Here is a 72,089-nt window from a genome sequence, read left to right on the forward strand (position 1 = left end):
GATTCTTATTTTTTAATTTGTTTATGTGGTGTATCACATTAATTGATTTGCGTATGTTGTACCATCCCTGTACCTCTGGGATGAAGCCCACTCGACTGTGGTGTATAATCTTTGTAATATGTTGCTGATTTTTGCATCTGTGTTCATGAGAAATATTGGTCTGTATTTTTCTTTTTTTGTGTTATCTTTACCAGGTTTTGGTACCAGAGTAATATTGGCCTCATAAAATGAGTTGGGAAGTATTGCCTCCTCTTTGATTTTTTGGAAGAGTTTGAGGAGGATAGGTGTTAAATCTTCTATGAGTATTTGGTAGAATTCACTGGTAAAGCCATCTGGTCCTGGGCTTTTACTTTTTGGTAGGTTTTTGATGATTGTTTCAATTTCCATACTGCTGATCAGTCTATTTAGATTTTCCAGATTTTCTTGATTCAGTCTAGGAAGGTTGTATTTTTCTAAGTACCGATCCATTTCTTCTAGGTTAGTAAATTTGGTGTTACAGACTTTTTCATAGTATTCTTGCACGATCCTTTGTATTTCTGTGATGTCAGTCATAATTTCCCCTCTTTCATCCCTGATTTTGTTTATTTGTGTCCTTTCTCTTTTTTCTTTAGTAAGTCTAGCCAGGGGTTTATCAATTTTATTAACCTCGAAGAACCAGCTCTTTGTTGCATTTATTTTTTCTATTGTTTTTATTTGTTTGTTTTCAATTTCACTTATTTCTGCTCTAATTTTGATGATTTCTTCTGCTGATTTTAGGCTTCATTTGTTCTTCCTTTTCTAGTTTTTGAAGATGAAGCGTTAGGCTGTTTATGTGAGCTTGTTCTTGTTTTTGGAGATAGGCCTGTAATGATATGAACTTTCCTCTTATAACCACTTTTGCCATGTCCCAAAAGTTTTGATATGTTGTACTATCATTATCATTCATTTCTGTGTATCTCTTGATCTCTCTTTTTCTTTCTTCTCTGACCCAGTCATTCTTCAGTAGCATGTTGTTTAATCTCCATGTATTTGTGGTTCTTCCTGATTTCTTTTTGCAGCTGATTTCTAGTTTCAAAGCATTATGATCAGAGAATATGATTGGTGTGATTTCAACCCTCTTATATTTGTTGAGGCTATCTTTGTGTCCTAGAATGTGGTTGATTCTTGAGAATGTTCTATGTGCACTGGAGAAGAATGTATAAGCAGCTGTTTTGGGATGGAAGGCTCAGTAAACGTCAATTATGTCTAGTTGGTCTAATGTATCGTTAAAGGATGTTATTTCCTTATTGATTTTCTATTTGGATGATCTTTCCATATCTGACAGTGTGGTATTTAGGTCCCCTACTACGATAGTGTTTTGGTCTGTTTCTCCTTTTAGTTCTGTTAGTAATTGCTTTACACATTTCAGGGCTCCCTGATTGAGAGCATAGATATGAATAAGTGTTATGTCTTCTTGGTGCTTGATTCCCTTTATCATTATGAAGTGTCCCTCAGTATCTTTCTTTACCTTTTTTATTTTGAAGTCTATTTCATCTGATATTAGTACCACTACCACTTTTCTCTGAATGCCATTTGCTTGAAATATCATTTTCTACCCTTTCATTTTGAGTCTGTATTTGTCTCTGGAGCTGAGATATGTCGCCTGGAGGCAGCATATGATTGTGTTTTGTTTTTTGATCCATTCTGCAACTCTGTGCCTTTTTATTGGTGAGTTCTGTCCATGTACATTTAAGGTTATTGAAATATGAGGTCTTTTTATAGCCATTTTAACTTTTGCTTTCTGGTAGCTCAATGTTTCTATTGCTTCCTTGTCCTTGTGTTTCTGTTTTCTTTATTTTGGTTGGATTTTGTGGGTTTTTCTTCCAGTTCTTCTTGTTTTATGTTATATACTTCAGTTCTGAATCTTTGGTGTGTGGTTACTATTACGAATATGTAAAGGATAGTTATATATTTACAGTCAACCATTTTCTCTGCATGTGCCTTATCTCCATTCCTCTTTGTGAATTTGGATCTTTGAATCCTCCCCTTTCAGTCATTGTTATCTCAATTTGTCCCTATGCATGCTGAACGTTCATTACTATCTTGTCATAACAATTCTCTTATTATTTAAGCTTATAATGCCCTGTTCTTAGTAAGGGTTGCACTCCTCTGCTTCTATTTGCCTGAATGTCACTTTACTCCTAATTATGGTTTTTTTGTTTTTGTTTTTGTCATTTTGTTTTAGGTGAGCTGACCCCTTTCAGTATTTCCTGTAGTGCTGGCCTTGTAGTCGAGAATTCCCTTAATTTTTATATGTCTGGGAAAGTCTTAATTTCTCCTTCATATCTAAAGGAGAGTTTAGCTGGACACATTATTCTAGGCTGGTAGTTCCTTTCACTTAATAGTTTAAATATTTGATTCCATTCCTCTCTGGCCTGTTAGATTTGCACTGAGAAGTCCGAGGATAATCTCATGGGTTTTCCTTTATAAGTTACTGTTATCTTCTCCCTGGCTGCCCTGAGAATTCTGTCTTTGTCCTTGATTTTTGATAACTTTAATACAATGTGTCTTGGTGAAGGCCTTTTTGGATTGAGATAATTGGGTGTTCTGTTGACTTCTTGAATTCCAAGCTCCAGCTCATTCCTTAGATTTGGGTAAGTATCGTCCACTATTTGTCTGAAAATGCTTTCTAGTCTCTGCTCCTTTTCCTCACCTTCGACAATGCCCATTATTCTTATATTTCCTCTCCTGATGATATCAGCTAGTTCTTGAATTTCTCTTTCATTATTTTTCATTCTTTGTTTCTCTCGTTTTCCTTCTGATTTATTTCTAGATTTCAGTCTTCGACATCACTGATCCTTTCCTCCATTTGGTCGACTCTATCTCCAAGTTGCTATTTCATTTTCAACTCTTGCAGTGTGTTCTTCATCTCCAGAAGTTCTATTTGGTTCTTTTTGAGGGTTTCAGTCTCCTTGCTCTGCTCATCTAGTTGTTTTTTCAGTTGCTGAAATTGTTGATTTGAGTTGTTTTGGATCTCATTGAGTTTTTTCAGAAGTACCATCCTGAATTCTCTGTCATTTAAGTCACGTATTTCTGTGCCTGTAAGCTTATTTTCTGGAGATTTTTCTTTCTTTCTGAGATGCCTTGTCACCTTGGTTGTTCATTGTGTTTAATGGACTATTTTTCCGCCTGGGCATTGATGGGTATTCTGTTGTTTTTCCAGAAAGATTTATTATATAAAGGTCTCTCTTTAGCCTGCTGGAAAGAAGGTGCTTTTTTTTTTTTTTTTGGTTTCTGGTAGGTGGCGTCTAAGCCTCTTGGATCCCTGCTTTATATAAAGCCTTACAAATGCCTTTTTATTTTCTGATAAATATATAATTATGCTCACTACTCTCAGTCTCAGTCTCTGTCAGTGTTAGCAACAGTTTCGGTAGCGTTTGCTCAGATTCCCCTGGGGCTCCACAGTGATCGGTTTGGAGGGTATTGGGGGGAGGAGTCCTCTGGTTTGGGAGTTGGGGGCTGCAGTTCAGCCTTAGTTTTCCAACCGTGGCTGTTAAAAATCAACTGTTGTTTTTCTGCCGTCCCGCTTCTCTGTTTTCTGCCCTGATGACTAGGCCCTGCCACCAGCCAGCTGCGGGTAGCTCATAGCTTTCCCAGGCAGGGCTGTTCAGGGAACTCGCTGCTCCTACTCCCTTTTCCCTCCTCCTACAGGTAGCTCCGGTGGCTGCAAGAGGCAGCTTTTTTATTTCTCTCAGTCCACCACCCGACACCCAGGGTTCTGACCTGTGGTAGCTCTTATGTGCAGATCTCACGCTTTGATGTGCTGGTGTGCAGTTTGGGTGTTTTTTGTTGAGTTTTAGATATTCAACTTATTGTTGGTTCAATTAGAGAGATCTGGGGACATCTCTCACTCCGCCATGTTTCCAAAGATTGAGGTGGCACCCTTTTATAGAGGGGAAAAAATGAAGCAGAGACAGGTTGAATAAGTCTTCCAAGGTCATACTCCTAATAAATGGTAGAGACTCTTGCAGAATTAAGCAGTCCAACTCCGAGTTTATGTTCTTCACTTCGACTTCAAGCTGGCATTCCATAACTCTCAAAACTTTGCTTGTATCTACTAATTTTTTGTTTTACTTTAAATTATTTTCTTCTTTTTGCTTACCCGTTTTAATTTTTACTGGGCTAACTTTCCTAATAAATCATTTGCATGTGAATCAATGTTTTAGGCCTGCTTCTGAGGAACCTAAGACATATTATCTTCTGTATTGCTAAAGAATTGTGACAGTGACTTCTCTGTGTCTTTGATTGGTTGATTAGTGTTTGAAATAGTTGTAACTTCTGGTAAAGTACCAAAGGGCATCAAAATCTTGAGATGTATTTTGAGCTGTAAGTTAAAATCACATTTATTTAGAACTTACTGTGTTCTCAGCTGTGATTTTCCAAGGAATTCCTGTTGAATATTTCTGCCCATGAAGCCCAGATGAGACTATCTTAACCAATCAATGTGGTTCTAATAAAATGTTACTCAAAAGTAAAGGAATAAAGAACTTGAGAGAGGCAGTATAACATTATAATAACTTATACTTAGAATACTTTTCTGTGTATGGCACTGTCCTAAATACTTTCTATATAGCAGTCTATTTCTGGACTGAGAAATGTACTATTTTACTGATATGGCACTTCAGCACAGAGAGATTAAATTACATGTACAAAGTCTCACAGGTACTACTACCACAAAAATAGTAGCATTAATAATCATCATTGACAGAATCAGTAATAGTACACATATTTTCTTTCACTACCTTGTCTACCCATGTACCTCAGCACTACCACAAAGGCTGAATGACTTTTCTAGACTTTAGTGAAGGGTTAGAATGATCAAAAGTAATTAAAATTTGGGGGGAAGGGAAAAATTATGTTTTACATGTCTTTCCCCATAGTTCAAAGGAAGAACGTGCCAAAACTTAAGGGGGTCAATTTTTAGACACACCCTGCTGTCGTCAGCTGAGGCTGCCATAATATAATACCATAGGATAAGTGTCTTAGACAACAGAAATTTACTTCTTACAGTTCTGGAGCATCTAAGATCAAGGTCCTGGCTGATTTGGTTCCTGGTGAGGGCTCTCTTTCTGGTTTGCAGATGGCTGCATTCTTGGTAAGTGCTCACATGGTCTTTCCTTGGTTCATACATGTGGAGAGAGTGAGATCTCTTTGGTGTCTCTCATCATAGGGGCTCTGATCCCATCATAAGGGCCCTGCCCTCATGAACTCATCTTACCCGAATTATCTCCTAAGGCAACCCCTCTTGCCAAATCACTTTGGGAGTTAGGGCATTAACATAAATTTTGGGGGGACACAAACATTTAGTTCATAACATATCCCATTCTCTAGATGTCCTCATATGTATATCCTCTCTATGAGAGAGAGCTACTTAAAAACTTCTCAGTGCATATTTTCATCTTCAATTAAGAAACTCACATCTCATTCATCTTGTCTTAGGTGATCTTGTCTTAGGATCCATCACCCTCGTAGCCCCATTCCTATAGGCCTTGTGACTCCTTTCGCACTGCACTTGGAATCTCTTGCTTAACTTACTCTGGAAATCCCCTAAATGTACTGATGTGGTGACCCCCAATATCTGTGTTTCTATATTTCCCACTTTCAGTGTATCTGAGAGACTCATTCACTGACCATGTGAAACTTACCTCTCCTGACCTTACAAGTCTGACCACCTCTATTCCTGTGACCTACACCTGGGCCCAGTATCACCTGCTCTTGATGTGATTTTCATCCTACTGACTCCATTTTCCCCCACTCCTCTGGTCCTGAGGGCTTCACCCTCAGTGACCCTAATCCAATGACACTATAATCCCCTTAGTCATGACCCCTCCTTAATGGCAGCTTTACTCTCTCCATACTGTCACAGAAAACCCCAGTCCTACATCATCATCATCTCTCTATCCCAATTTACTTCTTGCCAGTTAATTTTTTGATCTCTTGAACACAGTTTCTGAATCTCATTTAATAATCATACTGTTTCAATGCTTAAGGAATTTATTAAAGATTTTTATTATTTATATACAATAATTTTGACTTGAAAATAAAAGTTATTATATGATATATATTTCTTAAAGGCCATTATAGATTCATTAAACAAATACAAAAAATTCATCAAATGTTAATTGAACATTGCAAGAATACAGAGACAGGCCTTGTGCAATGCAGGAGTTCTATTTCTGTCATCATTTCAACATGATCACTTTAGGAGTTCCAACTCTTACTGAGACTATTTTCCAGAGAACAAAAGGGAAACCATACTATTCAAGAACACCTGTTGTTGTTTTTTTCAATAATTTTTCTGTTTCAGGATTTCTTTTGGAGACATGGTCATTTGACCTCAATCTGAGAGTATGCTTAAAGCCCTTTGAGGGTACAAAGATATCAGAATCAGCACTCCTGTCTCCCAGCTCTGAGATCCAAGTGTTTTGATTACTGTTCCCCGGATTGTTTGTTTCACTGGCTATGGGGCGGTAGAGCGTGTGCCTGTAAATGGAAACCAATGGATGCTCTTATGTCCAACATGAAGAAATTTTCTTCTTTAGATCAGTGGTCCCCAACTTTTTTGGCACCAGGGACCAGTGCTCCTATGAAAATATAATGCCTGATGATCTGAGGTGGAGCTAAGGCAGTGATGCTAGCACTGGGGAATGGCTGCAAATACAGATGAAGCTTTGCTCACTCGCTCACCTCCTGCTGTGTGGCCCAGTTCCTAACAGGCCATGGTCTGGTGCCAGTCCACAGCCTGGAATGGGACCCCTGCTTTAGATCATCAGCTTTGAGAACTTAGCATACATCATTATTTTAGAAGGTGTACGTCTGCAGAATGGTGATTTCTTTCCCCTCTCAGGTTCTTGGTTGGCTTCAGAGTGTTTTTCATTTTTATTATGATCATGACCCTATGGCTCAAATAGTGAGAAAAGCCACAAGGGTTCCTGCTTTGAAGATAAGCATTTCTCTAACATTTGAATACATAAAAAGAATTTCTTATTGAAACATCAGAACCTAAAATCTATATATTCTTTGATATTTTATTCTTGAAGGAATAGTTTTTAAAATCATTAATGGTTTAATCAAATCTAACTTTGTCCATACAATTGATTAAAATGGCCCTTTCATCTCCTCATAAATCTTGTTCCAAAAGCCAGTCTGTCTTAGATTTGTACAAAGCACCAGGCTTTGGGTATCTAAACTCTTGTGAACCACATATTTTTTTAAAGCATACACAGGGAACTGCCAAGATGCCAGAGAAGAAGAAGATGATAGTTAAATGAGAAAAACAGTTATCCATATTTGCTTGATAATGTTTCCTGAATAGATGCAGGCTGTATCCTTGTCAAGTCTCTAGTGTTGTTCTTTCCCAGAACAGAATCTGTCTAAATATCACTATGCTTGGGAATCATGAACTGTCCATGAATATTTTTCCATTCAAGGGTTAGCAACTTTTTCTTACAATTTCAGAGGGTTAAAAAAAAAAACCACTTTAAGAAAAGGCAATTTGTAGCTTCCAGTCAAGAACCGTATATTGGCTTGAAATATACATCTACTTAATCTATGAAATTTGTAGCAGGCTGCAATGATTTTGATTTCTCTCTATGAAAACAACTTTCTCTGAGACTTTATATAACATTATATATCATTTAAAAAATTCTGAATAATAGTTTAAGAAGTAGGGATTTTAAATGGATTTATTCGATTTTTATTATATATTCATATATTTTAATAATTTGTTTTTTAACTAGAAGGAATTGACACAAAGAAAAATGAATTCCTTTCACAGGAAATCTTCAACTCCTAAAATGGTAATTATTTCTCTTTAAATGTTTCATTTGAAAAATGGAAATAATGAAGGTTGTTATTGTCAGGAGGTATTTTAGGATTGTTTAAATACTATAACTGTTTTGTTCAGATTCTGGTACTCTTTTGTGGTCATTGCTTATTATTGTTTTTTTAAGTCATCAAGCACATCCTGCTTTGTGATTTTGGCCCATGAATGAGGGATTTCACCTCTACCTATAAATTTTTTCTGATATTTTTCTTCTAGGTTTGATCTGAAGTGACAGACAAACCATTTCCAGTACGGCTGGGTGGAAGAGTCTGGGGTGATGCTCCATGTAGCATATTCCCCTCCTGCCTGTCGATAGTTCTTATATGGGAATGTGCTCAAATCCGACAATATAAATGAAAGATCACTTGCTACCAAACTAGTACAGTAATCAATGACCAATTCTTCTGTCTTATAAAATCGCCATCCATTGGTACCTATAGGACGGTGGAAGGGAACACTGTGGTCTCCATCATGGTTAGGGATTGTGTTTGTACAAATTGCTCCACAGAAGGGACACTGTTTCCAGCAGCCACAGAGATGTTCAGAGAGCATTTTCTGGATTTCAGGAACCATTCCTTCCACAGGCATACTCAAATACTTTTGTTCTACTGTCTTCATGGCAGGATCCAAAGCTTCACTCATGGCTTCTTTGAGAAACTCATAATCTTTTATCTCCTGGTGTTCAATGCTTATCAGGTCTTCTCGTGGAAAGATCAGGTTACTCCCCAGGTGATCACAGAACAAATCCAACCACTCAGACACAGTGCTGCTTTTATCTTTAGCTATTGCTGTAGACTGATGAATAGCTAAGAGGATGGCATTCTTGATGTCATCAAAACTTATTTTAAAAAGAGTCTTCATTTTTTCACTTCTTTCATCTGCATATATTTTAATACGGTTTTCAATGTAATTCCTAAAAAGCGATTCTGGATCATGAAGGTACTCCCAGTAATCATCAAAATTTTCTTTTTCTGCCAGAGAGATAAGAATGTATTTCTCCAGGTTAGCCCTGTTTTCATTGAATTCGGGGCAGGTAGCTCGCATTTCTCCAGCAATTTTAAGGACCATTTTTTCCCAAATGGTGGTAGAGGCAGCAGGAGTGAGTTTGTGCCATAGAAAATCAACAAATGTTTTAATTGAGGTTGCTCCTTGACAAGAGATCTTAAAACTCATGAAGAAATCATCTTTTTTGCTTTTCAGATAGTTCACAGGATCATTCGCTCTTTTGAATGCCCTGTGCATCTCCATAAAATTTTCTGATGCTCTTTGGAATAAATCTAAAGATAAGTCAATTTTATATTTACTTGTAAACGTGTATCTTTTCTCATTGGAGTCAGATTGCACCTCTTCTTCTATTATTCTCAGGATTTTATGGAAATAACTTGGATTATAATCATGTTGTTGCCTCTGAAGGTTTTCAAGAGTTTCAAGAAATCGTGAAACAATGTGCTTAGTGGTCTTTTTTATGGATTCTTGATCAGAGACCTCTAATTGCCTTGGAAATATGTGATATTTCTTGCTTATTTTGACATGTTCGTCAAAATTGTGTAGAAACCTTTTTCCAGAATTTTTCCTCAGTCTGGTCACTATGTTTGTCTCCTTTTTAAAATAGTCCAAAAGGATGCTTTCAGAATCTACATTAATGTTAGGCTCTGTGGCTGGAGGGAGAGCTGAGGATACAACATAGACCCATTTTTCCCAAAGTTCATTGAATTTCTCATGTAACTCTGTCTCACTTAATTCCTTGCCCTTTATGGTTAAAGCCAATCTTCTGCTTTTTTCTAATAATTCTTTTTCATAAACTGACTTTTTATTATTTAGTGTTTCTTGACTCTTTTTAAAACTGATAAGTTCCTTGACTTTTCTTTGGCTGTCTAAAATAAGTGCCTCTTTAAGGATTAATAGCTTGTTTTCAAAACTTGCTTTCCACTGAATCAGTATTTCACTATCTTGATCTTCATTAAAATATTTTTCAAGTTCTTGCTTGATGGCTTCATATTTTTCTGTAACTGGAGCCTCAAGTGTGCTTGTTGTGAGTGTCTGGATTTTACCATTCTGAATATGGTTGATCAGCTGGTTCTGCAAACCTAACACATGACTCCTCAGCTCCCAGGTCCAGTGATTATATATGGTTTCCAATTTGCTCATGGCCATGACCTCTCGGGTGTTTCTGAAACTGAAAATAAAGTTCTCATTCACCAGGGCTCTCCACAAATCTTGAACTCGGAATTTTACATCTGATATCCTCATGATGCTTCCCCTAGATTCCTGTTTGGCAGTCATAAGAATTCTCCTTCTCAGTTCCTGGACATTGTGGCTGTAGCGAGGATTGGGAGGGGCCATTGGGGGATTGCCATCCCAGAGGTGAGCAAAGTAGTAGACATTAGTATCAACATCAAACTTAATGACATCACTAAAGTGGGTTATATCTGAGCACTGTTCTTGCTCAGCTGCTATTGCTGTCATTTCATCTAGTCTCTGCTCCAACCGCCTCCGTCCTTCTATAGTTTGGTCTTTAGCTGTAACTTCCCCCACATTCTGATGGACAAAGAAGCAACTTGGGGAGAGTTTTACTTGTTTCATCCTCATGAAGGCTTGGACAACTATTTGTAGAATATCTTGCATTTCTGATGGATTTTCCCCAAAAATATTTATCAGAGTTAAATTTCCAAGTCCAATCACAAAGGTTGCCAACTCATTGTCATGATTGTTGGATTCGTTGCGAAGTTCTGGGGCCCGAAGTCCTTCTGTGTCCACAACGAGCACAAAGTCAAAGCCAAGTTCGTCTGTGAATGTTTCCTCCACCTTCAGGAGCTGCATGTAGGCCCCCTGGGTACACCTCCCAGCACTAACAGTGAGCTGTAGCCCAAATAGTGCATTCAGCAGGGTGGACTTCCCTGAGCTTTGCAGGCCAAGGATAGAAAGAACAAACAGGCGTTTATTTCCAAGTTTCTCAGAGACCTTGTCAAAAAGAGCTGCCACCCACTTGAGAGGCACATATGAAGCATCCCCATCCATCAGCTCAATGGGAACACCAGATATCATCAGATCTGCAGCAATCTGGGGAAGAGAGGTCAAAAGGATATCTTTTATAGAATTAGTTTCTTCTAGAGCTTCATAGATCTGGCCAGCTTCTCTGAGAAATTGCTCAATTCCCAAGGTACAATCACTAATCTCTATGGAGAGAGCTTCTATCTTATCTTGCCAAACCTTCAGTTTGTCGCTATTTGGTGCCGTTTGCTTTTTTGTTTGTATCTCTGACCACAAAGACTTTTTCTTTTCATTCAGTTTTTCTAAGTGTCCTGCAGTCAGGTTGTCCAAAAACGCACTCAGCCATTGCAAAAAGTAGAGTGAGGTTTGAGTTTCTGAATGTTTCCGGAGAATTAGGAGGACAGATTGCATTAACTCATTGAGAGGAAAGGCTCTGGTCAACTGTTGGCATCGTATTCTTTGTTTTTCTGCCTCAATCTCACTCTTGTGTTGTTCAATGCTCCGATTCCCCTTTTCTCTCAAGTGATAGAGTTCTTTGTCCTTTTTACACCAAAGGTGCCACAGTTGTCCTTGAAGGGGTAGTAAGTTTTCTTTCACCTGAGATATCTTCTTATGTTTCAGTAGGGCCATTACAGTCTCTGCCTTTTCTTTGGCTTCTTTGCAATCTCCTTGGTCTTCATCAATAAGGAATCCTTGCTTGTGAGCAATCTGGGTACAGTCCTCTAGGCTGAGAACAGTGTCTGAGAGCTTTAGCAAACGTGTGATGGTAGTTGTGAGCTCCTCTGTTAATTCTGCCTCATTTCTGTTCCTGATTCCAATCATCACTTTCTGATTAGAGTTATTGGCCATGGTTTTTTCTTTGTTGTCAAGCAAACAGATCAAAGGTCTTGGTGACTGACTCAGGTCACGGACAATTTTTCGGTTTTCTTTATTATCATCAGAAGTGGACATGAGGACCACAATGAGAGAAGACACCTCTTTCAGGAAGGAGAGTTGCTTCTCATATTCCTTTGCATTTCCATGAAGGTTAGTGAAGGTCAAGCATTTGTCAAATCTGTCCTCATCTTCCCCCCCAGGACAGAACCAGCAGACTTCCACCACACCCCCCATCAAGAGACAGTCTTTGCTGCTCCCTCTGCAGTGTCTGTGAAAAAAGACATCATATTTACGTTTACTGAGAAGACAGTTCATAATCTGAGATTTGGAAGCAGAGAAACCATTTCCAACTCTAATAAAGGAAACAATGGGGGCAGAGACATGGCACATCTGCTTATTCTTATAATTGTTCTTCTCTTCTTTCGGTGATTTCCTTACTTCCTGCCAGCTTCTTCTAATTTGACTGAGAGACCAGAGAGAGAACTCAATTTCAGAATTGCAAGGATTAGGTATGAGAAGGGGGAGAGCAAACTGACAAATGGAAAGTTTGGTCAAAATATATTGTCTGGCAAAATCATCAGCACAGTGAAGAATTGCCATCTGAATATCCATAGGATGAATATGGGGCCTAGGATTTGTGGCTGAAGGATTAGTGGGAGGATCACTGTCTTCAAATGAGTCTTCATATGGATCAAAAGGCTTATTTTCCTGATTCAAGGCACTTGGATAGACTTGATTCTGTGTGTTAACATCATCTCTGAAGACCAGGTATCGCAGCCCATAATCCAGCATCATGAGCTTCTGCAGGAAATAGAAGGGAAGTTCCTCTTCAGACCTGGGCTGGGTATTGTAAACAGAAGCCTTGTAGATCAGTTGGAAGTTAGCTCTGCTCATCTTTTTTGGATAGTAATTTTTTAGGCCTAGACGTTGGAGTAATTCTGGGAAAGCTCTGTCTTCTATGACTTCCCATTCGGTATTTTCATCATGTGGTTCATGGGGCTGTTTCTTTTCATGGAAGATACTTTGCAAATTTTTTCTCACTTCATCCATTTGCAGTGAAGAGATGGTGGGTTCATAATTACCATCAATGAGGAATCTCAAATCTTTCTCTAGATTTTCCCAATTATGATCTGCTTCAAGTCTGGTGAGGACACATGCAACTTCTTTAGATAAAGATTGGCCCATGTGATATCTTATTAATGCCAAACGTTGTGTTTTCTCCTCTGGAGAAACTTCTGTAACTCGAACAGTAGCTGTAAGAACTGTGAGTACGAGGAATGCCTGAGCCCTCTGGGTGCAAATATTTTTGAGTTCCTGGTATTGAACTTGGGCAGTTTGCATTTTATCCAGTAGGAAGTCTAACTCAGCACACCCCAGGAGATACTGAAAAGTATTGTTTACCACATGATATCCTGCACCAGCTGCAATGGAAAGTAGCAAGAGCTGTATGTCTGGCTGCTCTGTTTTTTGGAGGTAATTCAAGAAGCAGCCAAGAGACAAGCTGACCTCATAAGTGACCTTTCTTTGAGCTTCCTCCACTATTTCTGTAGATTCAGATTTGGCCTTAACTCCCATGAGGTAATTCTGGGTTTCCTTTAAGAGTTTAATTAATTCAGAAAATTGAGAGATGTTGGTGTGCTCTTGCTCTGTCTCTGACTGGAAGATCCACCGCATGATGGAATGAGCCTGAGGAAAGTTTGTCACTTTATAGATGTGAGGATCCAAAAGGCTACTCAACTGAGATTTGATAAATTTAGTTTTATAAATGGAAGACTCTTTGCAAAAGTTGACAGTGTTTACCAGAAAATTCTGCAGACTCCGATCTGTGAGGCATATGTTAACCCAAGTGTCATAGCTTTGTATTTTTTGATTCAACATTTGCTTGAAATTCATCAGTGTTTTAAGTTGCTCTTCAGGATTAGATACCTCCCAGGATTTCACATCTTTTAGGAAAACCCTAGCCTCCTTGCTAGCACTCAGTAATTCTTCTCCAGCCTGGATCTGGGCAGTGAGGCCACTCACAGCATTGTAGCTGTCTTTCAGGAAGTTAGCTATCTGAAGAGGATCCTTAAAATCACTTCTGTGGCTGGAGAGGATGATGTCCCAAATGGGCACCAGCTGAAGCCCCCGGTCAATGACACACCAGGTTTTATTACTGGCAACTAGGCCAGCTTTCCACTGGAAAAAGCTATTTGCTTCAGGTGGGCCACCTGTCTGGGCCACAGATAATTGGACTTTGATTTGGAGATTTTGGGAAGTTGTGCTTTGGGAGGCCGATTTTGAATGAGAGTCTGACACATCCACACCGGCAGCAACTTTCACTTGAAATCCACTATAGCTGCCCCTTATGTACCTATTCAGGAACTCTGCTGACTGCTCTTTCACTTCTGCCAGCTGCTCACTTCGGAAACCCTCTGAAATGGCTTTCCACCAGTAGATTCCTCCCAGTTGCAGAGGGCCCTGGTTGGCATGAGAGCCAAACCTGTGGAAGAAAGCTTCAGTCCTGTGCCTCAGCAGGGGTAGGCTGTCTGAGCCTGCAGGCTGACCCAGAAGATCTTCAATACATTTCAATTCCTGGAGTGCAGCCTTGGAGAACTGGAGCTGATCAATGGGAAAGTGGCAGGAGGCAAGTGGAACGTAGTTGAACTTGAGAGAGCAGAAATAAGAGTGCTCAGAACGTGATTGATGGGTTTCCTTAGATTCTGAATGTTTGCTGTGATCCGTACCAGTTTCCAAGCTAAATCCCCAACCTTCACCATTGGCTGAGGCAGTTACACTGAAGCCCAGCTTCTCTATTGTCTTGGTGAACAAGGATGCTGCTTGAAAAGACGTAAATTCCTTTGTTTCCATTCGTGTGCCCTGCTCAGGGCCAAAGAGTAAAAACTCTTTGGGGACACTGAGTAGCTCCTCTGTCTTCTCTATATGTTCCCTTTGGTAGCTGGTTTTATAAATTCCCTGCAAGGCCAACCCTCCAGATGCCCATCTCACCAGATCTTTATCTGAGAGATTTTCCCTGTGAGACAGTATCCCCTCTGTGAAGTTAAGTTGTCTCTGTATGTCTTCCATGACTTCTTGTAGGGACTTTTCGGGGGGCGGCCAGTACTCTTTGGGGATCTCCATTGCCTGCCTCAGCTCTTTCTCTTTTTTCCTCACTGCCTCTTCTTGTTGTTGCTTCCTTTCTGACAGCAAGTTTCTTAGCTCCTGCAGCACCTGTTCTGCCTTCTTTTGCTTTTTCTTTACCATTTCCACCTGAGACTCTTGTAACTCTAAAAGACTATCTGACTGTGACAAGTTAAGCAGCTTCTCCAGAGCCCTTTTCTCCCAGGGATGTTGTGCCTGAGATTTGAGCTTCTGGAGGTCTTTTTTTTCTAGATGTTGTAAGCTTTGAGCACAGGTCACGCCTAGGTGCTCCTGCAGCTTGGGCAACCAGTACTCAACTGCCAGTCCTACTTCTCTCAGCATCTCTTGGAGATTTTGTTTCCTTTTACTTCTTAGCAGGGATTCATCAGGGGTTGACTTTGTTGTGTCCATGTCTGTGAAAAGAAAAGACACTCAGATAGCCTGTGCCATGACCTTAGGAAGTGTCAGCCATGTGGCCAAAAGAGTGAGTGTACTGCAAATGCAAGTCTTTAAGGCATTCTCATCTCATTCTTTCATTATTCCAGCAAATATATTTTGTTAACACTGTTTATAAATTTGTGCGTGTGTGTGCAAAATATCTTTGTGGGTGTTCTCAACGTGGGCTGCCTTTTTAGTTGCCAGAATAAGTTGCAATTTAATAGCCTGGTGTTTGGCACTTTCTATTTATACAGAATCAATTGCATGGAGAGCGTTAAGCTGAGGGCTGCAGTTTGAAAATATACATGAGCTTGATAGCTTGATGTTTATTTGAAAAGCAAGAGTAGTACCACTATTATTCCTTAATTAGTTTCTATCAAACTTGTATTGAATGATTCCCTTTCTGTCTCTCTTTTACTTCTTATGCCATTTTGTAATATTTATGTACTCTCCTGTCCTTTAAAATGCACTTCTTAACATCAGCATCATGGTGTCATAAGATGCTCCTCCTTTGTGTCCCCATTTTAATACAACTAATTAGACACCCATCTTTTCTGCCTCCGTGGGAATGGTGGGACCTAGCGCTACATACCAAGGGATGTGAAAGTAATCTTGACCACCTGTGCATATGGTAATAGGCAGAAGACTTCAGTATGGGCTCTGGAACTGGCAGAGCCAGCGAACCAGTCTTGTCATGACTGGAAAAAATCCTTTATAATGCTGACCTAGGCAGATACCTACAGATGAGAGAAATTTGCAGAAGTCCAGTCTTCCCAAAGGGAGAGTCCAGCATGAGTTTGGTTATATTACACGGGCTAAAATATCTGGTGGTGGTGATCTCTCCAGTGGAGAAAAAGGAAAGGGGTGCGTGAATACCTGGCTACCTCAGTCATGTGGGACATGGCTAGAGAAACACATTGCTTTCTAGAGACATCCAGAGTACTGTGGCAGGACCTCCATGACTTGGGGGCTTGGAGGGGTGGTGGGTAGGAAGGAAGAGATGAGAAAGAGGTAGATAAAAATATCAAAGAGCATTAAAGGGATGAGGTTCCTGCTGATTGCGTTGAGGACTTCAGCACGAAGGCCTCCCATGTCCTTCAGAGAGAACTTCACCAAAGGATCTCCCCACTGGCTCTGCAGGCATGCCTAGTGCCCTGGGTGCTCAACCCATAAGTTTGCCAACCCTGTGGCCAACTCCTTTGGTGAGCTCCCAAGTTCAGTTTGGAGAGCTAGTCCCATAAATGTAGTGCTATCAGAAAAACACTAGGATCTGGGTGCAAGGGAGAAACCACACATTTGAACTATAGCGCCACCTTCTGGAAAACAAAAGAGACGTTTTCTGGAGCCAGCCTGGTGAGCTGTAAAAACTAGAGAAGACATAAAAGCTTAAGAATTCTGCTACAAGAAAGAACAAGAGGAGTGGAGCAGGTATACCCATGTAAAGGCCGATAAAACCCAGCTATAATAGCATTAATAAACAAAATAGCTCATGTAAGGCAAGTAGTAAAGATTTAAGGAGGTGTCTGCTACTTTAAAGGCAAAAGCAGCAATACAAAACTACAAGGACATGAAAAATCAAGGAAACATGTCATGACTAAAAGATAATAATTCTCCAGTAACCTAGCTTAAAGGCATGGAATTTTGTGACCTGGCTGACAAAGAATTCAAAATAGCTGTTTTAAAGAAACTCAACAAGCAACAAGAAAATACAGAAAGACAATTTAATTAAACCAGGGGAAAATATGTGAACAAAATGAGATATTTTCCAAGGAAACAAAAATCATTCTGGAATTCTGGAATTGAAGAATTTAATGGATGAAATGAAAACTGCAATAGAAAATATCTGTATCAGAGTAGAGGAAATGGGAGATATAATAAGTGAGTTAGAGGATAGGTATTTTGAAATAACCCAATTAAGAATAAAAGAATGATAAAGATTTTTTTAAAAAGGCTACGTGATCTATGGGATTAAATGAAAAGAACAAAAGTTAGAACAATCAGGATTCCATAAGGAGAAGAGAAGGGTGCAGAATGTTTGTTTAAAGAAATAATAACTCAGGACTTCCCAAACCTGGGGAGAGAATTGGACATCCAAGTTTACAAAGCTGATATGGATCACTGTATTATCGCGATGCAAAAAGACCTCCAATCACATTATAATGAAACTGAAAACTGAAAGCCAAAGAGAGAATCTGAAAAGCAGACAGGGAAAAAAGATTGTAACTTAAAAATGGAACCCCCTTTAGCCTATCAATGAATTTCTCAGCAGAAACCTTATAGGCCAGGAGAATGTAAAATGACATTCCAAGTGTTGAAAGAAAAAAATTGTCATCCAAGAATACTTTGGCAAAGTTACCCTTTAGATATGAAAGAGAAATTATTTCCCAGACAAACAAAAGCTAAGGGAGTTTATCATCAGTAGACCTGCCTTGTAAGAAATGCTGAAAAAAATTCTTTAAGCTGAAATGAAAAGATGCTAATCACCAACAAGAAAATATATGAAATTATACAACTCTGATAAAGGTAATATTTAGGAAACCATAATTCTGTAATAGGATGGTGTGTTAACCACTTAACTATACTGTAAAGGTTAAAGGGAAATAATATTAAAACTCTCAAGTTCATTTTATGAGCTACTATAATAGTTAATAAGTATACAATATATAAAGAGGTATGTTATGACATTAAAATATAAAGGGGTGGAGCTCTTACAGATGATCAAAATTAAGTTGCTATTAGCTTTAAATGGACTGTTTTATCTATGAGGCGTTTGTTGCTTTCAGTTTTATATACCGCATGTGAGTGATATGTGGTTTTCAACTTTTTCTGTCTGACTTATTTTGCTTAGCATGATTATTTCAAGATCTATCCACGTCACAAATGGCAGTATTTCATCTTTCTTTATGGCTGAGTAATATTTCATTGTATATATGTACCACATCTTCTTTATCCAGTCATCTATCGTAGGACACTTCGAATGCTTCCATGTCCTGGCCACCGTGATCTATGAGGTGTTTTATGTTAGCCTCATGATAACCACAAAGCAGAAACCTAGAGTAGATTCACAAAAATAAAAGGAGAAACAGAGCATACCAATTTAAAAAGGTAGGCAGAAATGGAAGGAAAAAAAAAAACCCAATGGAAATAAAAAATAAACCAGAAAGCAATTAAGAAGATGGCAGTACTAAGTCCTTACATGTCAGTAATTACTTTAAAAGTAAATAGATTGAATTCATAAATCAAAAGGCGCAGAACAGCTAGATGGATTACTATCACAAGACACAACTATATGATGCTTATGGGAGATTCATTTCAGCTTTAAAGAGACACATAAACTCAAAATGAAGGCATGGGAAAGGATATTCCATGTGAGTAGAAAACAAAAAAAAGGGGGAGTAAATATACTTATATCAGAAAATAGACTTTAAACCACAAATGATAACACAAGATAAAGATGTCTCTGTATAATGATAAAGGGATCAATTCATCAAGAAGATAGAATAATCATAAATATATATGCACCCAAAATTAAAGCACCCAAATTTAGTAAGCAAATACTAACTGATCTCAAGGAAGAAGACAATAATTCAATCGTAGTGAGAATTCAATACCCCCACTTTCAGCAATGGACAGATCATCCAGTCAGAAAATCAACAAACACATTGGATTTGAAACATATATTAGACCAAATGGATCAGACAGACATTTATGGAACATTTCATGCAACAGCAAAAGAATACACATTCCTCTCAGTTGTACATGAAACACTATCCAAGATAGATCATATGATAACACACACAACAAATCTCAGCAAATTTAAGAGAACTGAAATTATATCAAGTATCTTTCCCAACCACAATGGTACTAAACTAGAAATAAACAAGAGTAAAACTGGAAAATTTACAAATATGTAGAAATTGAACAACACACTTCTGAATAACCAATGGATCAAAGAAAAATCAAAAGGAAATTTAGAAAAATCTTAAAACAAATGAAAATAGAAACACAACACTGAAACTATTGGATGCTTCAAAAGCAGTTCTGAGAGGGAAGTTTATAGTGATAAATACATATATTTAGAAAAAAAGAAAAAATCTCAAATAAACCTAACTTTACACTTCAAGGAACTGGAAAAAGAAGAACGACTAAGTCCAAAATTAGCAGAAGGAAAGAAATAAAGATCAGAAGAAAATAAAAGATCAGAATAAGTCAAAGACCTGAAAGTTAATGAAAAAAAAATCAGTGAAACAAATGGCTTTTTGAAAAGATAGAATTTACAAACCTTTAGCTATACTAAGAAAAAAAGAGAAGACACAAATAAAAAGAAATGAAAGTAGAGACATTGATATTACAAAGGATCATGAGAGACTACTATGAACAATTATATGCCAATAAAAATTATATAACCTACAAGAAATGGGTATACTCTTAGAAACATACAGCTGACCAAAGCTGAATTGTGAAGAAACAAAATTTGAACAGACAAATAATAAGGAGATTGAGTTGGTAATCAAAAACCTCTAAACACAGCAAAACCCAGGACCAGATGTCTTTACTGAAAATTCTACCCTACATTTAAAGAATTAACATCAGTCCTTTTCAAACTCTTCTGAAAAGTTGAAGAGGAGGGAAAACTCCCAAATTCATTTTATGAGGCCGGCATTACCCTGAAACCAAAGCCAGATAGGTATACTACAAGAAAAGAAAACTATAGGCTAATATTCCTGATGAATAGAGATGCAAAAATTCTCAACAAGATATTAGCAAACTGAATTCAAGAACACATAAAAAGGATTATTATACACCATGACCAACTGGGATTTATTCTTGGGATGCACGGATGGTTCAGTACACAAATCAATAAATGAAATACAGAGACTTCCTGGTCAAGATGGCAGAGTAGGTACACTCTGCTCGCCTCCTACCATGACCACATCAAAATTACCACTAAATTATAGAACAACCATCTTTGAGAACCACCTAGAGACTAGCTGAACAGAAATCCTATAACTGAGAATAAAAGAACTCATGTCCAGACTGGTAAGAGGGGTGGAGACGTGGAATGGGGTGGTCCCACACCCATGGTGTGGCACTTAAGAATCAGGAGGGATATCTCAGCTGCAGAGGTTCCTCCTAAGGAGTGAGGGGTCTCAGGCCCACACCAGTATTCTCAGCCCAGGGCTCCAGTGCCAGGAAGAGAAGTCCTCACAACTTCTGGCTGTGAAAACCAGCAGAGATTGTGTCCCAGAGAGAAAAAGGACTGTGGGAGATGGAGGCATTGCAGCTTCAACTAAGTGGCTGCAAGCCTGGCATAAGTGGCAGTTTATTTCAGCTGACATCATGGTGCCCACCAAAGTGTCCCAAACCTGAAACAAGTGGCAGCCAGCCTCAGTTTGTAGCATAGCCTCTCCCAAGCACTTCCAGTCCCAACACAAATAGCAGCTCACCTTGGCCTTCACTAAAGCCCCTCCCAAGAGGCTCCAGGACCAACACATCCAGTGGTTAGTTTCAGACCATACCAGAGCACCACCAAACCATCTCCACAAGTGACACCAGAACCCTGCTAAAGCAAACCTGTTCTAAAGGGTCAGCCTCTACACAACAGCTCCTTCACTGCAGTCATGACTAGTCCTCACAACCAATCAGACTGAGTTTCAGTCCCTCTCACTGAAGTGCCAACAGCAAAAAGGCTCAACTACAACAGTAGGGCACCCATAATTCACACAAGGGATACACCTGAAGCACCTGGCAGGCTACCAGGGAGACTGCACTGCTGGGCCCCAGAGGACGCCTACTATATAAGGCACTCTACCAAGACTGGGAGACATAGCAGTACTTCCTAATACATAGAAACAAATGCAGAAAGGCAGCCTAAATGAGCAGACAAAGAAACATGTCCCAAATGATAGAACAGAACAAAGCTCCAGAAAATGAACTAAAACGCATGGAGACAAGCACTCTACAGGTACAGAGTTCAAAACACTGATTATTAGGATGCTCAATGATCTCAGTGAGAATTTCAATCAAGAGATGAGAAACAAAAGAGGAGATAGAAAACTAAAAGAAGTACCAGTAATAAATGAAGAATACAATAACAAATGAAGAATACATTTGAAAGAATCAACAGATTAGATGAAGCAGAGGATCAAATCAATGATTTGGAAGATAAGATAGCAGAAGACACCCAATTAGAACAGCAAAAGAAAAAAGAAAAGAAAAAAATGAGGATAGTTTAAGAGGACTCTGGGAAAACATGAGTTGTACCAACATTCGCATCATAGGGATGCCCGAAGGAGAAGAGACAGAACAAAAGATTGAGAATCTATTTGAAGAAATAATGACTGAAAAATTCCCTAACCTGGTGAAAGAAACAGACATATACACCCAGGAAGCATAGAGTCCCAAATAAGATGAACTGAAAAAGGTCCACACCAAGACACATCATAATCAAAATGCCAAAGGTTAAAGACAGAATCTTAAAAGCAGCAAGAGAAAAGCAGTTAGCTCTCCTAAGACTGTCAGCTGATTTCTCAACACAGACTTTGCAGGCCAGAAAGGATTGGCATGAAATACTCAAAATGATGAAAGCAAGGACCTACAATCAAGATTACCTAGCAAAGGTATTAGAATTGAAGGAGAGATAAAGAGCTTCACAGACAAGAAAAAGCTAAAGGAGTTTCACCACTAAACCAGTATTACGAGAAATGTTAAAGGGACTTTTTGAAGAAGAAGGAGAAGGAGAAAGATGAGAAAAGGGAGCTGCGGGGAGAAGGAGGGTCAAAGTTATAAATAACATTAACAATAACTACATATCTATCAATATTTACTTTAAATGTAAATGAATTAAATTATCTAATCAAAAGAAATAGTGTGGCTGGATGGATAAGAAAAGAAGACCCTTACTTATCCTGCCTGCAAGAAACTCACTTCAGATCAAAAGACACACAGACTGAAAATAAAGGGATAGAAAAAGATATAAAATGGAAATGGGAAAAAAAAGCTGGTGTAGCAATACTTATACCAGGCAAAAGAGATATAAATTACAGCATAGAGAATGTAGTCAATAATATTATAATAACTATGTATGGTTTCAGATGGGTACTAGACTTATAGGGGTGATCACTTTGTATGTTATATATATGTCTAATTACTGTGTTGTACAGCTGAAAGTAATATAAGATTGTATGCCAACTGTAAATGAAAATGTAAAATTATTTTTAAAAAGGAGTTTAAAAGTTAAACTAATGTGCAAATATATCAATTATAGTTCATAGAAACTCATCTTAAATTCCTGGCTCTAGCCATTTTGGAGTATCTATCCAGTTCTGATGGGGGGAAATGGTGATACCTTTTATGTCTTGGAATCCCATTTTTCCTATTTCTTTCCCGAAACTGTGGTCCCTATTTGAGACATTAAATATTGGGCATTAGTTTGCCCTATTTATATGACTGTTCTATATGAAAAGCTCTTGAATCGTTCTCTCTCTTCCTTCTGGTCCATCTTTCTTGTTGCATCTTGAGACTCATATTTGAATCATTTGTTTACAAAACTTTGAAAATTCTTCTTTGGTTCATGACATAATGAAATTACTTGGCCCTGGCATTCAAGACCCCTTATAATCTGACAACGATTAACCTAATTCCTTTCACAACCACTCTTTTTCCTTTTCCCATTTTGTGGTTCGCTTTCTTCCCTTAGAAAACCACACTCTTTCCTCAGCCTCAGAGTTTTCTTAATCCTGTATATTGAGGGGGAGCAGAATACATCACCCTAACGTGCCACTTTGGCACGTGGATTATGTTGAACTGAAGGCAATTAAGAGCCAGCATACTCAGGAAAACAGCATGGTATTGGCAGAAAAACAGACACACAGACCAATGGAACAGAAATGAGAGTCCAGAAACAAACCCCTGTATATATGGGCAAATAATTTTCAACAAACAAAAACATACAATAGAGAAAAGAAAACCTTCAATAAATGCTGCTGTGAAAATTGGAAAGCCACATGCAAAAGAATGAAACTAGACTGTTGTCTGTCACCATACACCAAAATTAACTCAAATTGATTCAAACACCTAAATATAAGACCAGAAACAATAAATAGCATAGAAGAAAACATAGGTACCAAACTCCTGGACCTTAGATTTCAAGAGGCAAGGGAAGTAAAAGCAAAACTAAATGAATGGGACTATGTCAAACTAAAAAGTTTCTGCACAGCAAAAGAACAAGACAAATTGTAACCAGCACCTCTGATAATGGGCTAATATCCAAAAATATACAAAGAACTCATACAACTCAACAACAACAACAACAACAACAACAAACAATCCAATTAAAAAATGAGCAGAGTACCCAAACAGACACTTGTCTCAAGACATACAGATGGCTAGCAAACATATGAGAAGATGCTCAACTTCACTAGTTATTAGGGAAATGCAAATCAAAACCACAATGAGATACCACCTCATACTGGTTAGAATGGCGGTCATCAACAAGACAAGTAATAATAACAAGTGTTGGAGAGGTTGTGGGAGAAAAGGAACCCTCATACACTGCTGGTAGAAATGTAAATTGGTACAGCCACTATGAAAAACAATATGGAGGTTCTTCAAAAAATTCAGAACAGAAATACCATATGACCTAGCAATCCCTCTTCTAGGTATCTACTCTAAAAATTTGAAAACATTTATTTGTAAAGATATATGCATCCCGATGTTTACTGCAGCATTATTCACAGTGGCCAAGACATGAAAACAACCTAAGTGTCTTTTGATAGATGATTGGATAAAGAAGCTGTGGTACATATATACAATGGAATATCACTCAGCCATAAGAAAAGATGTAATACTGTCATTTGTGACAATGTGGATGGATCTTGATATAATCATGCTAAGCGAAATTAGTCAGACAGAAAATGTTGAGAACCATATGATTTCACTCATATGTGAGGTATAAAAGCAACAAATAAACTGTGACAAAGAAGCAGAGACTCATGGACATGGACAAAAGTTTAGTAGTTACCAGAGGGAACGTGGCGGGGGGAGGTAGATAAGGAGAAAGGGGTCAAATATATGGTGATGGAAGGAAATTGAATTTGGGGCGGTGAACACACAATGCAATACACATATGACATATTATTGAATTATACACTTGAACCTGTATAATTTTATTAACCAATGTCACCTCAATAAGTTTAATTAAAAAACCTCCAGAATATGCAAAGAACTCTTAAAACTCAGCAATAAAAATGAACACTCCTATTAAAAATGGGCCAAAGATCTTAACAGACACTTCACCAAAAAAGATATGCAGATGGCAAATAAGCATATGGAAAGATGCTTCACATTATATGTCATTAGGGAAATGTTAATTAAAGCAACAGTGAGGTATCAGTATACACCCATTAGAATGGCCAAAATTCAGATCACTGACTATACCAAATACTGGCAAGGATGCAGCGTAATGGCAACTCTCACTCACTACTTCTAGTACTGCAAAATGGTACAGCCATTTTGAAAGACAGTTTGGTTGGTTTTCATAGAACTAAACATAATTTAACCATAAAGTCCAGCAATCACACCACTCCTTGATATTTACACAAATGATTTGAAAAGTTATGTCCACAAAAACCTGCACGTGGATGTCTATAGTAGTTTTATTCACAATTTTGAAAACTTAGAAGCAAAAGATGTCCTTAAGTAGGTGAATGGATAACCTGGTACATCTAGACAATGGAATATTATTCAGTTCTAAAAAAAAATTAAAAGAAAGAAATGAAATAAGACCCAAGGAAACTTATATGCATATTAGCAAGTATAAAAAGCCAGACCAAAAAAGATACATACTGTATGATTTCAACTATACGAATTCTGGAAATAACAAAACTATGGAGACAGCAAAAGATGAGTAGTTGCCAGAGAGTAGAGGGAAGGAAGGGATGAGTAGGTGGAACATAGTGAACCTATTTCCTAAATTGTAGGGTTGGTTACGCTTCATTAGACATTTTTCAAAACCCATAGAATGTGCAAGACCAAGAGTGAATCCCAATGTAAACTATGTACTTTGGGTGATATTGATAATGTCAGTGTAGGTTCATCAGTTGTAACAAATGTGCCACTTGGGTGGGAGATGTTGATAATGGGGGAGCCTATGTCTGTTGGGGGAGGGCACGAGGTATATGGAAAAATCTCTGTACCTTCTGCTCATTTTTTTGTAAACCTAACACTGCTCTAAGGCATAAAGTTTGCTAAAAAGACAGAACAAATTTTACAGAATTGCTTAGTGAAATTGGTAATCTATAATTACTTTGAGAAAGGTTTAGTATGCTTCTTAGTACCTGATAAAATATGCCAACAAAAAGTCAGTAAGCATAAAGAGCACTCGAACAATATGATTAACAACCCAACCTGATGCCCAACACTGCATGCAACATTGTTGTCTTGTGTCTATATAATCTATAGAAAACCTTTTTGCTGGGCACAAAGGAGCTACACACTGCACAAGGAACAGCCAAATGTTTGAGAATTGTTGGTAGATAGATGAAGAGAGGGGAGAAGAAAGGTGCATCCTTAAGGTGAGGGCATGAAGATATGTATTTGGAGAGCCAGTCTAGGGATTATCCTAAGAGATGTGGTCTTCACCAGCCAGAACTCTCCATGAGGGTGGATCAAAACAGGATGCCCCAAATTGTTTTCATTGTTTGGTTTTTGGTGCCCACTTTTTATATGTGTTCCTGTTCTTTGACTTTGGACTTGTTGTTGGTATTTGGTCTTATTGGATTGACTACCCTGGGTAGGGTGATGGCTACATTAGTTAGAGATTCATTCTCAATTGTAGCTCTAGACTTCTGTCCAGATTCCCTTTTAGGACTGCATATATACTCCCTTCCCAGTCTGATAAAGGGCTGGTAATGTGGACACTTTTGTTTTCTGGACACCTTCATTTTTAGGTCTCCATTTATAACTTTTCATTTCTTGTTGGGTGTCTACTACATATCAGGCATAAGATATCCTATATATTCAATTGTAACAATTTGCTCTTGAATCTCTTACCTATTCCATATCCACACTGCCATTGGGCCCTCATCTTTTCTGCTCTGGTATATTCAATAATTTTGTTTTTCTTGCTTATAATTTATTCTTACATTGCTTCCAAAGTCATCTTTCTGACATCTAAATTTAAATAATTTATTGCCTTGTTTATAAAACCTTGAAAACTCTTATATCTTTATGATACACTTAAAACTACTTTGGCATTCAAGGCTCTTAAAATTTAACAGTAATCAATCTCTACAATTTCTTGCATAGCCTCTCATTTTCCTTTTCTTCATACTCACCTCACCCTTTTCCCGTAGACACCACACTCTGCCATCTTTCTTCCTTCGTGTGGCATTTCTTGACTCTTAAATATTACACCGCGTTGGTCTTTCTCGACCTTCCTGTCAGGGGCTCTATATTATTTCTGACCTCATTCGAGTTTCTCCTTATTTGTGAAGCCTTCTATTAATATTCTAGGTTGAGTTAGGAACTCTCTTTTCTGTCTTATCAAGAGTACCTTGTGCTTATGTGTATTATATAGATTTTCACAATGTTTCTTGATTATCTGTTTGGATTATATATTCCCTTTCTCATACTTATAGCCATTATTTATAGGTCAGTGACCATGTCAAATTCATATTTTGTCCTTAACAAGTCTCACACTCTATCCTTGGGTCTCTGTTTTAGTCTCTGCTCCTTTTGACTTTTTTTCATCACTATTTCATTTTCATTCTCTGTGTCAGTTCTTATACCTTTTTCTCTTGCATTTTCCTTCTTACCTACTTGTCTCCTTCAGGCCAAGCTCTCCTTTTCAGGTCGCTCCAGAGATATGTGGATGTAGAGTGTGTTCCTTCCCCGATTCTTTTAAAGTTTTATGGCTCCCAGATTTAGTCCAGGTTCTGGCTTCCTGTGTGGGAAAGGGCCTGGATTTATAATAAGGTCAGGAAAAAAAAAAACCGGTTTCACCATGTTTTAACATTTGTTATCGTTAAGGCCCAAGAGTCTTGAATTTTGTGTTTAGTAATGACTCTTAAATTTAAAAATCATCATAAGGATTATTGATTGTAAACTGGGTTCTTCCCTCCCTCCCTCTCTGCGCCTCCCCTCCCCCCCTCAATTTAACCTCAAAGGCAAGAGAAGTAAAAGCAAAGATTAAATGAATGGACTAGTTTAGTGGTTAACAGAGGGTGGGGGAACAGGGAGAGGGGAGGGAGCTAGGGGTAGAGGAGGTCAAATATATGGTGATGGAAGGAAATTTAACTTCGGGTGGTGAACACAATGCAATACACATGACATATTATTGAATTATATGCTTGAAACCTATATAATTTTATTAACCAATGTTACCCCAATAAATTTAATTTAAAAAAGTTTGAATAGGGTTCCACAGTAAGAGAGCTAGTAGTTGATACTGGGAGGGAAAATGAAAGAATCACAGATGGATAATGTGGGCAATAAATATATGAGAAAACAGCAAAAAAAAAATAATAATAATAACTAAAAAAAAATAAATAGGGTCCCTGTATCAGGCAGAGTTATTGCCAGAGAAAACCTTTTTGTCTAAATAGGGTCTCTGTATCAGGCAGAGAGTTATTACCAGAGAGAACCTTTTTGTCGGAAAGACTTATATGCATGGTATGGGAAACATTTGTTTACCAAACATTTGCTCTTTTCATCTTTCTGTGAATTATCTTCTACCCCTTTGAAGTTCCAGACTCCTAACCCCTTTCTCTTAGCTCAGGATGATATATTAGTCTCAAGTGCCTGATTGCCTTTGTGTTCTCCAGCTTCTCTGCCCAGGGCTTTATTATATTCCTTACCCAGTTCAAGTTTCTCCTTATCCGTGAAGTCTTCCACTTATCTTTCAGGTTGAGTTAGTGCCTCTCTTCTCTGTACTTACAAAAGCACCTGTTACTTACATGAACCATAATAAAAATATTAAACTTTTCTTGAGCCCTTTACTCCTGGAAAACAGTTATAGAAATCTATCCACCCTTCTGTGCTCTAAGATATGGCTTACTGCAGAGAACCACTCTTCCCTCTATGACTTAGATAAGACTCATCGATGTCTCCCTTTTTCATTTGTAATGAAGCCACAGACCCTTTAAGTTTCCTTTTTTTTTTTTGCTTCAAAAAATATGAGCTGAACTGTATGTCTTTTTTGATCAATCAAAACAAAATGCTTGTAACTAAACCTTAATTAAGCTTCTCTCTAGGCCCCTGAACTTTGACCCACCTCTTTCTGACTCAGCAAATATCCCCTCCTTAAGATCCTGCCTAAGTATCAGTAAACCTCAGGGAAAAATGTTTCCTGATTATCTCACTCCCTCCATACCCCGTTCTTTCTAAAAAAAACCTTGTTGACCCTTCCTCATAAAAAGAAATTCCTTTTTGCCTGGCCTGTCAGCTCTATGTTTGAATTGTTTTCTCTATTGCAAGTTTCCTTCCCTTTATTGCAATAATCCTTTCAAATAAAGTCTCTTTTTATCTGTCCAGATTTATTTTTATGTGGTAATACAGAATACCGAATTGTTTAGTTGTCTATTTAGATAATATACTCCCTTTCCCCCGATTTAGAGCTGTTTTTTGAAGCAATGGCAGTACCATATTCATGTTTGTGTCCTTAGCATGTCTTAATCTGCTTGTGTCTGACTGTTCCCTGTGATTATTTTCATCAATTTCTGTTTCTACTTTAGTCTTTGAGTCTGTCTTTGTATCTGTCCACCCCATTCCTTCCTTCTTTACCTACCTGTCTCCTTGAAGCCAAGCTCCTGTTTTCAGTTTGCTCCAGAGAGATCTGCCTGTAGAATAAGTTCCTTCCCTGAGTCTGGTAGGCTGCTGACACATCTCCAGCCCAGACTCAGGCTCCTGCTGTGGTTGAGGTTCCTGAATTTATTCATTGAAGAGGAAGTGAAAAAAATGGTTTCACTTTTGTTTCTGTTTTTTTTTTCCTTAAAAAAAAATAAGCTGATTAAAAGGAATTTGTTTGCTTGTTTATATTGGGATTCCTGGGTTTTTATTATTATGCAATTAGAAGACTAATGTTGGTGTGTGTGTGTGTGTGTGTGTGTACCAATGGTGGGGGTTGGGTGAGAACAAGATAATGAACATAGAAGCAGGATAAGGAAAGAATTTGGGAGAGGAGACATGGGCAAATATTCTAGAGAGGTGTCTGTCTTAGGGAAAGTGCTTTGACTGCTTTACTGTTCTTGTTACTCAAGAACAAAGAGAGAAGCATGCTCTCAGTGCTAATGAAAGGTAGACTATATATTAGCCCAAATTCATTCTACTACTCAGCTGCCCTAATACTCGGGTTGCCTTCCTCACACCCGAGACTTAAGTAAATATAGCTAGTAACTGTTGGATATATACTCTATTTCCTGTAAAAAACTTTTATGCTAGAATTAGTTTCAAGTCTTCAAGCTCTGTTTCCCAAAATGGTTTGAAAATTAACAAATCTTCCAACATTTTATTACTGAATTGGATGATTCACCTCTAAGGTGCACTAAGCTCTTAAAGGTGTGTTGTATAAAAAAAATCCAAAGAGGGGGTGGCTCCATAGTGTAGTGGTTAGCACGTCTGCTTTGCGCACAGAAGGTCCTGGGTTTGCCCCCCAGGAGCCACAGACCATACCCCGGGGCACTAGGCCCCAGGCCCTGGGTGCACACTGCAAGTGATCATGTGAGAGGGGATGCCCCGCCCACCTTCAGAGATCCGCCCCGCCTTCAGAGATCTAGGTCTTAAGGGGAAACAGCAACATCCATGGGTCAGGGGTGGAAGTGGGGTGGGGGAATTAAGGAGAGGGGAAAAAAATCTGAAGAGCATATTCTATGTTTCTGGTGAGAAAGTTTACTGTTTGCCATCTTTTATATTAGAGCTTTCTAATAATGTTATTTCTGACTATTGTCCTTTAAACTTAATCCCATGTAAAGCATTTTACTTTATTATATTTCTCTAAATATAATTCATTATAATATTGATTTCAGACCAGTACCCTTGTCCTTTTATTTCAGACTTTTATTTATTTATTTATTTATATATTTTAAACTAAATTTATTGGGATGACATTAGTTAAAATTATATAGGTTCAAGTGTACAGTTCAATAATACATCATATGTATATTGCCTTGTGTGTTCACCACCCAAAGTCAAATCTTCTGTCACCATATATTTGACTCTCTTTATCCTTATCTACCTCTCCCCAACCCCTTTTCCCTCTGGTAACCACTAAAATCTTCTCTGTGTCTGAGTTTATATATATATATTTTTATTTATGTATTCTTCCAGGTGAACTTCATACTCATTTTTTCTAGTTCCTCCAGAAATCCTACCCACATCGTCCTTTTTCCTACTCTTTCCCTTAGATAGGAACATTGGTGTTTTCTAATAAGCAGGAGTTTTAATTCTAGTCAGAGACAGATTTGAGCCCAGCATTCAACAGTTACTAGCTATATTTACTTAAGTCTCGGGTGTGGGGAGGGCAACCTAAGTATGAGAGCAGCTGAGCAGTAGAATGAATTTGTGCCAATATACTGTCTACCTTATATGAATTTAATGGGGATAAAATGCTTGGCCTGAAGTAGTTATTCAAATTCAGAATTTCTCCCTGGCGCATAATTGGTTTGAAAAATCAAATTTATTAAGACAAGGCATCAAGGAGAATGTTTCCAGCTACGATGTTCCATCAAGTGTTTAATTTGAACGTCTGCGCTTTTCTGTATGAGAGCCACCATATTTTAGTTCTTGGGCGATTTCTTTTTTGCACTCATATGCTGGGTCTTGTATCTGTGTCTGTGTTTTGTCTGCTGCTATGCTATGAATCGCTATGAATCTACAGATGATAGAGTGTGTCTGATCCACCTCAGATTCTCTCACATTTGAGCACATTTTCTGTATATGGTAAGATTTGAGTAAATATATAAATTAATGAAGGGAGTAAGCAATTCATGGCCTGAAAATCAGATTCACAAATGAGTTCATTCCATCACAGCTATCTCCTGTTACTCAGGGAAATGCCCAACACTGAGAAAAGACTTTTGGTTTCATTTCTCATTCTCATCTCAATTCCCAGAAATTGAGATGCCCAACACTGAGAAAAGACTTTGGTTTCATTTCTCATTCTCATTCTCCTTTTCACGGGTGTGTGTCAAGTGATGAGTGTTCTTTGAAAGCTGTTATCGCTAGGTTTTTCTGCCAGTTTCCAAACTTAAGTTACATTTGAAAGTTTCTAGTTTTATTCTGAATAAACTGAGGGGAAAGGAATTCACCCAGACCTCCCCAGGGATACTAGAGAAAGCCAATGATCTAGGGGCTTACCCAAGGCTGGGAGAAGGGTGAGGCCAAAGAGGCACTTAGGAAACAGGGGAACTAGACAGTGAAGGAGTGCTTAAATTTTACACTCTAGATGCCTCACTTGCCTCACTCTAGTTGCAGCCATACACCCAGCTTTGACTAAAGGTCCTGCAGATTGGGCAATCCATTTCTAACCCACTGATGAGAGAGAAGGGCAGCTGAGATCACTGAGTGTCTCCTGCCTTATAAATTTGAAATGAAATGAAAATGCCTGGCATTTCCTCCTGATTCTTTCCTTCTAGCTTGCTCATCTTTGGCTAGGAGCCTATAACTTTTAAGGGACTCTGTTAGCCTCTTCTGAAATCTGCTGGGAGATACTCACCAGCAGAGACAGGAAGAAGAGGAAGAAAAATCCAATAATCCAGGTGTATCAGTAACAACTCAGTCTTCCTTTGTTTCAACAGGAGACGTGTAGGTGTTTTCCCTTCACAAAGCAATTGAGTGACACCAATTGGGTGTCCTACAATTTAACTCATTCTGACACTACCTGGATATAGTGTCAGATCTCACAGGTTAATGGCTCAGTCCCATGAGACTGCCTCCATCCGCAGATTTCAATCCCAAGTAGTAGGTCCCCAGAGTCCCCACAACTTCTTTCTGACTTGGCTACAAATCAGAAGTTCCCATAAACCCCTTCTCAGGTTCTATTAATTTTCTAGAGTGGTTTGCAGAGCTCAGGGAAATACTTGTCTTTAAAGGATATGATAAAGGATACATATGAACAACCAGATGAAGAAATACATAAGGCAGGGTCTGGGAGTGTTCTGAGTCCCCGTGTAGTTGTGGTTCTTACCCTTCCAGTATAGGGTTGTGTTAAAAAACCTAGAAGGTCTCCGAAACCCATGCTATTGGGATTTTATAGAGCTTTCTCATGTAGGCAGGATATACTATGAATTCCATTCCCAGCCCTTCTCCACTCTCTGGAGATGGGGGTGGGGTGGGGCTGAAAATACCTAGCTTCTAATCTTGGCTTTTTCTTTCTAGTGACCAGCCCCCATGCAGGAGCCCATCCAGGCTCACCTTATTAGATCAAAAGATGCTTGGAGTGATTTTATAACTTAGGAATTTTTACAAGGGTTTGAAGAGGCTTGTGTCAGAAAACAGGACAAAGACCAAGTATATATTATTATATTATAATATCACACCAGGGAAAGACAGAGGCATCAGATCCTGTTTGGTGGACTTCTCTTTGTACCCGTCAGGGAAGTTCTTAGCTGCAGCCAGTAGGGTGTTGCTTGCCAGAGGAGGTAGAAAGGAAGAGCATCTTCCTTTTCTCCCGTGAACCCTGAGTTTTTCCTGCTTCTGCTGCCTAACCATACCTTTATTCTACACTCTTCAGAAGCCATGGATATCTGAACAAGTTACCAGGTAGAATTATCCTCGCAGATGACAGGAATATGAGAATTTGGGCTGATTTGTTCTGTTAAGAGCGCTATTGTTATTAGTCCCTTTAAAATCACTTATTTCCATGGAAAATGGACTCAGGAGTCCTTTCTCACTATTTTCAAACTGTAATTTTTGCTTACTTATTTAGTCTCTCAGTCATTTATCTGACCACTTTTCATCATATTGAGCAAATGAGGTAATCCCAGTGCCTAACTCGGAGTAGGAGCTCCAAAAATTGATTCTTTCCATCTCTTCTTCTTATTCAGGTCCTACGTGAAGGACCCTCTATTGTAAACTCTATCTCAACCTTGTGTGGGGATGTAGAAACCAATTATGCAAGACAGAAGATGGAGTTCAAGAAAATTTCCACCACTAAACCAAAGAGAGAACTTCCTGTATATCTTTATAGACATTATGACATATAACTGATGGTATTGAGCACTCTAAAATCCAGGATAAACACCCATCAATAAAATCAAGAGTAAATATAGAGAATTTGTGGTAGATGTGGTTTGGGGTGGCCCCCATTGCGGAGAATCCTGAGGGATATTCAGCAAGGCCAGGTAGTGTACAAAGAGCAATCAAGTCAGAAGCTTTATTTAGCAGAGGGCACCAGGGAAGTGGGGGGATGCTACTGAAGAATGACTGGGTCAGAGAAGAAATAAAAAGAGATCAAGAGATGGAAATAAATGAATGATAATGATAGTACAACATCAAAACTTTTGGGACACGGTCAAAGCGGTCATAAGAGGAAAGTTCTTATCATTACAGGCCTATCTCCAAAAACAGGACGAGCCCAAATAAAAAACCTGATGCTTCATCTTAGAAAACTAGAAAAGGAAGAAGAAACGAAGCCTAAAATCAGCAGAAGGAAAGAAATAATTAAAATTAGAGCAGAATTAAATGAAATAGAAAACAAAAAAGAATAGAAAAAATGCAACAAAGAGCAGGTTCTTTGAGAAGGTGAATAAAATTGACAAATCCCTGGCTAGACTCATTAAAGAGAAAAGAGAAGGACACAAATAAACAAAATCAAGGATGAAAGAGGAGAAATTATGACAGACAATGCAGAAATACAAAGGATCATAGAAGAATACTATGAAAAAGTCTATAACACCAAATTTACTAATCTAGAAGAAATGAATCAGTACTTAGAAACAGCCTTCCTAGACTGAATCAAGAAGTACTAGAATATCTAAATAGACCAATCAGCAGTATGGAAATTGAAACAATCATCAAAAACCTACCAAAAAGTAAAAGTCCAGAACCAGATGGCTTCACCAGTGATTTCTACTAAACATTGAAAGAGATTTAATACCTATTCTTCTCAAACTCTTCCAAAAAATCGAAGAGGAAGCAATACTTCCTAACTCATTTTATGAAGCCAGTGTTACCCTAATACAAAAACCTGGAAAAGATAACACAAAAAAAGAAAATTACAGACTGATATCTCATGAACACGGATGCAAAAATCCTAAATAAGATACTAGCAAACCGAATACAGCAACATATTAAAAAGATTATACACCACAGTCAAGTGGGCTTCATCCCAGGGGCACAGGAGTGGTTCAACATATGCAAATCAATTAATGTGATACACCACATAAATTAAAAAATAAGAATCATAAGATCTTATCAATAGATGCAGAACAAGCCTTTGACAAAATACAGTATCCTTTTGCAATCAAAACACTTAACAAAATTGGTATAGAAGGAAAGTACTTTAGGATAATAAAGCCCATATATGACAAACCCTCAGCCAACATTATACTCAGTGATGAAAAACTAAAAACCTTTCCTCTAAGATCAGGAACAAGGCAAGGCTGTCCACTATTGCCACTGCTATTCAATATAATATTGGAGGTCCTAGTAAGTATAATCAGGCAAGAGAAAGATATAAAAGGCATCCAAATAGGAAACGAAGAAGTCAAAAACTGTCACTATTTGCAGATAACATGATTCTCTATATAGAAAACCCTAAAAACTTCACAAGAACACTACTAGAAACAATAAGCAAATACAGTAAAGTTTCTGGATACAAAATCAATGTTCAAAAATCCATAGCGTTCCTATACTCTAGTAATGAATTGTCAGAAAAATAAGTGGGAAAGGGATTCTGGGAAAACATGGCAGAGTGAGAGATGTCCTCAGATCTCTCCCCTTGAAACAACAATAAGCTGAACATCTAAAACTCAATAAAAAACACCTAAACGGCACAGCAGCACATCTGAGCATGGGATCTGCACATAAGAGCTACCACAGGTCAGAACCCCAGGTGTCGGGCGGTGGACCGAGGGAAATAAAGATGCTTCCTCTCGAAGCCGCCAGAGCTCCTTGCAGGAGGAGGGGGAGGGGTGAAGGTATGATGACTTCCCTGATCAGCTCTGCCTGGAAGTGCTGGGACTTTTCTATGCAGCCAGCAGCAGGGCTTAGTCATCAGGGCAGAAAGCAGAGAAGTGGGACTGGACAGCAGAGAAACAACAGTTGATTTTTACCAGCCCCGATTGCAAAACCAAGGCTGAGCTGCAGCCCCCAACACCCAACCCAGACACTGCCCCATACACCCCGAGACCGATCACTGCAGAGCCCCAAGGGAATCTGAGCAAATGCTACCAAAACAGTTGCTAACACTGACAGGGACTGAAACTGAGAGTAGTGAGTGTGATTAAAATCTACAAGAAAATAAAAGATGTTAGGCTCTATATAAAGCGGGGATCTAAGAGGTTTAGATGCCACCTATTGGAAACCAAAAGAAAAATGCCTTCTTTGCAGCAGGCTAAAGAGAGTCCTTTTATAGTAAATCTTTTTTCTGGAAAAACAACAGAATACCCATTAATGCCCAGGCAGAAAAATAGTCCATTAAACACAATGAACAACCAAGGTGACAAGGCATCTCAGAAAGAAAGAGAAAAATCTCCAGAAAATAAGCTTACAGACACAGAATACATGACTTAAATGACAGAGAATTCAGGATGGTACTTCTGAAAAAAATGAGATCCAAAACAACTCAAATCAACAATTTCAGCAACTGAAAAAACAATTAGATGAGCAGAGCAAGGAGACTGAAACCCTCAAAAAGAACCAAATAGAACTTCTGGAGATGAAGAACACACTGCAAGAGTTGAAAAATGAAATAGCAACTTGGGAGATAGAGTTGACCAAATGGAGGAAAGGATCAGTGATATCGAAGACAGAAATCTAGAAATAAATCAGAAGGAAAACGAGAGAAACTGAAGAATGGAAAATAATGAAAGAGAAATTCAAGAACTAGCTGATACCATCAGGAGAGGAAACATAAGAATAATGGGCATTACTGAAGGAGAGGTAAGGAGCAGAGACTAGAAAGCATTTTCAGACAAATAGTGGACGATACTTACCCAATTCTAAGGAATGAGCTGGAGCTTGGAATTCAAGAAGTCAACAGAACACCCAATTATCTCAATCCAGAAAGGCCTTCACCAAGACACATTGTATTAAAGTTATCAAAAATCAATGACAAAGATAGAATTCTCAGGGAGCCAGGGAGAAGATAACGGTAACGTATAAAGGAAAACCCATTAGATTATCATCAGATTTCTCAGCGTAGACTTTACAAACCAGGAAAGATTGGAATCAAATATTTAAACTATTAAGTGAAAGGAACTATCAGCCTAGAATAATGTATCCAGCTATGCTCTCCTTTAGATATGAAGAAGAAATTAAGACCTTTGCAGACATACAAAAATTGAAGGAATTCTTCACTACGAGGCTTGCACTACAGCAAATTCTGAAAGGGGTCAGTTCACCTAAAACAAAATAACAGCAGAAACAACAACAACAACAACAACAACATATAGAAGCAGAGGAGTGCAACCCTTACTAAGAACAGGTCATTATAAGCTTAAATAATAAGAGAATTGCTATAGCAAGATAGTAATGAACGTTCAGCATATATAAAAACAAATTTAGACAACAATGACTAAAAAGGGGAGGATTCAAAGATCCAAATTTGCAAAGGAGAAAGGAGATAAGACACACACAGAAGAAAATGGACGACTGTATATATATAACTATCTTTTCAATATTTCTAATGGTAACCACACACCACAGAGTCAGAACTGAAGTATATAACATAACAAGAAGAATCAGAGCCAAAACCCACAAAAACCAACCGAAATAAAGAAAACAGACACACAATGACAAGGAAGCAATGGAAACGCCAAGCTACCAGAAAGCAAAACATAAAATGGTTATAGGAGGACCTCATATTTCAATTTAAATGTACTGAACTCACCAATAAAAAGGCACAGAGTTGCAGACTGGATCAAAAAACAAAACCCAACCATACGCTGCCTCTGGGTGCCACATCTCAGCTCCAAAGACAAATATAGACTCAAAGTGAAAGGGTGGAAAATGACAGTTCAAGCAAATGGCATTCAGAGAAAAGTGGGAATAGCGATACTAATATTGGATGAAATAGACTTCAAAATAAAAAAGGTAAAGAAAGATACTGAGAGACACTTCATAATGATAAAGGGAAGCATGCACCAAGAAGACATAACACTTCTTAATATCTATGCTACCAATCAGGAAGCCCCGAAATATGTAAAGCAATTATGAAGAGAACTAAAGGGAGAAACAGACCAAAACACTATTATAGTAGGAGACCTAAATACCATACTGTCATATGGACAGATCATCTAAATAGAAAATAAATAATGTTTTTAAACGACACATTAGACCAACTGGACATAGTTGACATTTACAGAGCCTTCCATCCCAAAACAGCTGCTTATACATTTTTCTCTAGTGCACATGGAACATTCTCAAGAATCAACCACATACTAGGACACAGAAATAGCCTCAACAAATTTAAGAGGGTTCAAATCATACCAACCATATTCTCTGATCATAATGTTTTGAAACTAGAAATCAACTGCAAAAAGAAATCAGGAAGAACCAGAAATACATAGAGATTAAACAACATGCTACTAAAGAATAACTGGACCAGAGAAATAAAAAGAGAGATCAAGAGATACATAGAGACGAATGATAATGATAGTACAACATATCAAAACTTTTGAGACACGGCAAAAGTGGTCATGAGAGGAAAGTTCATATCATTACAGGCCAATCTCCAAAAACAAGAATGAACCTAAATAACCTAACACTTTATCTTAAAAAGTAGGAAAGGAAGAACAATGAGGTCTAAAGTCAGCAGAAGAAAAGAAGTCATCAAAATTAGAGCAGAAATAAATGAAATTGAAAACAAACAATAGAAAAAATAAATGCAACAAAGAGCTGGTTTTTTTTGAGAAGGTGAATAAAATTGACAAACCCCTGGCTAGACTCATTAAAGAAAAAAGAGAAAGGACACAAACAAAATCAGGGATGAAAGAGGGGAAATTATGACTGACATCACAGAAATATAAAAGATCATGCAAGAATACTATGAAAAAGTCTATAACACCAAATTTACTAACCTAGAAGAAATGGACCAGTACTTAGAAAAATACAATCTTCTTAGACTGAATCAAGAAGAACTGGAAAATCTAAATAGACCGATCAGCAGTGTGGAAATTGAAACAATCATCAAAAACCTACCAAAAAGTAAAAGTCCAGGACCAGATGGCTTCACCAGTAAATTCTACCAAACATTCAAAGAAGATTTAATACCTATTCTCCTCAAACTCTTCCAAAAAATAGAAGAGGAGGCCATACTTCCCAACTCATTTTATGAGGCCAATATTACTCTGATACCAAAACCTAGTAAGGAAAAAACAAAAAAAGAAAATTACAAACCAATATCTCTCATGAACACAGATGCAGAAATCCTAAATAAGATACTAGCAAACCGAATACAGCAACGTATTAAAAAGATTATACACCACGATCAAGTGGGCTGCATCCCAGAGGCACAGGGATGGTTCAACACATGCAAATTGATTAATGTGGTACACCATATAAACAAATTAAAAAACAAGAATCTTATGATCATATCAATAGCTACAGAAAAAGCCTTCGACGAGATACAGCATCCATTTATGATCAAAACACTGAACAAAATCGGTATTGAAGGAAAGTACCTTAACATAATAAAGGCTGTCTATGACAAACCCTCAGCCAACATGTTTAATGGTGAAAAACTAAAAACTTCCCTCCAAGATCAGGAACGAGGCAAGGCTGTCCACTATCACCACTGCTATTCAGTATAACATTGGATGTCCTAGTGAGTATAATCAGGCAAGGGGAAGATATAAAAGACATCCAAATAGGAAACGAAGTCATAAACTGTCACTATTTGTGGATGACATGATTCTCTATATAGAAAATCCTAAAGACTCCACAAGAACACTACTAGAAACAAGAAGCAAATACAGTAAAGTCTCTGGATACAAAATCAACATTCAAAAATCCATAGCATTCCTGTACTCTAATGACGTGTCAGAAAAAGAAGTGGAAAAAATAATTCCTTTTGCAATTGCAACCAAAAGAATAAAATACCTAGGAATAAATTTAATGAAATGTAAAGGACCTATATAATGAAACCTACAAGACCCTATTAAAAGAAATCGAAGAAGATACAAAGAAATGGGAAGATATTCTGTATTCTTAGATGGGAAAGATCAATGTAGTTAAAATGACCATATTACCTAAAGCATTATATAGATTCAATGCAATCTCCATCAAAATCTCATCAGCATATTTTAAAGAAATAGAACAAATAATCATCAGATTTGTATGGAAACACAGAAGACCATGAATTGCCAAAGCTATCCTGAGAAAAAAGAACGAGGCTGGAGACATCACTCTGCCCAACTTCAAATTATAGTGCAAAGACACAGTAATCAAAACACAATGGTATTGGCAGCAAAACAGACACGTGGACCAGTGGAACGGAATCAAGAGTCCAGAAGTAAACTCATATTTATACAGGCAAATAATTTTCGACTAAAAAGCCAAAAACATACAGTGGATAAAGGAAAGCCTCTTCAATAAATGGTGCTGAGATATTGGACGGCCACCTGCAAAAGAATGAAACTAGATTGGTGTCTATCACCAAACACCAAAATTAACTCACAATGGATTAAGGGCTTGAATATAAGACCTCAAACAATAAAGTGTATAGAAGAAAATATAGGAACGAAACTCAAGGACCTTGGACTTAAAGAGGATTTTATGAATTTGACCTCAAAGGCAAGGGAAGTAAAAGCAAAAATAAATGAATGGGACTACATCAAACTAAAAAGCTTCTGCTCAGCTAAAGAAATCATCAACAAAGTAAAGAGGGAACCATCCGAATGGTAAAGTATATTTGCTAGCAACACCTTCGATAAGGGTCTAATATCCAAAATATACAAAGAACTCATAGACTCAATAGCAACAAAAAAACAAATGATCCAATAAAAAAAAATGGGCAGAGGACCTGAACAGACACTTCTCCCTAGAGGACATACAAATGGCCTAGAAACATATGAAAAGATGCTCAACGTCACTCGGTAGTAGGGAAATGGAAATCAAAACCACAATGAGATACCATCTCACACCTGTTAGAATAGCTATAATCAACAGGACAAGTGATAACAGATGTTGGAGAGGATGCAGAGAAAAAGGAACCCTCGTACACTGCTGCTGGGTCTCCAAATTGGTACAGCCACTATGGAAAACAGTATGGAGGTTCCCAAAAAAACTAAGAATTGATCTACCATATGATCCAGCAATCCCTCTACTAGGTGTTTACCCCAAAGACTTGAGAATCCATATTCGAAAAGATATTTGCACACCGATGTTCATAGCAGTATTTATTCACAGTGGCTAGGACATGGAAGCAACTGAAGTGTCCTATGATAGATGATTGGCTAAAGAAGCTGTGGCACATATATGCAACGGAATATGACTCAGCCATAAGAAGAGATGAAATACTGCCATTTGCGACAACATGGATGGATCTTGAGATAATCATGCTAAGCGAAATAAGCCAGACTGAAAAAGTAGAAAATCACATGATATCACTTATATGCGAGATATAAACCTAAAAGCAACAAATGAACAGGACAAACAAACAGAGACTCAGGGACATGGACAATGGACTAGTGGTAGGGGTGGTGGAGGAGGGGAGAAGTAGATGGGGTAAAAGTGGTCAAATATAGAGGGGTAGTGAGAGGGTGAAGTGGGTAAAGGGGATCAAATATATGGTAGCTGAAGGAAACTGGACTTTGGGTGGTAAACCACAATGGAATGTATAGATGTCAAATTATAATGTACACCTGAAAATTATATAATGATATTAATGTTACCCCAATAAAATTTAATTAAAAAATTAATTGTAAAAAGAAGTGGGAAATATAATTCCTTTCGCCATTGCAACAAAGAGAATAAAATACCTAGGAATAGAATTCGAAGAAGATACAAAGAAATGGAAAGATATTCCGTGTTCTTGAATTGGAAGAATCAACATAGTTAAAATGACCTTATTACCTAAAGTATTATACAGATTTAATGCAATCCCCATCAAAATCCCATCAGCATTTTTTAAAGAAATAGAATAAAATACCATCACATTTGTATGGAAGCACAAAAGACACCAAATTGCCAAAACGATCCTGAGAAAAAAGAATGAGGCTGGAGGCATCACTTTGCCTGACTTCAAATTATACTGCAGAGCGACAGTAATCAATATGGCATGGTATTGGCAGCAAAACAGACACATGGATCAGTGGCGCAGAATTGAGAGTCCATGAATAAACCCATATTTATACGGGCCAATAATTTTCTACAAAAAGCCAAAAATATACAGTGGAGAAAGGAAAGTCTCATAAACAAATGGTCCTGAGAAAATTGGAAGGCCATCTGCAAAAGAATGAAACTAGACTGGTGTTTATCACCACACACCAAAATTAACTCGAAATGGATTAAGGACCTGAATATAAGACCTGAACCAATAAAATGCATAGAAGAAAATATAGGAACTAAACTCAAAAACCTTGACCTTAAAGAGGATTTTATGAATTTGACCTCAAAAGCGATGGAAGTCAAAGCTAAAATAAATGAATGAGACTACATCAAACTAAAAAGCTTCTGCTCAGCAAAAGAAATCATCAACGAGGTAAAGAGACAGTCATCTGAATGAGAAAATATATTTGCAAGCAACACTTTCGATAAGGGCCTAATATCCAAAATATACAAAGAACTCATCAACTCAATAACAACAAAAAGCACATGATCCAATTAAAAAATGGGCAGAGGACCTGAACAAACACTTCTCCCTAGAAGACATAGAAATAGCCAACAAATATTTGAAAATATGCTCAACATCGCTAGCTATTAGGGAAATGCAAATCAAAACCACAAGGAGTTGCCATCTCACCCTGTTAGCATAGCTATGATGAACATCACCAGTAATAACAAGTGTTGGAGAAAACGCGGAGAAATAAGAACCCTCATACAGGGCAGGTGGGACTGCAAACTGGTGTAGCCGCTATGGAAAACAGTATAGAGGTTCCTCAAAAAACTAAGAATTGATCTGCCATATGATCCAGCAATCCCTCTACGGGGTATTTACCCCAAAGACTTGAAAACCCATATCCAAAAAGATATTTGCACACCAATGTTCATAGCGGCATTATTCACAGTGGTCAGGACATGGAAGCAACTGAAGTGTCCTATGACAGATGATTGTCTAAAGAAGCTGTGGTACATATATACAATGGAATATTACTCAGCCATAAGAAGAGATGAAATACTGCCTTTTGCTACAACATGGATGGACCTTGAGATAATCATACTAAGAGAAATAAGCCAGACAGAAAAAGTTGAAAATCACATGATATCACTTATATGTGGGGTATAAACCTAAAAGCAACAAATGAACAGGACAAACAGAGACTCATGGACATGGACAATAGACTAGTGGTTACCAGAGGGTAAGGAGGAGGGGGGAGGAGAAGGTAAAAGAGGTATAGGGGGTCAAATATGTGGTGACAGAAAGAAATCTAACTATGGGGGATAACACACAGTTTAAACATATATATGCCTTACTGTTAAAGTGTACAGCTGAAACTTATTGAATTTTGTTAACCAATGTCACCATAAAAAAATTAATTAATTAAAAAATAAAAATAAACTTAATTTATTAACATATCATATGTTCTATGATGTAGGGATAAAAGGAAGAACAAAAAATATATACACATGTATATATACTTTTATGTGTATATATTCATGTATTCATAGCAAAAGAAATACCAATAATTAACACAAATATTTCTGTAACTGGTTGCGTGGTCTCGATGAGTATATTTGTGGTCCTTTGCCTGTAGGGTGGCCCAAACCTTCATTTTGAAGGGTCTGGGCCATTATATGTCTTGCTCGAACTGGGTTGTTGTTTCTTTCCATTAACTTTAATCATAGTCATGGCGATATTAAGAGATACCCTTTAAGGATAAATGTTTTCAAATTTTGTGGGTAGATATCCAGAAGAGGGATTTCTGGGTCAACTGGTAATTCTTTTCTTAAGTTTTGGAGGAGCCTCCATACTGTTTACCTTCATGGCTGTACCAATTTACATTCCCACCAGCAGTGTATGAGGGTTCCTTTTTCTCCACAACCTCTGCACTTTTACTTGTCTTGTTGATAACAGCCATTCTAACAGGTATTAGGTTGTATCTCATTGTAGTTTTGATTTGCATTTCCCTAATAGATAATGAAGTTGAGCATCTTTTATATATCTGTTGGCCATTCATGTGTCTTCCTGGAAGAAGTGTCTGTTCAGGTCCTCTGCCCATTTTTTAACTGGATTATTTGTTTGTTGTTGTTGTTGTTGTTGTTATTGAGTTGTGTGAGTTCTTTATATATTTTGGATATGAACTGCTTATTGGAAGGGTTATTTGCAAATATCTTCTTCCATTCAGTTGGTTGCCTCTTAGTTTTGTTGATGGTTTCTTTTGTTGTACAGAAGCTATTTTGTTTGATATAGTCCCATTCATTTATCTTTGTTTTTACTTCCCTTGACTTTGTGGTCAAATTCATAAAATCCTACCAAAAAGAAAGAATACCTAGGAATAAATTTAACAAAGCATGTGAAGGGCCTATATGCTGAAAACTACAAAACATTATTAAAAGAAATTGAAAAAGACATAAAGAAATGGAAAAATATTTCATGTCATGGATTGGAAGAATCAACATAGTTAAAATGGCCAATTACCCATAGGAAAATACAGATTTAATGCAATACCCATTAAAATTCCAATAGCATTATTTAAAGAAATAGAAGAAAAAGTCATCAGATTTAGGGGAAATCACAAAAGATCTCAAATAGCCAAAGCAATCCTGAGGAACAAGAACAAGGTCACCAGTATCACAATGCCTGACTTCAAATTATACTACAAAGCAACAATTATCAAAACAACATGGTTGGGCAGAAAAACTGACACACAGACGAATGAAACAGAATTGAGAGTCCAGAAATAAACCTAGAGAAAAGAAACCTTCTTCAATAAATGGTGCTGGGAAATTGGAAAGCCACATGCAAAAGAATGAAACTAGACTGATATCTGTTACCATACACCAAAATTAACTCAAAATGGATCAAAGGCCTGAATGTAAGACCTGAAAAAATAAATTGCATAGAAGAAAACAAAGGTACTAAACGCATGGATCTTGGTTTTAGAGAGCATTTAATAAATATTTTAAAGCATACATATATACAGTATAACACTACTATTCTACCAAAGGACTAGAATATTCTAGCATTCGGATAAGAACTTACATGATTCAAGGTAAAGCATGTGTATTATTTTTTACTGTCTAAGTGAGGGTGATGGCCCAAAACATTACTTTTTTGACTGAAAGAAAATGATCCATAAAATTGGGAACATACATTGTTTAAGCTAAAAGTAATGAAGGCCAGGATAATATAATAGGTTTAGATAAATTCGAAACTGACAGTTTGTAAATTATCTTAATCTATACAAAACTAAATTAAAACTATTTCACAGGCTTATATAAAAACATAACACAAAATGGATAAACCATGTAGTTACAAGGTAAATAAAGTCAAAGCACATAAGGTTTATACATCGGTAACCCAACTAAACTTATGAAATGTGGTTTCCAAAGTGCTAGGGTGAAATAGCATGTCATCCTTAAACTCTTGGCAGACCATATCTGTTAATTCACTCATCCAATATTGTTGCTGAGCCAGACAGAAGCAATTTCTCTTCTATCGCTTTATAATGGCTAAAGAAAAGCATACACCACTTCTTAGGGCATTGCATCCACCTTTCCAAAATAAAATAAAAACCAAAGAGAATCGAAAAGTTCTGGGAGACGTGGGAAAATCCTGCACATCCAGGCCAAGTACCATCTAAACAAAGCACGTGGCCTCTTGTCAATGCTAATGCTTCCTTTACCCAAATGGCACGGGCTTTATTGAGTTACCATTAGTCTTTTATTAGGGACTAGCCCCCAACTATCACATCAAAAACAAAACAAAAACAAAACAAACATATGTACAGAAGTTCCAACAAAGAGGATTAAAGTATGAAAAAGTATATACACATATATAGTATAATTACATATAAAATTTCGTGCCTTAATTCTCTTTCTTTGTTGGAATGTCTACATTTGTGTATATTATATATAATAGTACGTATATGTTATTTTGTTTGTTTATTTTTTGGTTGTCTCCCTGCCACGACAAAGTTTTGCAGAAAAATGACTGCGAAGAAGTTTCATATTTTCCTAAATTTTAAACAAGTAATTAAAATGAGGTATTATCAAGGTCAAATGATTATAAAAGGAACCAATCTCCTAACCCCCTTGGAAGCAATAAATAGGCCATTGCCATGAAATTGACTATGGTAGAACCTGTATTAGTATACTTCTCCTAAGATGGAGAGGATTTTTAAAACAAAACAAAACAAAAATCAAAATGGAAAAATATCACCAACAGAATTCTAAAAACTAGTTGGATAATAATTGGTTATTTCTTAATATCTTCACAAAATATAAAATTATTTTATATCTCTTTTACTAATATGTCTCTTAGAGTTCTGATTATTTCACTCAGTGCTTTATAAAAGGAAACACTAATGAAGGCCTAGCAGAAAAGAGGATTTTCTTTGATATCTGGCTCCTTATCCCTAAATCATTATACTATGTTAGTATGTTTATAATTGTAGACTTTCACCAGATGAAGGTGTTTGAGGTTAAGTAAGGATGAAAAAAATGTGTGGATCTCTTCAGCAAAGAGAATCTCTCAAGAAAAGGTCTCTACCACTTGCCATGGTTTTTCTGATGGCATCTTTGACTTCCTTGTTCCTCAGACAGTAGATAATAGGGTTGAGCATGGGCGTGAAGACTGCGTATATGGCTGAGACCAATTTGTTATAATTGAAAGAAGCAATGGCCCGAGGTCGAACATACATGAAGATCATAGCTGTGTAGAAGACGACTACCACTGTAAGGTGAGAGCCGCAGGTGGAGAAGGCCTTCCGCCGTCCAGTGGCAGAGGGAATGAGCAGGATGGTAGAGACAATGAAGGCATAAGAAATAACAGTGGCTGAGAGAGGAAACACAAGGATGATGATGGCAAGCACAAAGTCTACCATCTCAGCGATGGAAAAGTCCATGCAGGCCAGTTTGAGGATGGGGGACACATCGCAGAAAAAATGGTTTATGATATTATTGCCACAGAAGGAAACTTGGGAGATGAAGTAAGCCTTTACCATGGAGACGGTGAAGCCACTCACCCAGGAACTGAAGGTCAGCTGAACACAAAATTCTGTGGTCATCATGAGGGGATAGCGGAGCGGCCAACATATGGCCACGTAACGGTCATAGGCCATGGCAGCCAAGAGCACACATTCAGTACAGGCAAGTGCCATAAAGAAATAGAGCTGGGTCATGCATCCCAGGAAGGAGATGGTATTGGGGCAAAGTAGGAATCCAGCCAGCATCTTGGGGACTGTGACAGATATATAGCAGGTCTCCAGAAAAGACAGGGTGCCCAGAAAATAGTACATGGGCTTGTGCAAGGACCCAGTGACCCATACAGTGAAGATGATGACCAAATTCTCCAGCAGCACAAACAAGTAGGTGATGAGGAAGAGGAGAAAGAGTAGAACCTGTAGCGAATGGGAGGTAGGGAAACCCACCAGGATGAACTCAGGAATATGGGTGATGTTTTCCTTCCACATAGTTAAGATGCTGAAAGACAAAGGATTTAATGAGAGTAGCACCAAACTGAAGACTGAGATCAACATTAGCAGCAAGGGGCCCTTAGGCTACAGGTATTTATCATTAAACTTAACCCTAGAACCATTATCTGGACCTAGGGTATTGTTTGGGAATTATAAGAGGTCACAAAATCCTCTCCAGAAAATCAGGTGTCAGAGCAAGAACCAAAAACAAATCCACCACATACATACAAAGCTAGGAATCTCAAAACAGAATCTCGAGGTCATAGTCAGGGTTCAGACCTTTGGATCTGGGTCAGAAAGATCTCCAGATAGTACTAGGAGTAAATACTTTCCTTATTGGCATATTCCCAGATTTCAGGGGCAGCTGTATGGAAGGAGACCATGGTGACTGGAATAAGTTCCAAGAATGGTCCAGGAAGCAGAGCAGGGTAACAGGGAAGTTCAAAATCTGGAGAAAATGAAAGCAAAATATTAACTGGAAAAGACCTTCCTGGCTAGGAGAATTGCTGACACTGGCTACTCCTCAGCTATGTTGTAAGTCTTTTGAAGACTATGATAAAGGTGGCTAACAATTTTCTGCCTATTTGTGGATCATTGCTTAAAAAATTGAGTGAAAGAATATCTACCCTCTTAGAATAATTAAATACATTTTCAGTATTTAGATGGCTCCAAAGAACACTAATAATAATAGTTACATATTTATCTATAACTATTTTATATATATTATATATAACTATTATATAACATAACATTAATATATAACATGTGTTACTATATATAATAATTATAGATACATACATACACATATACAATAGTTTTTATATATACATATATAATAGTTATATATACATATACATAAGTTATATGTATATAAAATACGCTTACATTTATGTATTGTATATGATATAAAAGTTCACATTTGATCTCCAATTAATTTGTGCATTCATCTATATCTACTTCAAAGACTGGCTCAAAATTTTTATATTGCAGGAAGAAGTAACTCTATTATTCACTCTGCTCCTTGACTCTGGAACTTCTCTTTATTATGGACAGTGAAGACAAGTTGCATTTGAGGAGCTGCCTTGGGAGTGGAGAGTGGGAAGATTTGACAACTCAGAAGGGTCCTGGGCTTCCAGGGCACAGTATAGTCTAAGGAGAGAACTGATTAAAAAACACCTTCTTAACAAGTGGGTAGAGAAGAACGAGAGAAGTAGAGATAAAAGTTGGCTTAAGATTATAAATAAAATTAATCTAAGAAATATACTATTCAAGGCCAATAGAGATGCCCTGGAAAGGGAAATACAAAATTAGGAAACTGAAAAGAAGAATAAGGTATGGAATTTCCTCAATTTCAGTATTATTTCGGATTTATATGTACTTTATGGCCTAAAACTCCCTGAAAATAAAAGACACTATAGTAAAGTAATTTTTTATGTGTTGGAAAAATGGACACAGTGAAACAGAACTCCAATTTGACTTCTTTCTCCACTAAATAGAAGGATCCTTTAATTAATTTTAACTATGCTCTCAGGCAGGTCCTTTTGCCCAAGAGGTGTGAGGCAGTATGGAAGCACATAGACTAAATATGAACAATTACAGAACAAATTTGTGAAGGAATTTTCACATGCGAATGTATAATCCCTCATGTCTGATTTTTTAGGAATCATAGAAAACAAAAGAGCAGCATAATAAGAGACTCAGCATGAACAAAAGGAGCCCCAATGTTCAGAGTGTCCTAAAGCATAAACCAAATAAAACAAAACAACAAAACAAAACAAAAAAACTACAGAATAATTGGAAGACTTGAATTCTAGTCTTATTTACCTCTTACCAACTTCAAAATCTAAAGCAAACCTCAACTTTTCTAAACATCAATTCCCTTAAAAGTAAAAAGAAAAAGAAGGCTATAATATTAAAAAATCCAACAAATCATGAATATATACAATTTATAACATTGTTAAGATAAAGATCTATGAATACTCATTGGGGGCTTGGTCCCATCCTGTATACTGAAAATATCAAGATGAAAAAGTCAGGTTTCCCTATTTAGAGTTCTGAGAAGAAAATAAAACAAGTAAACAAGCCATTACAGTCCAATGTGGTACAGCCATAAGAAAAACACATGCTAGATAGCACATTGGATGAGGTGCTAGCACTGCCTTCAGAGGTGGCTTTCAAAGAATGCAATGGGGCTTTTTTGTTATCTGTACCTGGGGAGCTGAGCCCAGATTATGCTGGAGAAAAATAACAAAAGAGACAGATATCAGCATAAATTCATGGTCAACTGGGCACAAATAATGTCTGGCTAGCCTCACTGTTTTAAGTCAATTCACTCCCCTATTCCCTCCTCCAAATCCCAGCAGACAATTTCAGTTTTTAAGTTACAAAGACAAATGAGCCTCTGAAATGTGTATTCATTCAATTTCCCACTATCAAATCATTATACTCACCTTCTGACATCTCTGCTCACCTGACATCTCTGCTCATTTCATCTTTACTCTTTTTGTGAGGCCAGTTCCTCCATCTGCTTTACATCTCATTTCTCAGGAGACTCATCTATTAGAAATACCATCTCTTTCTGTACATTTAATTCATTCTTTTCATAAACAGTCACTGAGCACCTACTATGTGACAGGCACTACTCTAGATGCTTGAAATAGCTCACTGAACAAAACAAAACAAGACAAAAACAGGCCAAAAACCATAATCTCAAGAATTACATCCCAGTGGAGGAATACAAGCTGTAAATAGATTCCTTCTCAAGACTTTGAATAAATGCAAGAAAATTATAAATGTAGAAATTGAAAAGTTCTGGTGAGAAAACAGAACAAGTTAAAGGGTAGTGGTAGGTTCATATTCTAAATAGGTTGACCAAGGTAAACCGCTTGGAGCAGAGTCAGAAGAAGGTGAAGGCATTAGCCATCTGGCTATCAGGCAGAAATGCTTTCCACACAAAGGGAATAGGTAATTCAAAGACCCTAAGTTGAGTTTCAGTGTGAGGTACAACAAGGAATCCAGTATGGTTAGAGCAGAGTGAATGGAAGCGGGAAAGGAAGTCAGAGAAGTAGGGGTGGGGGAGATGATGGTGAGCAGATCACCATGGTCTTTTCAAAGCATTTGTAATCATGTTGGCTTTTATTCTGAGTGGAGTGGGTCCACTTTGGATGATTTTGAGCAGTTGAGTGACCTGATCTTATTGATGTTGTAAGAATTATACTAGCAGATTATTTTTTTATATTTTATTAAATTTATTTGGGATGACATTGGTTAATAAAATGATATAGGTTTAAAATGTACAGTTATATAATTCATCATCTGTATATTGCATTGTGGTTACCACCCAAACTCAAATCTCCTTCCTTCATCAGATTCTTCTGAGTCATTTTCCAAAGCTTTTAAAGACGATTAATCATTTCTCTTCCTAAAAACAATCCTTTGCTGTTCATATTTTTGTATCTGCTTTAGAATACCGTATGATCAGTTAACCCTGTTTTGTCCTTACTTTTGACTGCTAAGTTTCTACTGCTGATACCTTTCTGGTAATATCTTTCTCATCTATAAAATGTTAGTTCCCTAACCACTCTCCTAACACCAGTCCCCACACCTTTAACTCTACCAAGGGTCAGGTAGTCCCAGGCGCTGAAAACTCCAAGACAAATAGACACTGGAACTGTCTAATAAAGGAGGCAGAGAAAGGAACGGAGAGGTAGAATATAATATCTTAAGCATTGCAATAGATAATTGAGTATTGTGAGCCCAGGGTGGATAATAATTCTTTCTGTCAGAGGGGCCCAGAAAGCTTTCACCAAGGAGGTGTCATTTGAACTGATACGAAGCATTGTAGAATTTTGGAGAGGGAAGAAATATGGAGAAGAGAAAATATCAAATGTAAAGGACAGATAAAGAGAGAAAAAGTTAATGATCAAATGATTTGCATTTCTATTAGAAAAGAGTGGTGTGAATGGATCGAGACAAGATCAGATTATAAGGCTGTACATGATTAGCCTTCTTACTTCACACTTTTCCTAAAATTTTTTACTAATTCTTAGTTCCAACACACTGAGTTCTGCTACACCTGACTATCTCTTGTCACACTGACCGCATGTGGAAAAAAGACAAGTCCCATTCACATGTTATCTGATATTACCTGAGCTCCTTTGAATTTTAAGATTCATGTTATATTCTTGAAACCTTGAGTGAGTTTATTGCTTCAGGCATGACCTAGATCTCTACATATAACCCACCATTTGGGCACGTGAATGAAGGCCACAGGGAACAACTGTCTTACACTTTCCTCCTGCTGAGCACTCACCTGGTTTTCCTACTTGGCTTTCATCATCTTCGCTCCTCATCTCTGTCTTTGCCTGTATAAACTGTTCAATAGTAAACATTTATCTTTTGTTGGGTACCTATCATTTGGCAGAATTTGTACTAGGTTCTTTCCATACTTTATCTCACTTAATTCTCACACAAACTTGGAAGATATTATAGGTTTCAAATTACAGATAATAAGGTAAATAATTTGTCTATGTTTATACAAGTAAACATTGAAAGTCATGGAATTATAACCTAAAACCATCAGTTTCCAAAGACTATACTCTCTCTACTATGCAATAATTCTCCTCCTTTAAATATTGCTTCCCACCTGTCTCTCTGCTCACTGACATTGTGAATCTACAATCTGCTCTCTGCCTGTTTCTTTACTGTCTTGCTCACTATCTTGATCCCTGGCTCTGATCCTCATACTTAAACCAATTTTCCTTTTCATTCCAGTCTTTTATGCCCAAACTCCTTGCTTCTGAATTTAGCATTTACAGCTCATTTGATCTTATGTGATTAGTCTAAAGTTCTAAAACCTGATTACTCTAGCTGTTTTCCATGAACAAGTTGTTCCCCTAGTCTACATAATAGTTAAGACCTCCTAATATTTGTGGTACTTTTTACCCTACCCCTAGTTAGACCCCCATGTGTGTCTAAAGTCTGAATCTATATGACCTCCTCCACTGCACATCGACTTCTGATCCGGCTACTGATCCGGCTAGTGATTCTACCCAGTCACTGCCCATTTCTTAACTCTGAAGGGCTTTATTATGAAGAGCATGTTCTCAGTCAGAGGAGGGGCTTACCTGCTGAGTCAAAGGAATGGAATTGATGTGCATTCCTTGGAAGATGCTACAGGAGTGAAACAGGTTTTCTCTAGAAGGAAGTGGAAATTGGAAGAGAATCAGGGAAATACTGCAAATGATACAGGTTTTGTGCAATGGGGTGGAAAGTAAGATAAAAAAAAATTAAAAGTTCAAGTCTCAGCAGAGATAGAATGGACATGCACTGCAAGGGGCCGGGACCCAAATAGAGCTGGCAAAAGGTCTACTGTCAACACATATAGATACTAAATAGTATTCCTGTCTCCAGTTTGAGTCATCTTGCTAAAATATAAATATGAACATGTGACTCTGTAGGTCAAATCTTTCAGTGGCTGCTGTTCTCTGAACTCCTTACATTGCATAACAGGTCTCTCATGATCTGAACTTCACATTCCTACTATCCTAATATTCTTCTTTTGACAGATATACAGCTCAAATCACACTGAGAATTTGCAGTTCTTCAGTGCAACATCCTCCTTCAAGACTTTATGTAGTTGCGTAAACTCTGTCTTCTGCCTGAAATTCTTTCTAACTCTGCCACCTGGCAAATGCCTACTCAGACCCATCTCTAAGTACCCCCACTATCACCATCTACTGCCCATCACCCCTAGTTATCTGATTTTGTAACATTCTGGACCTTAGAGCATCTTATCATGGTAACATGTATCATTTGCTTACCTGTCACTGCTACTAGACTTGTGAAATCCTCGAAAATACCAATTTATATTCTATTTTCACCTTGTTCGTCCTATCTCCATTGTCTAGCACAGTTCCCGATGCATGGTTGGCACTTTGAGATGTTTAATTAATAGCAGATTCCTCACCATAGTATATTCTGTTTATTTCTGGTTAGGGACAGGGTGAAGTGGGTCATCTTGGTTGAGTCTGACTTAGAGATCTTGCTTCAGTTGTCCAGTGGTTTGATCTTTAGAGAGGTGTTCTGGAGAACATGGCCAATGTCATCCTGTGAATCTTTGCCTTGCCACCTGAAATGAGTTGCAGATAGGTGACAGAAAGAAAAAGGTGAAAAAAAAGGGAAAGGGGAAAAAATGAGAGACTTTGAAATAGCCTAAATCTTGGAAAATTGCTTCTCTGTGAAACCCCGAGTTCCATTATTTTGTGATTCTTGTCAGCTGAGAAAGACTTGGGTCCAGATCGATTATAGAGAAATAAAAAATGATTCCGTTATTAATTAAAAGAAAATACAACATCACCTCAATTCATATTTATGTTCACACTTTTAAATCCAAAGTTCAAAGGTTACTTTTTGGCCTGTTGGATGCTCCCGTTGGATGATAAGAGCTCAAGATGGAAGAAATTTTTCTGTTTTATATGTCTTTTTCCCTCTACATCTATTCAATGTTGTTTCTTTCCCACTCCTCTCTCTCTTACTCTCATTCTCTGTTTCTCCGCCACTGATCTTGGGCTGGCTTTGTATGTTGACTCCTCTGGTAGTCTTCATCCAGGCAGAACCTATAGCTGGAGAGATCCAGTACGCAATGAGCCCACTGCTCAGTAGAGACAACTATGTTCTTTAAAGACACTTCCTTAGGGATCTGATTCACAAATGCTAGAGGATTTTGAAGAGCAACAATGACAAAGAAGTTAGAGAAAATTCCCTAGTGATGTCCAAGGGGTAACAAACAGAGATGATACTAGAATATTATAGATGAAGAAGCAGAACAGCAAGTTTCATTGCAAATCACCCTGGTGATTGATCCTAATCCTAGTTTCAAGACTTCATTTTTCTGTTTCTGATTCTCTGGGAAGTAACTGTTACTCATAACCTATTACTTTAAAGCATTAGTATTATTCAAAGCGGTTACTAGTGAGAGGATTTAAAAATATACAAACGATGATTTAGCAGTGTTAATAGTATGTACTAAACTCTAGGGAGAAGCAAAGCTATCTTTCCACTTCCCCTAGTCAAAAGAAGAGTACTCCTAAGCATCAAAGATAAACAATTGCACATGGGACTAGGAAATGGAGCTTTGGTGGTAAAGAGATTGCAACATCTCCTCTGCATAAATCTCTGTTTGAAGACAGTAAGTGTTGTGGCATCATCTGAAGATTCTTGTTCAATATTTGGAGATATTCTTTGTTCCCTGTTAAATACTTTCTTTTAGAGATAAGACCAACAAACACAAATATATTGATAGGTAAAATGCTTTAAAGCATTTATGTGAACATATTTTCTGGAGTAAAAGTCCTGAGCAAGAACAAAGAAAATTTTTTTGGTGAAATTTATTTTTATAAAAACACAAAGAATGTTATAAATGGATATGAATTTATTCATTCAATTAATGTTCTTTATTAAAATAAAATAAAATGAAATAATTATAAAATTCATCAGAAAATAGTTACTATACTTATATGGTTAGTTTCATCATTTATCTAGTGTAGGGGTTCATATGATATTTTCCATGTATACTTAAAGAACTCTGCTTCTAATTGAATATTCATAAGATTTATTGATTTGGTTAATTTAATTATTAGTAGCTGAAATTTTGGAATTCTAGGATAATTCTACATACTTTAGGAACTAGTTAAACTGTCCATTTAATCTCTCATGCCAGAAACCTTTGAATTATTCTATTTAATTTCTTTACCTCAAAACACTCCAGTCAATCAAATGACTAAGGTTAACTCTATTTACAAAAATATGAGGACTGCCATATATAAGAGTAACTCTTTATAGAAAACAGAAAATAACATTAATAGGTTGTGTGCTTTCTATTGCAAAAGACTTCACATATGTCACATATGTGTTATCTAAATTAATGCTTTAACAGCTCTGTAAAATGTTATTAATATTCACAGTTTCAAACAAGAAAATCAAGGTTCAGAATAAATAGTTATTTTTGTAGAGATATTGTATCACTGTTCTGTTATAGATCATGGAAATCACCTTAGTTTAGCAGAAAGACAACTTGGTCTTTGTAAGATCATACAGAGGACTGGAGTAGGGGGCTTCATTTAGGCTGAAACCCAGGAACAACTTTCAGTCCCCTAAATCCTCTTGTCTTGACTGCAGTAGAGAAAGTTGCTGCTGTGGCTGCTGTTTCCTCTTCAGAGCTGATGAACTAGAATTTGCTGGCTCCAGAACTTTGGGCATAATCCACATCAGCTGAATGAATTCCCTGCACTCTGCCTCCTGCTGCATGTGACATATGTCTGAGTCAAAGTCTCATATACATGTGGTCAGACAAAACCCTAAACATAAATGAAAGCCTGAGAACTGTTGTGTTAAGCTTTCCAGCCTCAGTATGTTAGAAGGTATTAAAATTCATATGAAGATCTAATCCATGATATTTCCCTCAGTCTAAAAATTGAAAAAGTTAGAGAAAACAGAATATTTTAAATGGGAACTATGCCCCCAAATTTGGAAGATATGGGCATTGTGGCTATCAATTGAAAGTATGACATTCATTCAGATGGAGATTTATTCAACATATAAATATCTATTGACCATAGAATACATAATAAGTAGAAATAATTTTTAGTAACTGAGAATAATAAAGAGATGTCTATGAGAAAAGCAACGTACAATTCAGTATGAGAAATAATATGTGTATTTGAATCATTATCAGTATAAGGTGGAGTCTGGAAGAGTATTGTAATCAAGATATTGTCACACTGAAAAAGTTAAGTACTGCAAGAGAGAATTTCTTCCTGATAGGTGTGGGGATAAAGAAAGGATCTGTAACTATTTGTTGTTGTTGATGTTGACTGTTATATTCTCATAGGCTATTATAGTGCTTGGCAAGGGATAAGGGCACAAAAACTATGAATGAATGAATGAATGAGTAAATGAAGTTAAGCAAGATAAGAAATAGTATAATGTAATTATTAAGTACATTAAGGTGACTAATATCATCAGAATGGATGTTTCATATTGAAGATCAGCAAAAATCAAGGTCGAGTTGGTAAATGCTAGAATGATTCCAAAATAAAAATAATAATGAATCAAATGAGTAGGTCCTATTTAATTGAAATTGAGAATTCTTCAGTAGTAGAGTAACATTACAAGAGCAATGCATAGGAAAGATTAGTTCAATGATGTTGAAAAAAATTGAAGGGGGGTTAGGTCAAAAATAGGAGACCAATTTTAGACTCCCACTTAAAATGGGCAGCATATAGAGTCACGCTACCACTTTCTTATTATTCCTCTCATATTTTAGTCTCAGTTTGATGAATATTGTAGAATTCTCCCTGGTACACTACATTTCCTTATCTGGTCAGCAGGTCCCCCAATGATATCTAACACTCGCATTTGTCTTAGGAAATTTTATATTTGTTTTTCACCTGATTTGTATATAGCATGTATGTTCTATTGGTGTATTGAGGGCAGATACTGAGGTAATGGTGTTCCATTAGTTTGCTGATAACAATAACAATATAGCATAGAAAGGCCACAAGGATCCAAGAGCGCAAAAGTTGTCAACCGCAAAAGCTGCAGTAATACTGGTTCTTTCATCTTTCATGAAACTATTGATCTCACGCCTATAAGGAGAAATGAGCTCTTACAGTCCTGGAAGGAGGCTAAAATTGGTAGAGGACTGGGACATGATCAACGTTAATTTTAATATCAATGGGATTCCATCATCAGTAAAAATAGCACTGTCACTGCCATCACTACCACCACTGCCACCACCACACCATTAACGCTTATCACATCTACACGTAACTTACTGACTGGATTGCTTGTTCCTTCCAGGCATCAGTGTTTGTTAACTAATGTATCCCTACAGCTATTGTCACAGACTCTTAGATATACAGAGGATCTAGTTCAGTGTTGCAAAGCTAGACTCCTTGGTTTCAAATAATGGCTTTCGCATTTATTAAGTGTGCATCTTGGACAGCTTATTTAACCTCTCTTCGCGTGAATCAGTTTTCTGATCTGTAAAATCGGGTAACTAATCATAACTAACTCAAAGAGGTGTTATGAGAATAAAGTAGTTTATTACCGTCAAAAGTTAATAACACCACTTTATATGTTAACATTTATTATTATTACTCTCATTTCAGATACTGATTAAATATATACAATATGTATTAAATATAGTTCAAGACTAAGTAATACGTAATGTGTCATGTTTCGATTTTTCCTTTTTTCTCTTCTTCCCATTGTGTGCTTACTTTAAGAATTCAAATTATAAAGCAAGCTAGTATGCAGACTTATGATAAGTGTCATGGGAATGACATCTTTGTTGGGACACCATTTTATCCTCAAGCAGCGAAGCTTGGGTGAGCAGAAGGCTCTGGCCAACCCCCACGGTCTTTATGATAGCATCTGACTTCCTGGTTCTTAAGATAGTAGATGAAGGGATTTAGCATGTGTGTGAGGACTTCATACACAGCTGAGGTTGATGTAAATTAAATAATGCAAAAGCTCTGGATTAAACATACATAACAATCATGGCTGTGCAATAAATTATGGTTACAGTGAGGTGAGATGCACAGGTGGAGAAGGCTTTCTTTCTTCCCTGGGTGGAGGTTATAAGCAGAATGGTGGAGACAATGTAGATATGGGAGAGGACAGTAATGATGAGAGGGAAGACAAGAATGACAGTAGCCAAAGCAAAGTCCAGTAGCTCAGTTGTGGACATGTCTTTGCAGACCAGTTGGCAATTGGTGAAATGTCACAGAAAAAGCGGTTCATGACATTGGAGCCATAGAAGGTGACATATGAAATGAAATAGACCTTGATTACAGTGCTCGTGAAACCAGTCATATAGGAGAAAGCCACCAACTGCACACAATAACCTGTGGTCATGATGACCGGGTACTAGAAAGAACATGTCAATGCATTTTATTTATAGTAAGAGAAACACAAGCGTATGCTAAACTTCTACAAATAGAGGATTGGTTAAACAATTAATAGTTTATAAATTATATGTCTATGTATGCAAATTTTCTGAATCAGAATGTTTTCATATTTTTAGTATTTGTGACACATGTTGCCAAATTTCCTCTCAGCAAGGTTAGGCCAATTTGTACCTCTCCATGCTCAAGTGAAACATGAGGGTTTATTTCTTGCACCTGCCAATCCCATCTATATCTGCGAAACTCATGCCTTGCCTACATGGCTCCAAATTATATTCATTCATTATGTTTCTTCATAGCCACCATATGCTAGACATTGTTCTGGGTCATGGTAATAAAATGATGACTAAGCAAATGTGATTCTTGTCTCCGTGGAGCTTACAATCTAATTAGGAAGACAGAAGATTAAATAAACAACTGCACTCAGCCACTAGTTCAATGTGTGCACTGACCTCAGTAAATCAGGAATGAAGCTAAAACCTCTGTAGTCCAGGAGGTGATATGCTGCCAAAACAAAAATTCACATTTTCCTATCTCCATGCCTTGTAACTCACACTAGAATGATCACCTCCTGGGCCCTGTTACTTCATAGGCTGTAGTCGGTGGCCTATGGGTAGAAAAGAACTCATCCAGAGTCCTCTGATGCTTTCCATAATGAAGCCTATGCTCCCTCTAATGGCTTCATCTTTTTGCTTCCCTTTGCTATACCTTCTGCCTCAAACTAAAACCAAGGGCAAACCCAGGAAAGGCCATGTAGAGAGAGGCCGGTTCTGCATTTGTTTACTTGTTTAAATATTGAAGTGTAATCATGCATTCTGCTCAGTGTCAACACTTTCTACCTCATCAGGATGCATGATTCATGAACCTGCTCCATGTAAATTATATAGAAATTCAGATGCTAGCTGCTAGCTTGCAATCGATCTCTGTTCTTTTTCCAGAACTAGTTTCTTGGAAGTGTCTTTGAAACTCTAGTCCCTAATTATGCCCTAAAAACTGCTCTGGACTTCATGGAAGACATAGACCCCAAGTTTAAGAACATTTTCTAAGACAACACCTCCATTCTACCCATCTCTGCTAGCTTTCCCGGGCTTAGCATCCTGGCCCTGGTACAAGTGCAGAGTATGGCGTAGGGCTCTCTTGACCTCTTGGTTGCGCAAGCAGTAAATTATGGGGTTGAGCAATGGTACAATGACAGCATAGAGGACAGAGACTAGCTTGTTGGTGTCAAAAGCTGAGAGTGCCTTTGGCCGAGCATAGATGAAGATGCTGGCTGCATAAAAAATGACCACAACAGTGAGGTGAGAGGCACAGGTGGAAAAGGCTTTGTGGCGCCCAGCTGCTGAGGGAATGCGCATCACAGCACCTGTGATGGCCATGTAGGAGGCTCCAGTAACAGAGAGTGGCCCTAGAAGGATAAAAATGGCTAAGACAAAATCTGTAAGCTCTGCTGTCGACATGTCAGTGCATGAAAGGTTGAGCAATGGGGAGACATCACAGAAAAAGTGGTTGATGATGTTGGGGCCACAGTAAGAGAGACGAGAAATGAGAAAAACTTTGACCATGGAGATGCCAAAACCTCCAGCCCAGGAGCTGGCTGCCAGCTGCACACACAGCCGGCCACTGACGATGATAGGGTAGTGGAGAGGATGGCAGATGGCCACATAACGATCATAGGCCATAACAGCGAGAAGGACGCACTCAGTGCAGCCAAGACCCAGGAAGAAGTAGAGTTGTGTCATGCAGCCCTCAAAGGAGATTAGCTGTCCACGGCCCTGTTTGGACCCAACAAAGCCAGCTAGCATCTTGGGAATAGTGACAGTAACATACCAGATCTCCAGGAAGGACATATTAGCCAGAAAGAAGTACATGGGTTTGTGGAGGGTGGGGTGGTTCCTAATTGCCATAATGATGAGTGTGTTCTCAGTTAGCACCAACACATAGGCCAACAGAGAAAGGGCAAACATTAGTGTCCGCAGTGGCACAGGAGCTGGGAAGCCCAGCAACACAAACTCACTTACTCTCCCACTCTGGTTTTTTCTCTCCATGGGGTCGGTCTTGCCCACAGATCTTCAGGAGAGAGAGTAGAGAGTCTTCTGGAGGCAGCAGCAAGTCTCCAGCCTTTCTCTTGGTGTGTTTATATTGGTAGGATGCAATGTATGTAGTACATACAATTCGTCACCGATCTGAGGCCACTGTTCTCTTCTGTAATCTGGGAAAGAGCTAAGACAATAGTGGACAAGAATAAATAGCTTTGTGTTTGAGATAGGATAGGAGTCTGTTCTGGCACTTGGAGAAGCATGTATTGATAAGCACCAAGTAAAGATTATACTAGTTTTTCCCTGAAGTAAAGATGATACTAGTTTTTCCCTGAAGGACAGAGAATCAGGAAGAGAATCTGAGCTGCCCTAACATGAAAGGTTGTTTCTGAGCTGGATTGTGACTTTGTCTTGAGGAACTAAGTTACATCATGAAGGAACAATAATACATTACACAAGTGAGTATTTGCTATGTGTTATTAGTACCAGCATTGTTCTAAAAAATTTGCAGATATTAAATCACTTAACCTTCAAAAGAACCTTGAAAAAGTGCCATTAAACCCCACTTAACATCAAAGAAAAATGAGGCATAGTTAAATGACTTGTTCCAGGTCATGCAGATAGCAAGAGGTAGAACCAGAAAGTCAGGATCTCAGAGATTCCTAAGTATTCAGGCAACATGAAGTATGGACAGTAAGAGACATCCTGGATTTACATCCAAGAGAAGGAATCTTTGAGCCTCATCTAGGAAAGCAGTTTCTTCCTTTGAGAGTACAAAGTGAGCCCCAAAAGGTCAGCAGCTATCGAATGAAAGTCCTGCATAACCTAGTACTTCAGAGGAGGACCTGGGCCCCATTTGACAATCATATTAGGAAGAGGATTCTGGATGGCAGGAGAACTGAGAATCCCAATGGTTCTGAAAGTTGTTCTCTTTTGGAATGAAAGTAATACACCTTTTTAGTACTGTTAAAAGCTAAACTGAATATTGCATTGTGTGTTCACCACCCAAAGTCAAATCTCCTTCCATCACCATATATTTGACATCCTTTACCCTTATCTCCACACAAAGCGGTATACAGATGTATTAGTGAATTGTCCATTTGAAGCCTGTATAATTTTATTAACCAATAAAGTTAATTTTAAGAAAAATAAATAAATAGATAGATAAATAAGTAGATAGATAGATAGATAGATAGATAGATAGATAGATAGATAGATAGATAGATAGATAGATAAAAAGTAAAACACATTCTTGGGGGAAGAAGCATGCCTGATAAAAAAAAAACTGAACTGAGGCACATTAAAATTTTTAAGAGTTTATTTGAGGAAACATCAATTCAAATCAGGCAGTGCTAAACTGTGACTGGTTATAGCTTAACTGGTTGCCTTTTTGGAAAGGCCTAGCTGGCTATTTGTGACTAGTTGTTTTTAAATTTAGTTTTCTCATATATGAATGCATTTACAGTAAACTCTGGCTTGAGTTTTGGTTCGCTTACATACGTAGGCTACCAGCACTAAAGCCACCTAGTCTAATGACATACTTGTTTAATTATTTTGACAGTATCGAGAGCAATATTAAAGCATACATTTAGTGGAGTACTCTATTTGTTTACCTTACTATCAAAAATAAAATTTGCCCTTTCAAACTTCAAACCTCTTCTGGATCTAATAGTGACATTTCCACATGGGAGTTGATATGAGGAAATGGTTATTGTTCCCCTACTGTCCCTGTTGGTTTTATCACTGGAAGGGAGTATAGAGATTATAACAGAGAATGTAGGGAGAATCAGCTATACAGCTGGGTACTGTTTCCCTTCAGCAGATTCTTTACTTTTTAGATTTAGGCCTGTTTCTATGAGGTTAGCAGGAGCAGAATGTGTTCACATATCAGACTTCAACCCTTGAATGATTTTCGTCCATTTTTTATTAAGATTAATTGACATACGACATCGTAGAAATTTAAGTTGTACAATGTGACGATTTGGTACAAGTATAAATTGTGAAACATGTACCACAATAAGGTTAGTTAATGCATCCTTTACCTTACATAATTACCATTTTGTTGTTGTTATGGTGAGAACCCTAAAGCTCTACTGTCATTGCGACCTTCAAATTTACAATACATTATTGTTAACTGTACATATAATATTGTACATTATATCCCCAGAACATATATTCATCTATGACTAAAAGTCTGTACTCTAGGCCAACATCTCCCCAATTTCCCAGCCCTCCGCCCTGACACTCACTGTTCTTTCTGTGTCTGCGAGAATCCAAGACATGGGAACAACCTGTCTATCAGTGGATGAATGGATAAAGAATATGTAATATATAAAATTTACCCATAGAAAAGAAGAAAATCTTGCCATTTTAAATGACATGAATAGATCTTAAAGGCATCTTACTAAGTGAAATAAGCCAGACAGTGAAAGAAAGACAAATACTAAATATCCATTTATATATGGAATATAAATATCAAATATTATATATGGAATATAAATATCAAAATATCAAATCTGCTAATAGTTTTATACCTGAGTTTTTTTTCTCTTTATTCTCTGTGATCAATACTTGAACATTTCTCTCAATACTAGAAAACTCTAATACAACTACAAAATGCCATTACCCTGGCTTTTATTTCCCACCACTCCATCCTTAACATCCACACCCCCTATTTATTTATTTCAAAATTTATGGTGGATCAACTATGTCCTAGAACACAGGCTAAGAATTGCAGTACATAAAAAGTAAACAAGGTATGTACTAAGTTTCAAGGAGCATATAATCTAGGGTAAATTTCTCACCTCTGAAAGTTTAAGCTGCTATACCTATCCCTACATTATATGCTAGCTTCACAAATGGGAATCTAAAAGTACAATTGTCATTCCTAACCTTAGCCTTGATCCTTTCTCCTCAACACTAGTCTCATCTGCCATTCTTTGGGCATTGGACCCTCTTGATCCCAGACCTTCCTGCATATCTTTTAATCTTCTCTACCTTCACATTTGATGCTCTGCATCCTTGAATAAAAAGATTAATTTCTCACACATGGACTCCTACTTGGTCTTACTGCCTATAGTGTCTCCCCTAACCTTCGAATACTTAAAATCTTCCTATAGTACCCCATTGCTTACACAATAATGTTCAAGCTATTAAACAAGGCATGTAAGTACTTCCTGCCCTGCCACTTCTGCCACCAAAACCTTATCTCGTGCCGCAACCTACATCATATTTTATACCCTGAAGCACTTGGCATACAGCATATGTATTACCTCTGTAGCTCATACAATCTCCAAGAACATGGCTAACTTCTAGTTGTCTTCAAATCTTGGCTCATGTGGCATCTCCTCATAGAGACATTAGTTGTCCTTGTTTCCTTTCCCCTTCACTGCTTTGGCGAGCTTCCTCTCACTTCAGTTCCCAGTCTACATTTCTACAGACATAGTTTATTCACTGGTATTTTTGTCTTTTCTTTTGACAATAATTCCTATTATAGGATCTCCTTTAGTAACCGATTAGTAAAGATATTATAATATTTGTATGTATGCATGGATGGGTGGGAAAAAGAAGTTATGATATGGGCAAATCAGATGAATTGTAGATGATATGAATGAAATATGAAGGAGGCAGAATGTAAAATGAAGTTGGGTAGAAATGATCAGGAATAGAGAATTTAACTAGATTACCAGAAAATCTGACAGAGTTGGAATAATATTTAATGAAAACAGACATCAAATGTCGGAAAGTGAGGAGATCCACAGAGATGAGATAAAACGTGAAGAAGTTAGATTACATGCAGAGACATTGGAACTGCTGTGGATAAGATGGATGACATTTGGAAGGATAAATTTACTGTATAAACAACAAAACCAAAGAAAGAAGATTAGGTAAAGGTAAGTATCACATAGAAAGGATAGAGTAGGAATCAAAGTTCATAAACATTGTAGGGAGGGCAGGCAGATTATGAATAAATAAAGAGACCAACTACAAGTGGAAAAGATGAAGTAAGTGATATTGGTCTGAGTCTCCACAGAATGGGTCAAATATGGAAAATGTTGATAGGAGTTTGGATTTTATTAGGTGTAGAGAGGAATAGGAAGGTGAATGTATTAGATGAAATAAACATAAGAGAATTAACCACTTGAAGAGGAATAGGGCAGATAACAGAATCCACTCACTTTATTCAAATTTCTTTGACTCAGGATCCTCCTAAGATGGCCAGGCTGGTTAGGAAAAGATTTCAGGAGTGTATATGAAAGAAAGTTGAAGCATCAGGACAAAGAAAGCTGCTGCAGAGACTCCACTTTCTCTTACTCTCCTGATCAGAGAACTTGCCAAACCAGGTAAGATTGTTTTATCTTACATCCCCCTCCTGTAGTCCGCATTTTGTCCTCCTCCTTTCTGATGCTTTGGGATGGCACTGAAGCTGTAGCCCAAGAGACCAAAAGAGGTACAACAGGGTGGGAAAAAATAAAAGTAAAGAAAAGACTGGGGCAGAGGACAGGAAAAGGATATGTTTATGAAATCTAGAAAATAAAAGTTTATCAGGAAAGTTCCATGAAGGAGAGGGTCACAATAAACCCTACATGCTCAAGGTTCTCTTCTTGCCTTCTTCTTCCTTGGCAGTCTTCATGTCTATCATGCCACATTCCTGCTGAAGGAAAAGCCTTCGGTGTTAGGCCAGGCCAACCTGGGATTATATCCTAGCCTAGTCATAGAATCTTGGGAAATTTATTTAACTACTTTCAACCTTATCTGGAGTGCTTGGAACATTACAGGAGTTCAACGATGCTATTCCATCTTTTCTCTTCTGAGTTTCAGTCCATGTTTGTGATTTGTATTTGGTTTACTCTAGAGTTTTCTTATATATCAGTTTGTTTTTCATAAAATAATAATAACATATATTCCAGGTATTTTGAGGATTAAGTAAAACAGCATTCTCGAAAGGTTTGCACAGTGCTTAGTCCATAGCAAGCAGTGGAAGTACAGGTTAATAATGTGGGCTCCACAGTCCCACTGCTTGTGTTCAACTGTGTGACCTTGGGAAAATTATTTGACCTCTCTGTGCCTCTCTTATCTGTAAAATGGGAATAATTCTAATATCTATCTCACAGATTTGTGAGGAGTAAATGAATATATGGATGGAAATTTTTAGAACAGCACCTGCAAAACAGTATTTCTTAATAAATGTTAGCTGGCGTTCAAGAAATATTTGTTGAATCTGAGTCTGCTGAGACTGGAGAGGAAATTATTCATGGGAATATTCAGAGATATAAGAGAAGGATCTTTGATATTCCCAGTTTAAGAGAGATTCTCATATGTAACTGGGAGGAAACAGTTCTTATTTCAAATAATTAGAACAAAATGATTGGGCCTTTATCATCGTCTGGATCATTGTGCTGTTTATGAGCCTCTCTAATCTCATGATAGAAACAAGACTCAGTATTCAGGAATGGAAAAGATACTGAGGAAGACATGGGGGAAGGAACCAAGCCAGAAGAAAATAATGCAGCGATAAGGAGGGTTAGAGCTTAAAAGAATATCTGCAAAGGCCCTTGCAATAAAAATCTAATTTTGAGTACACTCATCTGCCACAGATGTTGTAGTAAACTCTATTTTGAATAAAGGAAAATATCTATATTCATAAATATTATCGACATGCTATCCTGTTAGTTGAAAAACTACCAAAGCCTGCAGCTGGTTGTTAGCCTTGATCTGGTTGATGTGGTAGTGCTGTTTAAATGAGGAATGTTTGCAAAAGTTTAATTTGTTGAGGTTGATATCAGTTTGCTTTTGGTGATTATTAACAGTCAACAGACCATGACAAAAGGCTAAATAAAATGAGCGGTAATCATTTATACTGTTTAATCCATTTGACAAACCCAACACCTTCGAGGACAGAGGAAGTACATCCATAAAATAAAAAAATATTAATCCAAATTCCTTTATCCAAAACAAAGGGGACACTTAGAATTTCCAGATTTTAAAAAGGTGATATGCTGCAGGCACCATGTGATTCTTAACACCTCTGGAGTGTTCAGAAGCAGCATATTGTAATCAAACACATGAATATATCTACCACAAAATCTGACTACTTTTACAATGTGGAATAAATAAAGGTAATAAATAATCTCATATCAATTCATAACAAAGTTTGTCATCCAATGAGTATAAGCCTCAAACTTAGAAAAAACAATTAGCAAAGATGCTTGTATTTTGGAATTGCAAGTAGAGACTTGTGGAATTCATATCTATTTAAAATAAAAAAATGTAAAAATGGAGAAATACTCAATAAGTTCATCTTAAGACTGAAGATGGCAAAAATATTCTTTATCCCCATTATTTTGTGCTGCTGAGGCAGTTTCTGTGAATATAATACGTGAAAGAAATGAATAATAAATATTGAAAAGATAGATGCAAAAATATTATTTGCATATATGTTTTTTTATTGTATTAAATTTATTTCGGTGACATCAGCTAATAAAATTATATAGGTTTCAAGTATATAATTCGATAATACATCATATGTATATTGCATTGTGTGTTCACCACTCAAAGTTAAATTTTTTTCTGTTACCATGTATTTGACCCCCTTTACCCTTATCTACCTCGCCACGACCTCAAACCCTGGTAACCACTAAACTCTAGTCTGTGTCTGAGTTTTTGTTTGTTTATCTTGTTCGTTTCTTGTTTTCATTTTTATATCCTACATATGAGTGAAATCATATGGTTCTTGCCTTTTTCTATTTGACTTATTTCACTTAGTGCAATTATCTCTAGATCCATCTGTGTTGTGCAAATAGCAGTATTTCATCTTTTCTTATTGCTAAGTAATATTCCATTGTATATATGTACCACATCGTCTTTATCCAATCATCTATCGAAGGGCACTTAGGTGGTTTTAACATCTGGGCTACCGTAAATAATACTGCAGTGAACATCAGGTCCATATATCTTTCCAAATAAATATTTTCAAATTTATTGGGTAGAAACCCAGAAGAGGGATTGCTGGGTCATATGGTATTTCTGGTCTTAATTTTTTGAGGAACGTCCATACTGTTATCCATAGCGGCTGTACCAATTTACACTCCCACCAGCAGTGTATGAGGGTTCCTTTTTCCCCCATCCTATGCAATACTTGTTATTACTTGTTCCATTGATGATAGCCATTTTAACAGGTGTGAGGTGATATCTCATTGTGGTTTCAATTTTCGTTTCCCTAATAGCTAGTCAGGTTGAGCATCTTTTTATATGTCTGTTGGCTGTTTGTATGTCTTCTTGGGAGAAGTATCTGTTCAGGTCCTCTGACCATTTTTTAATGGGATTATTTGTGTTTTTGTTGTTATCGAGTGGTGTGAGTGTTTTGTATATATTGGATATTAGCCCTTTATTGGAAACTTTGTTTGCAAATATATTCTCCCATTTGGATGGTTGTCTCTTTGACTTGTTAATGGTTTCTTTTGCTGTGCAGAAGAAGCTTTTTAGTTTGATATAGTCCCATTCATTTCTTTCTGCTTCTACTTCTCTTGCCTTAAAGAACAAATTCATAAAATCCTCTCTAAATGTAAGGTTCTTGAGTTCAGTACCTATGTTTTCTTCTATGCAATTTATTGTTGCAGTTTTTCTATTTTGGTCTTTGACCTATTTTGTGTTAATTTTGGTGTGTGGTGATAGATAGCAGTCCAGTTTGATTCTTTTGCATGTGGTATTCCGATTTTCCCACACCATTTACCGAAGAGGCTTTCTTTTCTGCATTGCATGTTTTTGGATTCTTTGTTGAAAATTATTTGCCCATATATAGGTGGGTTTATTTCTGGGCTCTCAGATTTGTTTCATTGGTCTGTGTGTCTGTTTTTATGCCAACACCATGCTGTTTGGATTGTTATTGCTTTGTAATATATTGTGAAACCAGGCAGTGTAATATCTCAGGCCTTGTTCTTTTTCGTAGGATTGCTTTGGCTATTTGGGATCTTTGGTGATTTTTTTTTCATTCATGGATGCTCAAATGTTCCAGCACTATTTTTTGAAAAGGCCTTTTTCAACTTTTACATGTTTTTCAAAAATCAGTTAACCTATGTCGAGGCGTCTTGATTCTCTATTTCTGATTCATTGGTCTATGTGTCCATAACTCTTAAAAAACACACAGTCTTGATCACTGTAGCTTATATGATATGAGGCAGCTGTTGGCTAACACTTTGGTGGTAATCATATTGCAATAGATAAATGTACGAAATAACATGCTGTATACCTTAAATTTGCAGATTGTTATATGTCAAATATATCTCAATTAAAAAAAGGAAAACTGAAAAGAAGTCTTAATTTACCCATGCTTTTGCTTACTGTGTCTTTCCTTCCTTCCTTCCTTCCTTCCTTCCTTCCTTCCTTCCTTCCTTCCTTCTTTCCTTTTTTCCCTCCTCTAATATCAAATTTCTTTATTCATTTCCTTTCAGTTTGGGGGACTTCCTGTAGCAATGCTTTAAGGATATTTCTGTTGGTAACATATTCTCTTCATTTTCATTCATCTGAGAATGTCTAGATTTCATCATTCTTAAAGGATATTTTCACTGGATATTGGATTCAGAGTTGACTGTTTTTCCTCAGCACTTGAAACCTAGTGTGCCCCCTTCTTTCTAGCCTTTACGGTTTCTGAGGAGAAATTTGTTGTCATTCAAATTGTCTTTCCTTGTAGGTAAGGTGTTCCTCCCTTGCTGCTTCAAGGTTTTTAATTTACCTTCAGTTTTCAGAAATTCATCTCTGATATTTCTTGTGGGTCTCGTTGGGCTTATCCTGTTTAGGGTCCACTTAGCTTCTTGAATCTGTAGCTTTGTCTTTTGTCAAATTTGAGTATCTTCAGCCATTAGTTTTCGGAGTACTTTTCACCCACTCCCTTGCTCCTCATTTTACTGGTCTCTGATAATCTGAATACTAAGACTTTTTGTTATAGTCTCACCAGTCCCCTTCATTCTTTCCTCTGTTCCATCCACTCTGAGGTTGAGCCTGTCCACTGAACTTTTTTATTTCCTCATTTTTTTCAGTTCTAAAATTTTTATTTCTTCTTTATACGTTCTATTTCTTTGCTGAGACTTTGTACATAAGTCTGACATTTCTATAATCTCAATATTAGCATCTCTTATTTGATTTGTATCATTTAGTTTGAGATTTTTCTGCTTCTTGGTATGATAAGTAATTTTGTGTTGAAACCAGAATATATTGGATATTCTCTTATAAGACTTGGATCTAAAGCTTCTGCTTTATATGAACAGGAGGGACACAGCCTTGTTATTGCCAGGTGTAGACAGAAGTCCAGGTTCATTATTCATCTTCCGTTGACACCCAAATGCGGAGCTTCTCATTACTGCTGAGCAGAGATGGCAGTTCCAGCTCCCTATTAACACCAGTGATACCTTCCTGGGAGGAGTAAGAGTACTTAGTGCTCACTATGTGGCTTCTACTGACACCACAATGGGAGGTCTTGTTACTACTGGGTGGTGGTGAAAGTCATCTTCTGATACAACCTGCACATGAAGGGAGTGGAGCACCTTATTACTCTTGGCTGGAGATACAGAAATCCAAGCTCTTTGGTGACACCTGGTGGTACGAGGGCAGCAGAGCTCACCACCTCCCAGTGGGGATGAAATTCCTGGCTTCTTACCCAGCCTGCTGGGGGTGGAAGTCTAGACTCCCCACTCAGCCTTTGCTAGTGTGGGTAGAGATAGCACCACAGTGTTGTGTTTTCAGGGAGTGGCTAGAGTAGAGTGGTTGTTGTCTAAAACATTCTGTGTTCCTTGGTTTCCCCTTTCCTGCTCATTTGGCAAGAGGGAGCACACTATGGTTGGAGCTTTTTTGTTTGTACCAATAGTTAGCATGTCCAGATTTCTGGCTTCTCCAATACCAGGTTTGGAGTATATGAAGCCAAAAGCAAACCCAGGGAACTCACTACCTTTTTATTTCTTGAGCCACAAGGTTTCTAGCTAGTTAGGCTTCTTTCCTCCATCTTTCTGAGTCTTACCGTGTGTGTGTGTGTGTGTGTGTGTGTGTGTGTGTGTGTGTGTGTGTGTGTGTGTATTTAGTGTCCATGGGTTTAGTTGTGCTTATGGACAGAATCAGTAATAGGGGCAAATCAATTTTTATAGCAAAAGTATTAATAGTGTAACAGTATGTTGTGAAATTTGTAGAACATGTATAAGTCACATGTATGACAGCAACAGCACAACAGAAAGAGAGGTAAACTTTACTTTTAGAAAAAATGTTACATTAAATATGAACAGTTATATTGCTTCAGGTTAGATTGCTACATGTTGAGAGTGTATGTGGTAATCCCTAGAGGAAACACACACAAACAAACAACATATAATTCATAAGCCTACTTAAAATACCTGAAGAAGAAAAAATAATCCAATAGAAGGCAGGAAAGGATAATAGATACAAATGTACAAATTAATTGTAAAGTTAGTGTATTTTGACAGAAGATGATTTTCATACCAATAAATTTCACAGCAATAAGCAATTACTTTAATGTAGTATAGAAATCATTATATAGTGATCTTATTTTTTCCCTCCAGTAATTTATTTATTTATTTATTTTATTGTTTATTGGGGTAACATTAATAATACAATTATATAATTTTCAGGTGTACATTATAATTTGATCTGTGTATTCTATTGTGTATTTACCACCCAAAGTCCAGTTTTCTTCTGCTATCATATATTTGATGCCCTTTACCCACTTCTCCCTCCCCCTACACCGCTATATTTGACCTCCTTTAACCATGTACGTACCCTTTCCTCCCCTACCCTCTACCCTCTGGTAACCACTAGTCTATACTCCATGTCCATGAGTCTCTGTTTGTTTTTTCTGTTCATTTGTTGTTTTTAGGTTTATATCCCACATATAAGTGATATCATGTGATTTTCAACTTTTTCTGTCTGGCTTATTTCACTTACCATGATTGTCTCAAGGTCTATCCATGTTGTTGCAAATGGCAGTATTTCATCTCTTCTTATGGCTGAGTAATATTTCATTGTATATATGCACCACAGCTTCTTTATCCAATCATCTATCGTAGGACACTTCAGTTGCTTCCATGTCCTGACCACTGAGAATACTGCTGCTATGAACATCAGTGTGCAGATATCTTTTTGGATACGGGTTTTCAAGTCTTTGGGGTAAATATCCAGTAGAGGGATTGCTGGATCATATGGCAGATAAATTCTTAGTTTTGAGGAACCTCCATACTGAAAAATGTAGCTACATGGCTGTATTATTTACATATTCACAACATGACATTTGTTAAAAATCGTTGATTTCAAATAAATTTTAACTTGCCAGAAGATAATACAGAGGGTGGGATATATTATATTATTTTTACAGTTCTTTTCTCTCTAGAGCAATGATAGATCCCCGCACTGCTGAGGTCTAACTTGACCATGTGACTTTCTGTACCTCTCCTCTGTGCAAGAATTTGACACCTCCTTCCTGATAAATTCAGATTTGGCCATTGAACTTCCTTTGGTCCATGAAATGTGGGTGGAAGACTGTCCTCTCTGAGTGGAAGATTTAACAGCTATCATTTGGTTCACCACCTATCTATTCTTCCTCACTCATGAAACAATGTTCGAGAAAGAGGATGCTCCATCTGCCTAGATCCTCCAGGGAAGAAAACATGGAGCAACATTGCAGTAAAACCACACTGCAAATGTAGCATAAGTAAAATATAAACCATTGCCGATGAAACCCACTGATATTTTAGTGCTGCTTTTTATTTCATCACAATCTATACTATCCTGACTTACAGCTAGATGTGGGATACTTCTGTAACAAAGAATTTTGGAGTCAAAAATCTTTTCATTTGGACAAAAT

The 72,089-nt window shown here is 37.5% G+C and overlaps 3 protein-coding genes and 1 pseudogene across 9 annotated transcripts; all 4 read right to left on the bottom strand.

Moving 5' to 3' along the window:
* Window positions 1–6,281: 6,281 nt before the first annotated feature.
* Window positions 6,282–29,262, bottom strand: LOC120603141 (interferon-induced very large GTPase 1-like). Of its 7 annotated transcripts, none has more exons than XM_039863462.1 (4): window positions 29,055–29,218; window positions 28,126–28,195; window positions 27,085–27,212; window positions 6,282–15,243 (listed from the first exon to the last, which is right to left on the bottom strand). In XM_039863462.1, exon 4 carries the CDS (start codon window positions 15,239–15,241, stop codon window positions 7,955–7,957), a length of 7,287 nt encoding a protein of 2,428 aa, XP_039719396.1. In that variant the 5' UTR covers window positions 15,242–15,243; window positions 27,085–27,212; window positions 28,126–28,195; window positions 29,055–29,218; the 3' UTR covers window positions 6,282–7,954. The 7 variants fall into 7 exon arrangements, with proteins under 7 accessions (XP_039719396.1, XP_039719400.1, XP_039719395.1 ...); XM_039863466.1 differs by having other exon boundaries at window positions 27,089–27,212; window positions 28,126–28,213; XM_039863461.1 differs by having other exon boundaries at window positions 28,126–28,213.
* A 17,001-nt stretch (window positions 29,263–46,263) lies between these two features.
* Window positions 46,264–47,220, bottom strand: LOC120603129 (olfactory receptor 6-like). Its single transcript, XM_039863453.1, has one exon. It carries the CDS (start codon window positions 47,218–47,220, stop codon window positions 46,264–46,266), a length of 957 nt encoding a protein of 318 aa, XP_039719387.1.
* A 10,312-nt stretch (window positions 47,221–57,532) lies between these two features.
* On the bottom strand, window positions 57,533–59,047 carry LOC120603130 (olfactory receptor 6-like; annotated as a pseudogene).
* Window positions 59,048–59,165: 118 nt separating this feature from the next.
* Window positions 59,166–60,306, bottom strand: OR6A2 (olfactory receptor family 6 subfamily A member 2). The gene has a single exon (XM_039863435.1). It carries the CDS (start codon window positions 60,236–60,238, stop codon window positions 59,255–59,257), a length of 984 nt encoding a protein of 327 aa, XP_039719369.1. The 5' UTR covers window positions 60,239–60,306; the 3' UTR covers window positions 59,166–59,254.
* Window positions 60,307–72,089: the final 11,783 nt, after the last annotated feature.

Source organism: Pteropus medius, unplaced genomic scaffold (assembly GCF_902729225.1).
Source record: "Pteropus medius unplaced genomic scaffold, Ma_sr-lr_union100, whole genome shotgun sequence".
In the NCBI taxonomy this organism is placed as follows: Eukaryota; Metazoa; Chordata; class Mammalia; order Chiroptera; family Pteropodidae; genus Pteropus; species Pteropus medius.

What these genes read in the sequence shown, in the direction of transcription:
- OR6A2 (XM_039863435.1), bottom strand. Translation starts at nt 60,238, where the DNA reads ATGGAGAGAAAAAACCAGAGTGGGAGAGTAAGTGAGTTTGTGTTGCTG.
- LOC120603129 (XM_039863453.1), bottom strand. Translation starts at nt 47,220, where the DNA reads ATGTGGAAGGAAAACATCACCCATATTCCTGAGTTCATCCTGGTGGGT.
- LOC120603141 (XM_039863465.1), bottom strand. Translation starts at nt 15,241, where the DNA reads ATGGACACAACAAAGTCAACCCCTGATGAATCCCTGCTAAGAAGTAAA.